The sequence below is a fragment of the Vigna unguiculata genome, chromosome 5 (genome assembly GCF_004118075.2).
Source record: "Vigna unguiculata cultivar IT97K-499-35 chromosome 5, ASM411807v1, whole genome shotgun sequence".
Taxonomy (NCBI): domain Eukaryota; kingdom Viridiplantae; phylum Streptophyta; class Magnoliopsida; order Fabales; family Fabaceae; genus Vigna; species Vigna unguiculata.
In genome coordinates, this window is record NC_040283.1 from 40,344,221 (window position 1) to 40,416,135 (window position 71,915).

The 71,915-nt window shown below is 30.3% G+C and overlaps 8 protein-coding genes and 1 non-coding gene across 17 annotated transcripts; 3 read left to right on the top strand and 6 right to left on the bottom strand.

Annotated features, from left to right (window-relative positions):
- Nucleotides 1-9,583: 9,583 nt before the first annotated feature.
- LOC114184190 (signaling peptide TAXIMIN 2-like) lies at nt 9,584-10,197 on the bottom strand. The gene is made up of 2 exons (XM_028071463.1): nt 9,978-10,197; nt 9,584-9,884 (listed from the first exon to the last, which is right to left on the bottom strand). Exons 1-2 carry the CDS (start codon nt 10,085-10,087, stop codon nt 9,761-9,763), a joined length of 234 nt encoding a protein of 77 aa, XP_027927264.1. The 5' UTR covers nt 10,088-10,197; the 3' UTR covers nt 9,584-9,760.
- Nucleotides 10,198-11,320: 1,123 nt separating this feature from the next.
- TRNAA-UGC lies at nt 11,321-11,393 on the bottom strand. The gene has a single exon. It is a non-coding gene; the product is annotated as a tRNA-Ala (tRNA).
- Nucleotides 11,394-18,723: 7,330 nt separating this feature from the next.
- On the top strand, nt 18,724-22,221 carry LOC114183872 (transcription activator GLK1). Its single transcript, XM_028071032.1, has 6 exons — nt 18,724-19,513; nt 19,672-19,812; nt 20,213-20,557; nt 20,768-20,824; nt 20,960-21,091; nt 21,794-22,221. Exons 1-6 carry the CDS (start codon nt 19,022-19,024, stop codon nt 21,941-21,943), a joined length of 1,317 nt encoding a protein of 438 aa, XP_027926833.1. The 5' UTR covers nt 18,724-19,021; the 3' UTR covers nt 21,944-22,221.
- A 5,154-nt stretch (nt 22,222-27,375) lies between these two features.
- Nucleotides 27,376-28,821, top strand: LOC114183040 (GATA zinc finger domain-containing protein 14-like). The gene has a single exon (XM_028069873.1). The coding sequence runs from the start codon at nt 27,425-27,427 to the stop codon at nt 28,493-28,495; it is 1,071 nt and encodes a 356-aa protein (XP_027925674.1). The 5' UTR covers nt 27,376-27,424; the 3' UTR covers nt 28,496-28,821.
- Nucleotides 28,822-32,142: 3,321 nt separating this feature from the next.
- LOC114183033 (nuclear cap-binding protein subunit 2) lies at nt 32,143-35,613 on the bottom strand. Its single transcript, XM_028069867.1, has 8 exons — nt 35,480-35,613; nt 35,167-35,390; nt 34,936-35,074; nt 34,819-34,852; nt 34,119-34,229; nt 32,781-32,846; nt 32,550-32,656; nt 32,143-32,445 (listed from the first exon to the last, which is right to left on the bottom strand). The coding sequence occupies exons 1-8, from the start codon at nt 35,495-35,497 to the stop codon at nt 32,371-32,373; spliced, it is 774 nt and encodes a 257-aa protein (XP_027925668.1). The 5' UTR covers nt 35,498-35,613; the 3' UTR covers nt 32,143-32,370.
- A 1,145-nt stretch (nt 35,614-36,758) lies between these two features.
- Nucleotides 36,759-39,513, top strand: LOC114183002 (protein NUCLEAR FUSION DEFECTIVE 6, chloroplastic/mitochondrial-like). 8 transcript variants are annotated; one of them, XM_028069825.1, is made up of 4 exons: nt 36,759-36,997; nt 37,340-37,461; nt 37,837-37,889; nt 39,272-39,513. In XM_028069825.1, exons 1-3 carry the CDS (start codon nt 36,849-36,851, stop codon nt 37,842-37,844), a joined length of 279 nt encoding a protein of 92 aa, XP_027925626.1. In that variant the 5' UTR covers nt 36,759-36,848; the 3' UTR covers nt 37,845-37,889; nt 39,272-39,513. The 8 variants fall into 8 exon arrangements, with proteins under 8 accessions (XP_027925626.1, XP_027925619.1, XP_027925625.1 ...); XM_028069818.1 differs by lacking the exon at nt 37,837-37,889 and adding an exon at nt 38,155-38,189; XM_028069824.1 differs by lacking the exon at nt 39,272-39,513 and adding an exon at nt 38,725-39,161.
- An 851-nt stretch (nt 39,514-40,364) lies between these two features.
- On the bottom strand, nt 40,365-41,957 carry LOC114183559 (uncharacterized protein At4g28440-like). Its single transcript, XM_028070629.1, has 2 exons — nt 41,608-41,957; nt 40,365-40,779 (listed from the first exon to the last, which is right to left on the bottom strand). Exons 1-2 carry the CDS (start codon nt 41,837-41,839, stop codon nt 40,589-40,591), a joined length of 423 nt encoding a protein of 140 aa, XP_027926430.1. The 5' UTR covers nt 41,840-41,957; the 3' UTR covers nt 40,365-40,588.
- Nucleotides 41,958-48,940: 6,983 nt separating this feature from the next.
- LOC114185659 (reticulon-like protein B17) lies at nt 48,941-51,553 on the bottom strand. The gene is made up of 8 exons (XM_028073522.1): nt 51,091-51,553; nt 50,846-50,999; nt 50,645-50,719; nt 50,416-50,557; nt 49,833-49,902; nt 49,683-49,748; nt 49,480-49,602; nt 48,941-49,381 (listed from the first exon to the last, which is right to left on the bottom strand). Exons 1-8 carry the CDS (start codon nt 51,452-51,454, stop codon nt 49,203-49,205), a joined length of 1,173 nt encoding a protein of 390 aa, XP_027929323.1. The 5' UTR covers nt 51,455-51,553; the 3' UTR covers nt 48,941-49,202.
- Nucleotides 51,554-58,598: 7,045 nt separating this feature from the next.
- On the bottom strand, nt 58,599-60,856 carry LOC114185646 (probable aminotransferase TAT2). Of its 2 annotated transcripts, none has more exons than XM_028073504.1 (7): nt 60,546-60,856; nt 60,107-60,446; nt 59,811-60,029; nt 59,536-59,595; nt 59,299-59,454; nt 59,124-59,217; nt 58,599-59,034 (listed from the first exon to the last, which is right to left on the bottom strand). In XM_028073504.1, the coding sequence occupies exons 1-7, from the start codon at nt 60,779-60,781 to the stop codon at nt 58,916-58,918; spliced, it is 1,224 nt and encodes a 407-aa protein (XP_027929305.1). In that variant the 5' UTR covers nt 60,782-60,856; the 3' UTR covers nt 58,599-58,915. The 2 variants fall into 2 exon arrangements, with proteins under 2 accessions (XP_027929305.1, XP_027929304.1); XM_028073503.1 differs by having other exon boundaries at nt 59,299-59,457.
- Nucleotides 60,857-71,915: the final 11,059 nt, after the last annotated feature.

Genomic DNA, 71,915 nt, shown 5'->3' on the forward strand with positions numbered 1-71,915 from the left:
TAAATCTTCAGTTGCATTAAACTCCAATCAAAATTCAGATCAGATCCATGTGAAATCAAAATACACTGTTGTATTATTACCAAGGGCATCCAATTGCCTGGATACTATTTTAAACATTTTACTTTTCCTTTTTAAATATTAATTACAACCCTTAAAGCATAAACCAGTTAAAAAACAAAGGAAGACACTTCATTTTTATGTTTCTAATAAAACAATTTCCTTCCCTGTCCCTGTCAATTTTTTTTTTAGTTTAATGAACTGTTATTTTATCTTCTCTATTAACGTAATTTTTTTATATTAATTAAATAAAAAAATTTATGTTATCTTGAAACTTAAAAATTATTTCTAAAAAATGGGTTTTTATTAAAAAAAAAACAATAATTGAAAAAGAACAAGGGAAGTAAATATCCATGTAACGCTTACAACACATTTGTTTACCTTTGATGATTATTATTTTAAAGGATATATGAAAATGTATATTTGTAAATTTTACTATGTAAGAAAAGTCTTCACTGTTAATATGTGTTTATTAAACTAATTTAAATATATTTACTATTCAAATACAATATTCTCTTTTGCATTATTTTTTGTATATATTTTAAGTATACTGTTGCATTTTTCCTCAAAAGTTTTTCTTTCAATTATCTTAAATAATTTTTTTATGTCGACAAAATTTTAATTATTTATTTTCTTGATCTATTTTCGTTTATTTCTTTCTCAAATTCATTTTTAATATTTTTAAGAAAAATCTACACTTTTAAAAGTCTTACACCCCAATATCCATTATCAAAGCAAAATTAAATTTCTATTATCAAAAAATAAATCTATTAATAATTTCAATTTCAATTTCAATTTATTTCATTAAAATATAAGTATTTATCCATTTGCAAACTTAAGTACTATAAATAGTCGCTTTAATTGTAAGAAAATTGTTCATTTTTCCTGTTTTGTAATTGAGAGATATGTAAGTAATGTTTATGTGATATTGGGTGCATATTAATTCAAGATTTTTTTTTTCAAATTTTCATGTATAAATGAATGCATTATTCCTCACTTTTAAAATATAACTAGAAAAATACCATTATAGAATTAAATGTAACTAATAAATTTCATCATATTAAATAATTAAATATTATTATTAAAAAAATACAATTTTTTACAAATTTAAAAGTTATCAATAATGAATCTAAGAAAAATTAGTTTTATAAAATATACTTTTATAACATAAAGAATAATGCTACATAAAAAATCATTATTCATTTTATAGATCTACAAAACTAGATCTCATCGTATCAGTCTCAGCATAACAATCAAGAAGCATATTAATCTAGGACAGTACAGATTGAGAAAGCATGTGACAATCCAAATATGACTTCCAGCTAGTAAAAACATATGTGCTAAGCCCTCATGACTCCATTTTTTTTCTTAAATATATATTTGGTCATATTTTTGTTGTTTTTATTCAATTTGGTCCCTATTTTTGTTTTGTGAATTAAGTATTCATTTTCGTCAAATTATGGTCAATTTGGTTTTTTTGTTCAATAGTTAACATTTTTGAATAGTATATGTCATGTGTCAGTTCCTGTTTTTTTTTTAATTTCTTTTATTTCAATAAATTTGTCCATGTGTCAAGTCACAATTTTACCACGTGTCAGTTTGTGGTAGTATTATTTTTTTTGTTCAATTTAGTCCCTATATTGTTATTTTTGTTCAATTTAGTCCCAATTTTTGTTAAAATAAATCAATTTTGTCCCTCTCAAATTGACACTAAATTTAATATCTTTCATACAAATTATATTAATATATTTTCTAAAATTGACATTTGAATTTATTTTTTTTAAATTCAATTATAAATTATTAAATTTAATTATAAATTGAATAAAAATCTCATATTTAATTGCTAAATAGAATAAAATTATTTAAAATATTATAAGAATATAGTTATTAAATTTTTTCTTCTAATATTTATATTAAAAAATACTTTTAAAATGATATATAACAATGTTTTAAATATTCAAAATATTTTAGAAAAGTAAACTAATATTTGTAAAATTAACATTTAAATATAAAATATTTTAGATTTTAATATCTAAAATGCAATAAAAATATTAAATATTTTAAATTTAAATATGAATTTTACAAATGTTAATATATATTTTTAAAATAATATTTTAATAATATTTAAATAATTATATTCTATTTAACAATTGAATCTAAGAATTATATTCAATTTATAATTAAATAATATAATTTATAATTGAATTTAAAAAATAAATAATAATAACGTCAATTTAAAAAATTAAATGGTTCTATTTTAACAAAATTTGAGACTAAATTAAACAAAAATAACTAATATAGAGACTGAATTGAACAAAAATAACGAATATCGGCATTAAATTGAATAAAAATAAATAATACAACCACAAACTGACACGTGACACTAGCATTGACACGTGGCACAATTGTGACTTTATACGTGGACAATTTTTTTGAAATTAAAAAAATTTAAAAAAATAAAAAAAATAAAAATTAAAAAACTAGGAACTGACATGTGACATGTAATGTTCAAAGATGTAAACTATTTAAACACCGTTAGTGAAAAAGATCAAATTGACTACAATTTGACACAAATGAGGACCTAATTAAAAACAAAACGAAAATAGGGACCAAATTGAATAAAAACAACAAAAATAGACCAAATGTATATTTAAGCCTTTTTTTTATTATAACAAATATTTATTGAACTAATAAATAATTTTTATTTAAATTTATTATAAAAATAAATAATATGTATATATATTTTTACTATAAAATAGTTTTTTATTATAAATAATTATTTAAATTTAAATTTTTTATTAAAGTGAAAATGGTAAAATAATTATTTTAATTTATAAAATAAATAAATTTAAGAAAACTATCATTAAAAGGGTATAAAAATGTATTATATGAATTTAAAGTAAAAGTTACTTAAAGAGTAAATTTGAAGAAAAAAAATGTGTAAACAAAGACGAATCCACATTTTATATAATCACTTTTATTGCAAGAAAAGTGTTCATTTCTCTAATTTGTAATTGAGAGATCAGTAAGTAATGTTTATTTGATATTGGGTGCATATTAATTCAATTTTTTTTTTCAAATTTTCATGTAGAAACAAATGCATTATTCCTCACTCTTAAAATATAACTAAAAAATTACCATGTTTGATAGAGTTATATATAACTAATAAATTTCATCACATTCAATAATTAAATATTATTATTTAAAAATACTCTTATTTACAAATTTAAAAGTTATAGTTAATGAATCTAATAAAAATTAGTTTTATAAAATATACTTTTATAACATAAATAGTAATGCTACATAAAAATTCATTATTCTTTTTATGAATCTACAAAACTAGATCTCATCATATCAGTTTCAACATAACAGTTAAGAAGTACATTATTATAGGATATGCAGAAAGAGAGTGTGTGTGACAATCTAAATATGTAGTCCAACTAATAGAAATATATATGTGCTAAGTACTCATGCCTCCATTTTTTTATTTATCATAGCAAATATTTATTGAATTACAAAATAATTTTTATTTAAAATTATTATAAAAATAAATAATTTGTATATATTTTTTACTATAAAATAGTTTTATATTATAAATAACTATTTAAAATTAAAAAAATTATTATAGTGAGAAATTTTAAAATAATTATTATAATATAATAAATAAATTTATAAAATTATCATTAAAAGGATAAAAAAATGTAATTATATGAATTTAACATAAAAATTACCCAAAGAGTAAATTTGAAGAAAAAAATGTGTAAACAAAGACGAATCCACGTTTTATATAATCACTTTTATTGTAAGAAAAGTGTTCATTTATCTAATTTTGTAACTAAGAGATCAATAGGTAATGTTTATGTGGTATTGAATCTAAAACCCTCCTTTTTATTTTGCCATAATTTTAAAGGGGTTGCCCCTAATCTAATGGGCTTAAGGGCTTACCCATAGGGTGTCCAAGGCCCCTAAGGCAGCCAAACTCCCTCTCGCTGCATTCTTGCAAACACAGTTCTCTCACATTCTCTCTCTTTCTCAACAGAACGCTCTATTAGGGTTTGGGGATTTATCCAACTTCAATTGAGTCCAACTTCTTCCTTCCGCTCACGTAAGTTACTTTCGATGCATACTATTCTCCTTTAGTTTAATCTTTGTGCTTGCCGTTAGGGTTCCTCGTAATAATCTCGTGCTCCCTTTGTATTTAGATTTCCAGCTCTTAAACCTGCTCCTGGAGCAGAAGTGCTCATTCGCTTAAGTGTTAGAACTTTTCGCTAGCTTATTTCCAAGTAAAGGAAGCTAGGGTTTCGAGTTTTAAATCATTTTGGCCTGTTTTAAGTCTGCTTGGTGTTTGTATAGATTATACGTTGTTGTGAATATGTGGGATGCCTTGCGTGGTTGTTTGGGTGTGGAAATGTGATTGCTATAGGTGAGAACAGGGACGAGAACTGATAATCTCGCCCAGGTGAGCCAGGCTCGCCTAAGCAAGATTGGCAGAGGCTCGCCCAGGCCTTCTGTGCGAGCTGTCGCTCAGACGGGTCATCCTTGTTTTGAGCGAGTTGATGCCTTGCTTAGGCAAAGAGAGCTCTCCTAAGCGAGCTAGTGTGAATGCTCCCTGTTCCTCTTTTCGAGCTCTCACCTAGGCGAAGGGAGCTCGCTGAGCGAGATTCCCTCTCGCTTGAGCGAGACCCTTCAGCCTGAGCGAAGAGGTAGGCGAGAGTGTGTCCTGGTTTGATATTTTCTCTGTTCTTGGATGTTTGGCATGTATTTGATTGAGTTATTATATAATGGCATGAGGTGAATGAATATGCATGTGTGAGAGGGTGTATGAGATGTGAATGATGAACTTGGATAATTCTTGGTATGAAATGAACATGAAATGGTTGGTTATGAAAATGGCATGGTATTGATATGAGATAAAAAATTCTATATGCATGGATTGAATAGGATGAGTTGGGTATGGATTTGATATGAGATATGGAATGATTCATGGGTAAGAAGTGATGAATTTTGACATGGTATTGGCATTAGGTACGATTCTATATTGGTGGATTTGGGAATGATGAGTTGTTATTGATTCAGCATGGAATATGAATGAGGAATGGTTATAAAGGTTGGTATGAGACTTATATGTGTGATAAATATTACTTTATTGATTGGGTATGTTTGGTCTGTGTTAGTGCGTAATTCCATGAGCCTCTAGGTGAGACCTCATGGTAGTGCTTCAGTGGTCGGGACGTAATTCCATGACCCCTGTTAGTGAAAGTTCATGGTGGTGCCCCATCTATATAATTTGGTAAGGATTCAAGGTAAGGTTGCATCTTGACACTCTAAGGAGTCAGCTAGTCTCACTTAGAGCGGACTGACTCTTGTGGTGAGAGTAGCAGGAGACCTGAAACTCATTAAGGGCTAACCTTGTGTGTGGGGGATTGAGACATTGTAACACTTGTAACACTTGTAATACTTAGCTCGGGGGTGAGCAAAGATATCCACCACAAGCATCCGCTGAATCCGACCAGATTATATGTATCCGGAGGAGTCGTGTCGAGTCTAGTGTATTGCTTGAGGAGTCATAACATGTTTGGATGATGTATGTATAATTGACTGTGAAAGTGTGTCTGATTGCATGATAAAACTACTTTTGGTTCTAACTTACCCTTTTGTTTTTGTTGTATGTCCTGTTTGTGTGGTTTTTCCTTCTTGCGATGATCATCAATTTATTGTTCCGCTGTGTAGTCTACATGGGTTGGATCATACTATTTTGGGCTTTGTTATAGAGCTATGGCCCATGTATTGGCTTATCCTTTAACTTTAAATGGATTTATTGTTGAACTTTGTATCCTCTTATGTTTTGGCATCATGGTGTGCCTCGAATATTGTAAGGAGTAAGGTTTAAACTCTTGAACCGGCGTTTCTATATCATTCTATGTGACGCTTCCTTTAATTAGTTTTATTAATTAAATGGGGTGTTACAATAATCCTATTCTAAGATAATATAGACCGATAAAGCATGTGACAATCTAAATACATGTTCCGGCTAGTGAAAACATATGTGCTAAGCCCTCATTCGTCCATTCTTTTTATTTGATATAGCAAATATTTATTGACTACAAAATAATTTTTATTTCAAATTATCATTAAGAAAAATTGTATGCACTTTTTACTATAAGATAGTTTTTTATATAATAATTATTTAAATTAAAAAATTATTAAAGTGAAAAATGGTAAAATAATTATTTTAATTTATAAAGTAAATAAATTTAGAAAATTGTCATTAAATGGGTAAAATATTGTATTATATGGATTTAAAATAAAAGTTACTTAAAGATTAAATTTGAAGAAAAAAAATGTGTAAACAAAAGCAAATCCATGTTTTATATAATCACTTTTATCGTAAGGAAAGTGTTCATTTATCTAATTTTGTAACTGAGAGATCGGTAAGTAATGTTTATGTGATATTGGACGCATATTTATTCAATTGTTTTTCCAAATTTTCATATATGATGGAATGAGATATAACTAATAAATTTGATCACATTCAATAATTAAATATTATTTAAAAAATACTCTTATTTACAAATTTAAAAGTTATAGTTAAGTAATCTAATATTTTTTTTATAAAATATACTTTTATAACATATGATAATATTACATAAAATGTCATTATTATTTTTTATAATGTTACAAAATTATATTTCGATCAGTTTCAAAACAGTTAAGAAACACACTAATCCTAATCTAAAACACTACAGATTTAGAGAGCATGTGACAATCTAAACTCGTAATAATTGAGAAAAAACCAATAAAAAATCAAAACTCTAATAAAAATATAATTTCTTTTATTGGATCAGGAAACCAATCCATCTTCTTTTTTTTATCCTCCCAAGGCATCTCAAATAGGTCAATCTAAAATAAAATAATTTGTCTCCCCCTCTTCTTAGTACCTAGTAATTATCTTGATAAAGACATAGGTTATTAAGGGAGTAAAAAAGTACATCTGAATTTAGTTTTTTATTTATTTATTGAGTTACTCTCTTTTTTTTTTGTCATTACATTACATGATCATTAATTTTAAAATTTTAAAATATATTAAAATTATCTTTAAAATATCAAAACAATGTGTTTTTAATGCTCATCAGAATACAATACAACACAAAAAACTCAGCAGAAAAATCAGACTCATGTTATTACACTTTTGTTCTTGACCATAAATTTTATTAATTATAATAAAATAATAAAAAATAAAAGCTAGTTATAAAAATTATATAGAGTTAAATAAAAAGGCTCAATTATTCTTTTTCCAAAATAGGAACAGATTAAAAAAAAGATAGAGTGACTTATTAAATAATGAAACTCAATTCTCTTGAACTTTTTTATTCTCAGCCTATATCTATTTCATAGTAATCACTACTATAAAGATGGAAAGACGAATTATATGTGTTTAGATCGGTCTCTTTGAGATGTCTTGGGAGGAGAAATAGGAACATTGAGCGAATTTGTTATCCCAATCCATAAGAAAAATGAGATGATTGTGCTTGTAATTAATTACACATTTATCCTTGAAATTAAATTTCGTTAATTATAAGAAAATAATTAAAAAAATTGTTGTAAAAATTCTAATGAATTAAATAAAAAAGTTCATTTATTCTTTTCTAAAATAGAGACATATAAAAAAAGACTAACTCAATAAATAAAAAAAGTAAATTCATATGTATTTTTTTACTCTTTTAGCCCGACTTTTTCAAGGTAATTAATGAGAAGAGGGAGAGTCAAATTATTTGTGTTTAGATTGGTCTCTTTGAGATGTCTTGGGAGAATAAAAAAAACAGTGGGCTTATTTTGTGGGCTGAATTTGTCCCTCCTATCCATGAGAGAGAGAAAAAAAGATGATTGTTAGGGACGACGGTGCATAAGAAGAGCAGAGTGGGCCCATATAAATCATAATATTTAATATTAATTAATAATAAAATTTAAAACAAAATGTAATAAAAAATAAAACATTATTGAGATATTTTTTATTTATCTTTTGAATTATTTACGTATTGTTTTCATATCTCACTTTTACCTTTTCTTAAAGAAAAAAATTTATTATTTTTACTTTCATTTCTTGTATGTTCTCTTTTATTATTGAAAAAAAGCGCATATCTTTTATCTCTTGAAATATTAATTTAATAATGTCTTTTGTACATATTTTTTATGATTATAAAAGAAAAAACTATTGTACCGTGAGCCATTTTTGTTGTTTCTATCCCTATAATAGATTTTTTTTGTAATGAAGATTATTAAACAAAATTGCTGAATAAAAATGAAAAATGAATTTCTGGTCGACAATGTCTATTTATATTGAAAAAGAAATTGCTGAAAATAAAATTTTAATTCTAATTTAATTATTGATGAGTTCAAGAATATAAAGGAACAAATGATAACCCATACTAAATTATTTATTCGTTATCTTTGCCTTAATGACACTAATTAAATATATAAATTTTGATTGTATTACTTTGATGAATTTGAATTCTCTACTGAGTTTAATTTTTTTTGTGTTGGTTCTTTATTGTGCCTTCAAAACAACTTGATGACCATTAATTTTGAAATTTAAAAATATATTAAAAAGATATTTAAAGTACCAATATAGTATATTTTCAGTATTTAACGGAGGACAATACAAAAAAAACTCAGTAGAAAATCCAAACTCTATTTTGATTCCCCTTAAAACCTTAGTCAAGATACTGATGATTGTGCCTGTAATTACACACTTGTCCTAAAAATTAAATTTCATTAATTATAATAAAATAAAATAAAAACTTGTTATAAAAATTCTAAAGAATTAAATAAAAAGGTTCAAATATTCTTTTCTAGAATAGAGACAGATTAAAAAAAAAGGAGAGACTAACTCAACAAATAAATAAAAATCTAGGTATACTCTTTTTCTTTCTTAGTTAGTATGTGTCTCTTTAACGGTAATTACTAAAAAAAGGAAGGGGCAAATTATTTGTGGTTTCGCATGATGAAAAGGAACAGGAGTTGGATTTGTTGCTCCCATCCGTAAGAAGAAATGAGATGATTGTGCTTTTAATTGCACATTTGTTCTCGATCTTAAATTTCATTAGTTGTAATAAAATAAATAAAAAACCTATTATAAATATTCTAAAGAATTAAATAAAAAGATTCAATTATTATTTTCTAATATAGGGATAGAAAAAAAAAAGAGAGTAACTCAATAAATAAATAAATAAACTAAATTCACTGTGTATTTTTTTTTTTACTTTCTTAACATGTGTCTGTTTCAAGATAACTTAACAAATAAAAAAAATTAAATTGAGGTGTACTCTTTTTCTCTTTTAGCCTATGTTTGTTTCAAGGTAATTAGTTACTAAGAAGAGTACTTCTAACAACAATCATGTTTCTTTTGTAAACTGTAACACTCAAACCATTCCTGCAATAAATCGGTGTTCCAATTCATCTTACCGATGCTGAATGAAATGTCAACATCCAATTCTTTTGATTTTCCAGACACAGAGAGAGAGAGAGTAAAAAAAAAAAGCATCATTCGTTGAGAAGACGAAAAAGAATCAAATATTAACGGTAAATGAGGGTTATGAATCCAATGAATCACAAGAAGAGGGAAATCCCAAGAAATAGAAATGGGCCATGACAAGACCCATCAAATGCTACAAACGAATCGAAAAGGTGCAGAGGAAAAAAATTTCTAGCAAGGAATTTGTCGTGTGAACCATCTCAGAACTTTTACCGGAAGCTTTACCAGACTCACAGCCAAATTCGCCAATCCCGCGCAGCAAATACAGCAAGGACACAAGCAACTCAATACCGATCTGCACAGTTCCCATCACACCATAATCAAAAATCACAAGCAAAATATTTCAACACAGAAAAAGACAGAAAAATTTCTGAGAAAAAACGCATACCCAAAAACCCAGATAACTGCGCCAACAAGAGATAAGATCAAGGCCAAGAGAGCAAAGGGCAATCCGATCAAGAACCCTAGTGGCCTGCACTCGCAACCTTCTTCTCCCATGATAATTTGACTTGCTTCTTTGAATGTGAAGAAAAAAATGAGAGAAGTGATGATTTGGCTATGTAACGGAAAAAGCGTGTGTTGTGTTGAATTTTCAAAATTAAATTTAAAGACAGACACCGTCACGCGTACGACCGTTTCTATGAACAACGAGTGGCGTCTTGGAAGATTCAGCTATTGACAGAAATACCCTCACCAACTTATGCGTCGTTTTAGGGTTATGGGGTTAGTTTTGGTATTTCACACTGTGGAAGTTTCCTTGCGTGGTTCGTGAACGGCATTCACATGGGTTGGTTGTTGTTTGTTGCCGTCTTTCTTACTTCCTTCTGTCTCAAATCAAAGTTGACCTTTCTATATTATCATATTATTTTCTTATTTCTTCCATTATATTCACTTTTCTAAACATCATTCTATATTTGTTTTGTTAAAGATCAAGTCATGTTCAAACGGGGAGGAGTTGGGCATAAAGCCCATAAACCACAACTAGTTCAAGTGTTTAGCTGAGGGTTTCTTTTCTAGTTGGGCATTTCTTTCTGCACCCCATAAATTTACTTATGCCCATTTTTCCATTCATTCAAAATTGATTGAAGGTTTTTCAGGTATTAAAGCTATTTGAATATTTTGAGTGATTTTTTTTTTATTATTACTAACATGACAGATTTAATTTAGAACATAGATCAAATCCAACCAAGAGATTGTGAGGACTAATAGTCCATGTTATCCACATACTAAACTCGTTGCAAATTATGCAAATCAGAAGAAAAACAAAGACACATTCTAAAAAATATTCTAAATTAAAAATTTACACCACAAGCTACAGGTTATATGAGTAGTCTATCCTTAAATCTAAATACCCACATCCACTTGTAAGGTATTATGGACAATTTGTTGTTTTTTTTCTTCCTTTACTAATTTATATATTATTGGAGTAATGAATTTTAATATTTTATAAATTTTAGTTATTGCTTAAAAACATGGGCAAACGTTTGTTTTGTAATAACATTTAAATACATTAAAGAATGCAATTCAATCATTATAACAGTTAATTATGATATTTTGGAGTCATGGACTAGTTGGGCCTGCGTGAGCCCAATATGAGATAGTTAACGCATTTTAGGTTGGGCCAATGCAAGTTAGACTGACTTTTCAGTTTGGGGCTTTATTCCTGCACCCATGTTTTCTTCTTCTGCACACCCAAATTTTATAGGATTGAAAAAAATTTTAAAAGAGATATGGAGATGCAGGGGATCGAACCCTGTACCTCTCGCATGCAAAGCGAGCGCTCTACCATTTGAGCTACATCCCCTTTTGAAATTTTGTTTAATAATAATAGTTTTGTTATTTAATTCAAATTGATGCTAAAAAGAATCTAATTTTACGAATATATCATACTTTAGTAAACTAAGGTGAATGTATCACATTATAGTGCAATAGAATGATACGAGTAGTAAAAATATTTAATGAAAAATTTTAATTAATTTATTATTTCAACTTTTAGTATTTTTTTCCTTGCACTTTTCATGTATCCCGTGTGTAGTTCACTGAATTTTTAGATTATAATTGAAATTCTAGTTTGACGTTAATTGAGAAATTGTGAATTGTAATGGAGATTCGTTTGCGCATGAACATAATAAATTTTATCGCGTAACAAGTAGCAGATTAGCAAAAACTAATACTACATAATTAAAAAAAATAATCAAAAAGAGGGTCAAGCCGTGACTAATACTATGTTTTATTTATTTTAAAAGGAAAAAAAACTGAGGCCTAACTAAATCATATATTAATTTAATTTTAGAAGGATTAAATATGTTTTCATAATTTTAATTAAAAATTAAAATTAGTTTTTTTTCAAAACTTTATATTAGTTCAGTTCTACTATAAGAAAATCCTCAATTAAAAACAAAAAAAAACAAAAAATAGTTAGTCACAATAGTAATCAATTTAAATACTAATTTATAAAATTAAAAATTATTGGTTACTAAAATAGTTACTATTATAAATAAAAAATTATAATTGATTACTAAATTGGTTACTAATTAATTAGAGACTAATTTAAAAACTAAGTCATTTTGATAGTTAATATTTAGTGAACAATTTTTTTTATGGTCAAAACCATGGTAAGTAATTTGAAAAATCAATTTAGTGACCAATTATAATTTTTTATTAATAATAATGACTATTTTTGCAACCAATAATTTTTAATTTTATGAATTAGTATCTAAATTAATTATTATATTTATTAATCATTATTAGTCACTAAAAAATATTGCTAGTTAAAAATAATTAATATGTATCAAATTTTATAAATGTTCATAGTTAAGAATTTTTGAGACCTTGACAAATCAACACCAACATTAGCACACGAAAAGTAAATAAGTTTAAACTGAACCATTTGCACAACAATTATCATGTTAATTACAAAAACTTTAAATTTGGCTTTATTTAGATTATAATATGAAAAATATAGTTTATAGTCAAAATAAAAATGTTCAGCAAATGAATTTTCATCTTAATCTTTAATACTTTCATATAATAAATATAAACATATATTTGTTTTTTTCTTCCATCTCAAATTTTCTCCATATTCTTTCTATTTTTCTATCACATAATGTCCTATTTTACCATTGGTGATTAATATTTTACAGAAAGATATTTACTGATCTGAGATATATGTTTCCTGAGACTTTTCTTGTGGTATAGTATTTCTATATATATATATATATTATATCATACTAATTTTCATGGTTATAGTCTTAGAATCCTACATTAAATATCTTAACAGAAACTGAACCACGCTAATTCCTTGGATGGAGTCTGAGTTTGAGGTAGCCACACCACACCTATGGTGAATTTAGATTACAGTGAAAAGAAAAAAAAAAAAAACTCATCTTTATCTGACAGAAAAACCAGCATTGTTTTACTTGTTTATAAAACAGTTGAGGGTATAATCGTGGAACCTTGTTATGATTCCGTATCTCATTCCTAGCCCCACAAATTAACCTCGAACTTTGTCTACATAGAAGGTGATTGTGCCACTATGTCCTTCTTCTTGTATATACAGATTTATACACGTATACATACAGACAGGAATACGTATAGATACGGATTCAATGTGGAAACAAAAAAGCTGTCACCACAAAACATGCATGAATACTTCCATGCATGAAAGACAAAATGTTCATCTCCACAATAAACGGTAAAGGGTTGAGGACCAGATCTTAAATATCATTTCCAAATCAGCAAAACATTTAGATTCAATGTGCTGCGCGGTTCTCACTCCTCTGTAAATCGTTTTCTATCTGTTTTCACAACCATTCTTATAACTCACTCTCTCTCTCTCTCTCTCTCTCTCTCTCTCTCACTCAAGTTCTTCAATTATTTCTATCCTACTGTCTCTTCCTAATTTTATATACAATATTTTCATTTGTTTCAAAAAAGGTTGTACAATTTTATGTTGTTATTACTAGGAAAGTTTTAAATATTAGATGCATTTGAGTAAATCATACTTGGAACTGTGATTTCAAACCGAAGAAATCGTTTCAACCACGAGTTTGAGTGAACAAATTTTTAATATGCTTAGAAGCACATTATTTTGGTATTTTTGGACACGCGTTTAGATTATAATTTTTCTATTTCTTTTTAATATTTTATTTCTTGAATCGAGTATGTAAGCACAATTTAAGATTTTTTTTTGTAGTCTTTTTAAATTCAATTTTTCATTTTTGGTTTTAAAAAGTTACCAAAATGGTTCGGAGTACTCGCCAACGATTTCGGTGGGATTTTTTTTTTTCTACAACTTTTGTTTGGTTTTTTGAATGAATTGATTTTTTATTTATTTAAAAGTGATTATTATATATATATATATATATTTTTTTTTTTTCAATTTAATATTTGTATTTATTTTAAGTTACACATTTTTTTCTTCACGTATGGCGTGGTAATTATTTATTAAAAGGGTGATGCTAATTGAATGTAATTCAGGAAATAGAAGTTATTAAATAAACAACCTTTATGCAGCATAAGAATGTTCTAATGTTTGGATGAACAATTTCCTATCTTATTATGAAATCAACTTTTAAAGTGATGGTTGCCTATTATGATTTAATTATATCCTTAATCAATGTGGGTGGGATCTATAATATACATCTTCACGAAAATAACTGTAAATAGTTTTCTAAAGTTAAATAAATCATAATGAACTTGACTATGATAAATTCTATTTGCCTGTAATATTATCTTGGAAAATAAATACGTGTGGGTAATTTAACTTTACAAAACTAAACATAATTTGCATCCCATTTATATATATATATATATATATATATATATATATATATATATATATATATATATATATATATATTATTAATTAGTCACATCTCTAATTGAAGTAAGATCTAAAGTACACAATTTGAAAACCATATATTTTGTAACTATTTGCATTAACAGAAATTAATTAAAAAAAAATACTAAGTTATACTTAAGGTGTCACAAGTTTAACAACACTTAAGGTGTGTTGTATCGAGACTAACTTAGGTGCGACAGAAGTTTTGGAAGGAAAATGTCTTTCTCTCTTATGCATATAAAAGATATACTTTATAAGATTGAGATATCTCAAATAATATATATATATATATATATATATATATATATATATATATATATATATATTTTGTTTCGGGTATAGGGACCAAACACCTATCTCAAACATTCAAATTGTCCTTTAAATCCTTTAAGTCCTTTTGTCCAACACTCACCTTTCGCTGTTTCGTTCTTTCTCCCGTTCGATTTCTCTGTCTTTATACGTTTGGTGGTCTCGGGGTACGTGTCTAAAAGATTCCGACACTTAAGTCGGTTCAAGTCCGATCGGGATAGTGCAATTAATGTTGTAATAAATGCGAGTGAAAAGTTCTCACATACTTCTCTTGAACTCCTATTTATAGTTTATAGTTTTTGACATGGACCCGTGATTAGAGTTTTTTTAATCATGACTCAATTGTATTACTTTAATTTACTTTTAGGTTACTAATTCAAATTTGATGCGGCCGCCCGTCCGGAGGACCGTGCATCCTGGCGGTTATCTCCATAAGTGTGGAGACAAAGTTCAATTGCAATGAACGCGGAAGCTATTCGATCGCAAGCTCTTTTAAAGCACTCCGAAAATATTGCCAACAACCTAAGGAATCGTCCGCCTGTGACAGATGGCCTGCGACCGCTTGTCTTTGGACCGCCTGACCGATGGTCTGGCTATATATATACATACATACTACCTATTCTATTTCTATTATATAAAAATGATTTCTCTTTTGAAACTTCACATTCCTTTTCAGTTTCACCTTTTAGTAACATTTTTTTTAAATTAAAATAATTATTCATAATAAAAAAGTTATTTACAATTATTATTTACATTTCACCTCTCGATAATTACTTTTTAAAATTTAATTAATTATTTACAATAAAAAATTATTTATACAATAAAAAATTATTCAAATAATTTATTTTTATAATTATTTTTAAGAAAAAAAAATCATTTTATAGTTTAATAAATTTTGCTAAAAAAAGTGGAACACATGTAGTTAATAAAAACAATTTAAATTGACAGAATTAGGTAAGAATGAATTGGATTTAAATTCACACAAATTTGCTCCTTTAAAGAGATTTTGTGACGTTAAAGTAACTATAATAGGGTGAGACCAGTTGCAGTTTGTGGCGGTGACGTGTACAACATAACCTCTAATTTTACCACCTTTTTGAAAGAAAATATATATATTTGTGAAGAAGGTTTTGAAAGAAGTACATTTTTGCCATGAATATGTATCCCATGTGGGCAGTGCAGAAATATCATTATTGGATGATTCAAAGTTGAAAAGGGAAAGCTGTGGGCTATAAATAATGTCTTAATAAATTGAGTGATATATATGTATGTATTAATTAATGTTTGAGAGAGTTGAATTATTGAGGTGGGTCTGTGTGAGTTGCAAGGTTTTGGATTGTGTGAGAGAAAATGTGTGGGGACCTCAGTGAAAACGACACCGTTGGATGGAGAAAATCGCAGAAGCAATTATTTTTTTCTACTTTGAGGAGCCAACACAGTTTTTGTGTCCTTCTACGCCGAGGACCATGAGAGTAAAGACAGTTGTGTCTTTTTTTGCATAGTACTAACAAAGTATGTCAATTAAGTGAAGCAAAAATAAGTGTTCCCCTCAATGGTCCCTTCATCCACATGCTTTCACTTTCATGCCTAATTTAAATCCCAATGCCATTCAGATATCAGGCATAAAATCAATATATAAAATATTTTATCATCATCTTTTGCACTATTATAACTATGTTCCTCCAAGTTAAAACAAATATGAAATTAAGAATCAATTTTCTTCTATCCATACATTAAACTTTCAATATCTAATCACACTCTTACATATTATTCTCTCTTTATATAAGTATATCTTTCAACTTTCTTTTCAACCTTTCATTTTATTCTTGCGTTATTTTGATATCTTCGGTTACAAAACTTATGTATGATTATTAGCTAGTGTCTTTTCAATTTCATAGTTCTCTTTTAAATTTTAACTCATTTTGTTTGTCATAATAAACTATATGTAATGATAATTAGTGGAAATTACACTAACAGTGTCCCTAAAATCTATTCGAAATTACACTAATTAGTATTTAATTTTTTTAAATCCAACACAAACCTCTTCTTAGTTCAAAAATCATTACATTATCAACCTATTATACGCTTCCTATATCCACTCTCTCAAGAAGCTTTAAAATTATTGCGTTTTACCTATCTTCGTAGACATTAAACATGTGTGAAAAAAATAAAAAATAAAAGACAACACAAAGAATTGTTGTGGTTACACAATTGTCCTACGCCGTATGTTAGGTAGATAGAGTCAAAACTGTGAAGAGTATCATTTTTAGTGGGACAATTTTTGAGAATGAGGTTGTTGCATGAGGTAATTGTTTTTTACAAAGTTCAGATGAATTACTTACTGTCAAATCATAGTAATTAAATGGAATTGTATTCTAACTATTAATTCTGTATTTTGATATAGTGATAAACACTCCATTTAAGAGATTTAAAAGTTGGTAAAAGAGTCAAAGTCGAAAAATTAATTTAATGCAACAATCGTTCAAAAGTATATGTTAATTTTTATTTTTAAAATATTACATCTTATTCTTATATATACTAAATAGATAATTGATTATTAAACTATACGTTAAATTTTTTCATGCATTTACAATAAATTGTATACTATATTTTATATCACTAATTTAATAAAAAAAAATATATCTCTCAAGATTTGGATTAATACATAATTCAATCTTAAAAGCTAGTTAGTAAAATAAAATTTATCCATGCCCCTTACCTTCCCCTTATGTACATTTTTTAAAAAGTATATTATTAATCAATACAAAAATTCTAATATATATTCTTTCAACATTGACTATATATCATAAACTAATAAATTTGTAGGTTAAGTATCTACAAGAAAAAAACTCAATAATCATAATTAACTTCTAATAATGTCGTTCTAAAATATTATTTTAAGCTTCACTAATTAATACCAAACTAGGTTTCCATGTGAGATTTCTAATTATATCTATTATAAAATCTCTCTTATCTTTATCATTGAATAAAGGTAATAAATAATTATTCTATTTTCAATAAACACTTATTATTTTATTTCTTTTGAGATAAATAATTGTATTTCGTCAAGAAAAATAATTAATTCAGCACCTCCCGTGTTAAGATTGGGGAGAAAAATGAAGATGTACATAAAATAGGCTTTAGATCAATTAATTCAAATGTAAGTACATGTTAGTCAAATTAATTTAAGACACAACTTGGAATTACGTTTCATGAATCAAAGTGAATTTCATGAACCCTAATTTTGGAAAATTCCAACCCAAAGGAACTCTCAAGTCTTGTGTATTGATTGGAAACATTGGCATAGTCAATTTACGAATCTATATTGGTGTTCATAATTTTCTCTGCAAGTCATCAAGTGGCCATAGTGAAGTGTAATATGGGGTCTACCTAGCTAGTTAACAGCTTTGGGAAGTCACATAATGAGGAGCTTATCCAATTATACAGCTTTTCAAATATTTGATTATTAAGGAAACTACAGATAAACCTTATCGGTTTAGAGAACAAAAATGTACAACAGGTCAATTTCTCCACCAACATCACAATACCTTACATCACTTTCACTTCCACTGAACTGTTTCATCTTCTAACACAGTGACAGATATACCTTCTATCACTCTCTCTTCATACATATCCATTACAGAATATTGGACTATTTTTACACCACTTTTTCATAATACATATGTATGGACAATAGAAAAGAGAATTTAACTAACTGTAAAAATCCTGTTGTGAAAAAGTTCCATGAAAATAGGGTTTTTCTGACTAAAATTACCAAATGTCCATGATTGCATATATGCGCATCTCTTTGCAAATACTTTGGCGCATATTTTTAACTTAACCTTTTTTTTTCTCTTGTACCTATCATCTGCATTTATTTCTGTAATGCTTATATTAGCATACTGTATATATTTTTGTTTATATAATTTCCTTGGTACCCAAAAAAGGGCATCCACAAATAAAAATATACTATATAATATATTAATGTAGACCAACCTTGCAAGTAGCACACGCCCCCAAAAAACCATGAAAATACTTGTGTTTTGATACTCAGAGCTAAGTTGTGGTGGAGAGAGATCCCAGCCAGCTTCTTCTTCACACACTCTTGCTTTCCAGAAAAGGCAACACAGACATTTTCAAACTAATTAATTCATCTTCTATTGCAACCCTCAGCTGTGAAGATTTTCATGCACAGTGAACACTAAGTGGAGTTTTGTTTTGCTTTTGTTATTATATATATAAATTCATTCATTCGAAGGTTGAAATCTAGATTAATATTCATGCTGGCGGTGTCACCTTTGAGGAGCACAAGAGATGAAGAGCAAGGGGAGATGGAGAGCTTCTCTATTGGAACCGATGACTTTGCTGACTTATCAGAAGGGAACTTGCTTGAAAGCATCAACTTTGATGATCTCTTCATGGGAATCAACGATGATGAAGATGTCTTGCCAGATCTGGAGATGGACCCCGAAATGCTTGCCGAGTTTTCCCTCAGCGAGGAATCGGAGATAGTCTCGTCAGTTTCAGTAGCAAATAACAAATCTGATGACAGGAATGAGAATACTAGGGAGAAACAAGATGAGATTATAGCAGCCAATTTTTCTTCTGATTCTGGTTCGAATTCCGGGTCTAGTAGAGGGGAAGAGATAGCAAGCAAAAGTGATGAATCAACTCATTCAGTGGTGGTGAATCCATCCCCTAAGGAAAGTGAGAAAGGAAGAAAGTCATCCACGCATTCAAGGAATAATCCGCAAGGGAAGAGAAAGGTGAAGGTAGGTTGTTATTATTGTTGTCATTAATTCATATTTTGTTTAGGGTAATTCCAGGAAAGTTCATACACAGTTAAGTTAAAGTGAAAATGCATTTAGTGTTTGATGTATTGTACTGTAGTAATGAGTTTAGTTTGTGTTTTTTCTTGGGTTGCGTGAAGGTGGATTGGACCCCAGAATTGCACAGGCGATTCGTGCAAGCAGTGGAGCAGCTAGGAGTGGATAAGGCCGTGCCTTCGAGGATTTTGGAGATTATGGGAATTGACTGTCTCACTCGCCATAACATTGCCAGCCACCTTCAAGTACATATTCTTCAACTTTGTTCTCTCTCTCTCTCTCTCTTCCATAACTTTCAAACCAGTGACTCAAGAGTCAACACAAAAAAAATGAAAAATAGATTATGCTTCTCTAGAAACAGTAATTATTATTAAAGATAGCTAGTTTCTTTCTTTAGATATGAAAACTTTTGAAATTTAATTAAATTTGCGTATCACATAGATTCAAATTTATGCCTAGAGTAGTAAGGTTTGTTATACATTTAGCGAGATACTGTGCTGTTATTAGAACTTGACACATCCCAGTAGAAATTAAATTTACTAAGAACTTTGACAAGGATCTTATATCAGAAACACGAACCCTATGAATTGAGAAAGAGTTTAGTTTTATGAAAGAGGGTTCTAAAGTATGCAATTTTGGTGACAGAAATATCGATCTCATAGGAAGCATTTGCTAGCACGTGAAGCTGAAGCAGCAAGGTGGAGTCAAAGGAAACAATTCATAGGTGGAGCAAGTGTAGGTAGAGGAGGAGGAGGAGGAGGAAAGAGAGACGTGAACCCTTGGCTTGCACCCACCATGGGTTTCCCTCCCATGACACCAATGCACCATTTCAGACCTTTCCATGTATGGGGGCATCACACCATGGACCAGTCCTTCATGCACATGTGGCCTAAACATCTCCCGTATTCACCGTCTCCGCCGGCATGGCCGCCGCGAACAGCTCCATCTCCGCCGCCTCCGGACCCTCTTTACTGGCACCAGCATCAACGGGTTAACTCTTTATACTCTGAAAATTCTTTCAAACACTGTTGACTCGAAACACAATCACATTCAACTGGCAATAACTGTATGCCTGATTCATTGTATTGGAATATATAGGACAAGAAAAGCTCTTAAAGTTTCTGAAAAACAACCAACTTGCCCCTATTTCTTGTGTTTGTCTACCTAAATTAATAGGTTTATTCTTGTTTGATACTGCAGGCTCCAAACGCACCAACCCCAGGAACACCGTGTTTTCCACAGCCTCTGACAAGCACGGTAACTATTGACCTTACTTTTTTGGAACCACCTATGTTGTCTTCTCCTTCTAAATTTGGATCCTTCTGAGAAGAACCTTACTGTATACAATTTATGAAAATGGTGGTTCACTCACTGTAGAATGATAACTTGCAGAGATTTGGGTCTCAAACTGTTCCGGGCATCCCACCACACCATGCAATGTTCCAAATAGTAGATCCAGGCATTGGCATCCCAGCCACCACCCATGGCCAACCACCACCTCGTCCCCTCCTCGATTTTCATCCGGTAATTCCAACTCATTCAATGGAAAAACAAAAAAAATGTCAATTCTTTTGTTTTGCCAACTTTATTTTTTAATCAAGAACAAACTAATCTAGTAAATAGTACAGTTATTAACTTTCATTTAAAAGACTTAGTCAAGTATAGAATTTCCAGATATAGATATAAACAAAAACTATGATTAGTACTAAAAAAGTATCTTACTTATAGCAAATGTTATTTATGTTATGATACAGCTTTGTACATATTAAGGATTTTTTTTCTAAATTTAACAATCAATAGCTTTTTTTTTTTTTAATTACATTGGTTTTAAAATAAAAACAAATTTTAATCGTATTTTGAAATAAAATATATTTTTATTTGAAAGATCAAACTCACTCCACGAAATTATTACTTATGATATATATACTAAACCTAAGTTATTTTTGAGTGTGAAAATGTTTGCATGCTTACAAATTAAATCACGGAATTTTCTTCCTTTTTTTTGTCTCTATTAATTTCTTCTGTCATTTTCTTACTTGACTTTCTGTCATTCTCTCTTTCTCATCGTTGGTCCGTGTCTATAAATCCAAAGTTCTATTAATTGGATTCACAACATAGGCGACGAGTTAATTCCATTTTTCCTTTCACACACGACACAGGTCAATATTTTATAAAAATAATGTTGCATGGTTAATTTAAGTTATGTGTGCATGTTTGTTTTGACAGTCAAAGGAGAGCATAGATGCAGCTATTAGTGATGTTTTATCAAAACCATGGTTGCCACTACCACTTGGCCTTAAAGGTCCAGCCCTTGATGGTGTAATGGGTGAACTACAAAGACAAGGGATTCCCAAAATCCCTCCTTCTTGTGCTTGAAATCCAGTGTGAAGGCCTCAAAACCCTAATTCGACGACTTCTCAGTTCTCTTCCATGTATTCTATGCCAGAATCTGCATCTTTGTTTCTAGTTTATACTAAGAGGGGAGAGAAAAATAAATATATATATATAACTTTTGGAACCTTCTTCTTCATGTACCACTAGTATTAATGTGAGATTAAAGGCTGTGATTTTTTATTAGTGTTAGTTAATATATACGAGACTAAAATAAATGATGAGGAATTTCAGCAAGTACTGTCACATATTTTTCTTCTTAATTTGGTAGACTTTTTAGCTTTTAGTTAGTATAAACTGTGACTTAGCTTTCGTATTTGTACCACTAATAATACCTGATATACGAAGGCCAATACCACTAAAACCCAGTGAGATCAATAATTATTACAATAAGCAAATTGCACAATTGAATGGTTATATGACTGTTTTTTCTCCCTCGGATAATTAAAATGAAGAATGTATTGTGACACTGTTAATATCGTAAAATATTTAGATTTAACAAGCAAGGGTTTCTTTTGTTGAAGACCATAGTTCCCCAATTGGTGGGGATGGGGGAGGAAAAATCGTGATTTTTAGTGAAAGAGCGAAACACATGTTTGTGATATAGAAACGAATAGACTATAAAATTTGCATTGGTTTAAATTATTTTCAGAGTTTTTTTTTAACAGTTTAGTATAACCTCTAGAAATACACTACTAATAAACACTATATGTTTTTTTAGTGTTACATACTTAAATAAATCTCAATCCCTTAAAAAATTAATCAATGATTAGGAGAATATTAAAAAAAATTAATATACCTTATGTCTTGTGCTTATTTTAAAAGTTATCTTCTCCCTATAATTCTGCCAAATTATGATGCACCGATATTTCAACTTGTCATGTAGCTGGGTTCGATACGTATCGTGTCCGATACTTTAAGATACTTTAATGATACTTATCAATGAAATATATACTTGTTAACTTATTGGCAAATATATCAATTCGTTTCAAGTAGTAAAATGGTAGTCCAAGTGTCGTTTTTCCAAGGGATTTGTGTTTGTTAATCTATTTGTGATTATTTACTAGTTTTAGCAATTGTGAAAAACATTTTTAATTCAATGTAAAATAAAGCATGCAAAATTATAAAAATGAAGATGTGATTCGATAAAGAGCATCATTAGGATTGGATTTCATGAATTAATGTAACGCTACACAATATATACATCTCTTCGTACTCACATTCATGTTAAAAGCATACTTACTCTAATCCCTTAGAAGCAATTTCTAAATCATATCTTAAAACTCTAATTCCTTAGCCATTTTAGCATACACTTTGCATTAAGATCACAATTCTACAATGACCAAGAGTTAATGTCTATTCCTAGATCATAACTCTTGGGATGTTTTATCCATGTCTAGTTCCAAATTCATTTTCCAATGATTTAGTAACAACAAAGAACATAATATTCCTATCATACACATTAATAATCAAGATAGAACAATTGAATACGAAGGAAATCATATTGCATAGGAAAAGTCACATAGTGTATGAATTCATTACATCCAATCCTAATGAAAATAGAGATTAGCTACTCCTAATCATCTAAAACATACGAATTTGATGAATTCGCACGAATAGATGGAAGAATTCGCTGTAATTTCATCCACAAGGTGCCCTTGACCGAAGCTTTTTAGTTTTTCTGCGTTTCCACAACAAAAAGAACTAACTTCTTTCCTTTGATTCTCGAAACTTAACCAACTAAAAAAGTCTGCTCGCTGGGCGAGCCCTATCTCTCGCTGGGTGAGAGATCACTAAACTGTCACACAACTGTTGTGTCTCGCTGGGCGAGACAGACTTCTCGCTGGGCGAGTGGGGGGCTTTGGCTGGGCGAGATGGTCCTGACAGACAACTTTGTGGTCTTCCATTTTCCTATACAATTACCTATACAATAATCTAAGAAAAGAAAAATACTTCTAACTAAACAAAACACAAAATACTAATAAACTATCTAAGAAATAAACACCAAACACATGAAATAAAGACAAATAAGAGAGGTTAATAAGCTTAAATACCAAGTATTTATCAAGCTTATCAATACTTTATAAATTTGTAGTACATTATAATAAAATATTTGAATAATGACCAATTTTAATGACAAAAAATAATTAGTCACTATATAATGACCAAATTGACAACTACAATAGTTTCAAAAAAATTTAATTGATTTCTGAATTGATAATTAAAATAGATTCAATTATAAATTGGGTTTTAAATTGGTCACTAATATTAGCTACCAGATTTTGATTACTAAAATAATTGGTTTTTAATTAGAAAATTTAGATTCACACATTAAAAATTATATATTTATTATGTTTTTAAGAATTATTATACACTTTTCAATATTTTTATTATTTTGAAAATAAACATATCGACATATTGGATACATGTCATATCCGATACACGTATCGTATCTATGCATCATAGCTATCAAATTTTATATTTTATATACTTTGGTGTGGTTCAAGTACACCTTTGAAACATTTGAACTTAAAGAATAGAAAAAAATTGTTTTTCTTTTCTGCATCCCATGTTTCTTCTCGTGTCCTTAATTCTTTAAAATGATCATTTTGTCTCTTTCTCTTCTATAACAATAATGAGATTTTGTCTTTGCGGTGACGCCTCTTTCATGACTAATCCAAAATCAGGAAATAAATAATGTAAAACTATTAAAAATAAAATTTATCCAGCGATGAAAAGTGGGATAAATACAAGTAGTATCTATTTATTATTTATCCTACCAAAAATTATTTCTTTTATTAAGTATTTATGAAAAAAAAACACACACACACACATATATATATATATATATATATATATATTTTAATTTTAAAACATAATTAAAGTAAATTACATAATTAAATATTTGTATAAAAAAATTGACCTTTCTAAAATTTAAATAAATTCGTTCATAAAATAGAAGTTTTAAAAAAAATAACCTTCTTAAAAACATGTTTAATTTGATAAATCAAAATAATATATATTCAAATTCTAAAAATTATCTAATAATTAATATTTTTTATCAATAATTTTATTTTTATCACTATATTTTTAAATATTCAAATAAAATTTACTAACAATAATTAAATAGTTAATATCTAATGATTAGATATCATGGTAATAGTAGTCATTCTGTCAATAAACATATAATTAAAATACATATATTTAATATCCAGATATATTTATTATACATACATCAACCATTACAGATCTTTTTATCATCAAACACGATTAAATTGAAATTTGTTCGAAAAAAAAAAAAACAGTAGCACAATGGAGACTCGTTGTAGTGGAGGCGGCGGAGGCCCATAAAAAAAGTATTTAGGCCCAATAAAAGGAAAGCTTGGGCTTTGAATGCCCCTGACATAAAGCCCATGTATCTATTTCCAGCATAAAATTTGGGGCTTCATGCACCTTCATAGTTTCTCCTTCCACAATCCAAAATACAAATTTTATACGTGGGATAGTTTGAAATACATTATTTTACATTTTTTATTTTATAATTTAAATTATAAAATAAAAAACATAAAACTTGTATTTTAAATCGTGTAATTTAAAATCTTTTCATTGTGAATTTCAGAATTTAAAATAAAAAAAATGAAATTTTTAAATATAGAAGATGCAGTCCAGGAAGAAGCGGTATCCAATTTTTTCTGAAATTTTTGTGTTGTCTTCAGTTAAACATTAAAAACATATTATTTTAATATTTTAAAGATAATTTTAATATATTTTAAAATTAAAAATTATTCGAATATTTTAAAAAAATTCAGACTAAAAAAACGCCCAAAAAGTTGCATGTTTCCATAAATTATCCTAATTTGTCGGTCAGACATGAAATAGAAAGTCAAAGTGTCTCCACCTAGTCATCCGAAAAGACATGTTGATGTTGGGTACTTGGTGTTTGTCCATGTCCACATCCCAATTTTGCTTTTACAATTTCTCTCCGTTCATCGCGCCACGCTTAAACAAACTCTCCCTTCAACATCACTCCAACTCCAATCCAACATCACTTGCTTTTACCTAATCATGTTACTCATTCAGCTAACTTTACCAATTTTCCTCCCAAAATCAATCAATTTCATTATTCTTTAAGCAAACGCCATACCCTATCTTGCATCATTTTTTCTAATACCTTTTTCAAACACTGATTAATTACAAAAGTCCACTGGGTTGGTGTAACTAAATCTGCTTCATTATCTACACCCTTCATTGCCTCTTATATTCCCCATTTAAATAAACAACAAACCCCGAAAATGCTACCACGTTTTCTTTTCATTTCTGTGTTTATCAATTTTTTTAAACAGTACCCATCATTCAATTTGTCAACACTAGTTTAAAATATAGTTTTTTTTTAGTTAAGGTTAAATTAGAATCAATTTGATATTATTAATCTTATTTTTTTCTTTTCTGAATTAAATTTTTAATATATAGATCACATTGCATAATAAAGTATTTAAATAATAAAATTGGATGGGAGAAGGTAGCAGATTTAACTCCCTCTATTAACAATTTAGAGATATAAATTTAGTTTAGTGAATTTAGAAGACATAATGGGAGAGGTCGGAAATTCAAATCTTCCTCTAACTACTAATGTTGATAAAAAACATTATTGTTTTATTGTAATAAAGTATGAAAGTATCATTGTTTTTTCTTTTTCAGCTGCCGTAGTGCTTTGCATGTACGTGGACCATCTTCAAATTAAGACAAATGTGACCCAACAACAAATAATTTGGTTTTTAAAATTGCAGCCGGCATTGATAATTAAAAATGACATAGTTTAAGGTTTAATTGTTGTTGAACTAGGGTTAAATATTTAATATAAAATAATATTAAAACATTAGCCTCTTTGCATCATAATTACCTGATTTTAAACTAGTAAATTTTACTTTTAAGACCAACTAAACTGCTATGTTGTGTGGTTTTATTAAGAATACAAATACCAATTGTACAAACGAGTCTCAGTGTTTTAAGGAATTTTTCACATTTGAATGTCTGAGGAGGAAAAGAAGTAAAGTGGCTACCTTGTTTCAAAGTTTCAAACTCCCACTTCCAACCTTCTTTATTTTCAACTTCAGTTTTCATCATAATTGCCTTAAAAAGGAGGCTGGCACCAAATTAATTTGGAATTCAAAGGGAAAAAGGACTCATCACAGCAACAACAAAAAATAAAGGAAAAAAATAAGATGCTACTTTTGACTTGGACCTTAATTTTCTCTCAGTGCTACACATCTTTGTGTTTCCCATGGTAATGGTGCCATTCTCAAACCTTTGCACATGCAGCATGCCATAGAAGTCATCATCATAATACCCCACACTCACACTCATTCTTCTCCCTTCCACAATCCCCGCATAATTACTCGGCCATTAATGTATATCAGCTTATAAAATCACCCAACAAACACTCACCCCTCACTCTCATTCCACACTATGGCTTCTTTTGGAAACCAATTATCTTTCTTTTTGCTCTTTCTGCTTCTCATCTCACCCCAAATTCAAGCCAGAAAAGGCAAGGTTTTCAGCTTGTTCTCCCATTTCAGAACCATCTATAATGTCAAAGACCCTCTCCAAAAAACTAAACTTGAATCTCCAGCGTTAGCTCCAGGACCAGTAACATTTGAACCAGCATCAGCACCAGCACCAGTAACATTTGAACCAGTATCAGCACCAGCACTCGAACCAGCATCAGCACCAGCACCTTCGGTTGAACAAGCAATTGGGTCAACAATACCATCAGGGCCAGCACCAGAGCCTGAATTTTCAGAAAGTGGAGAGGGGTATGGTCTCTATGGTAGGGGCTCTTATAACCAATACTCTCCCACCAAGGACACTCCTACCACCACAAACTTTGAGCTTCTCAATGAAGACTTCAATGACGAGAGCTACAAAAAAGGCTACCCCAAAACCAACTTCTACAGCAGCAGCAGCGACAATAACAATGAAGAGTTCAGACACAATGTGAACAACAATGAAGAGTTCAGAAACAATGCCAACAACAATCAAGAGTTCAGACACAATGTCAACTACAACGAAGAGTTCAGAAACAATGCCAACAACAATGAAGAGTTCGGGAACAATGACAGCAAGTATGAAAACTTCAGAAACAATGTGAACAACCATGAAGAGTTTAGCGTCGATGACAACAATGATGAAGAGTTTAGCATCGATGACAACAATAACGAAGAGTACAGGAACACATACACTGGTGGCTACGCCAGCAACTTCAACAATGACGAGAGAAATTACCAGAACAACAACTATAACGGCAATGGCTATAAGGGGAAGAGAGAAGGAATGAGTGACACTAGGTTCGTGGAGAATGGTAGGTACTCTTATAATGTGAACAGTGTTAATGAGAATTATAACCTTAATGGGTACGAATCAGAGAGAGGAAATTCTGCTGTAAATGAAGGTTATCGTGAGAAAAGTGAGTATCCGAATGAGTTTGACACCATGGAAGAGTACGAGAAGCAGCAGCGAGAACAAGGTTACACGCCTTGAGTGTTTTTAGCTTTTGTATTTTTGTGTGGTGAAAGAGTGAGAGTGGGAGAAACTCAAGGCTTACACATTGAAAGGAAAATACTAAGTTATGAGATAATTTTTACGATTTAATTTCTCCTTTCATCCTTGATCTTGCACAGTTTCATGTTCTGCAGATCAAAGTGATGGAAAGTATGCAGTGTTATCATTTGTGCAGTGTGAGGTTTTACTTTTTCTTTTAAGTACTTTACCAATTGGAAACTATATAGCTTTCTGTCTTCATGTAACAATTTCAAGGCACAAAACTTAATGCCTTATTATATTATATGACAAAACATTATTTGATATTTGTATCAAACATATACAAATTTCCTTCTACATCAGGATGCAATTTATTTCCATTTATCTCAGGTACACGTTAATCCTTAATTCCACTCCACAAGAATTCTCATTTCATTCTTCAAATGAATTTTGCCACTTTACTAGGCACCTTATAAGATGATAGAAAAACATTGGCAAAGATGACAAGGTTGAATTTATTAAACACATTCAACCACTAAATGACATTTTCTTCTGCTTCCAAGACAACAACTTTCACTCATCTCCAAAACAAGTTTCCACACTTATTCTCTTCATACATTTATACCATTCACTATAGAGATCTGATAAATACTTCCATTAGAAGCAAGTAAAGTGGTCAAATCATTAGAAGTGTATCTATTCACAAAGTCACAACGAAAGGTTTTCATGAACGAATCAATCATGTTGAAACTGATTGTCATTTTACTTGTAATTGTCTTCAACTTGTCACTATATTTTTATCATGTATTCCTTCAACTCTATTAGATGCAAATATATTTACGAAGTTGCACTTCATTTTATGTTTTCATTCTTTATTTGATAAACTCTCGATGCATTTAACCATTTCATTTAATTGTGACTTTTAGAATTAGCTTTGTTTATTATATAATACATCTCTAGTAACAATTTCTGCACAATCCTTTCGACTTTATTAGATTGCAAATATATTTACAAAGCTGCACTTCATTTCACGTTTTCATTCTTGATTTGATAAACTCTCGAAGTATTTAACCATTTCATTTAATTGTGACTTTTAGAATTAGCTTTATTTATTATATAATACATCTCTAGTAACAATTTCTGCACAATGATACACAATCCCTTTGTATATTCCTTTGGTTTCTAAAGCACTGATGTCAAACGAAGACAAACATAATCAGAAGATTGACATAACTATTTACCACAAAATTATGAACACTCAGCACCTAAGGAGCTTTTGTAAGAGTTTACTTAGGCTATGAGAAAATGAAGGTATCATCCACAAAATATTGGAGACAAATATACAAGTTCTCTTTATCCACCTTAGTTCCAGATAACAAATCGTTCTCCATAGATGACTAACTTATCACTGCTTATTCTTCGACTGTAATTAAAACAAAAATAGAGTCATAAGAATTCCTTTACAGACTTTTCTTCAATTGGAAAATAAACTCATTATAATTAAAAAAGCTATTAAAAGTGATTTTTGAACAATTAAACTATTTATTCTTTAATTTGAATATGAATTCAGAAAGTTTGTCATATCAAGTTGAAAGATATCATACCATTATGATATGATTTCCATGTCCGGTTTATGTTTCGAAGGTTTTTAAACTTAAATCACCCAAACAGGTCTAATTTAATTGAATTTCGTAATAACAAGGGGTTTTTTAGATAAATAAATACGAAAAATATAACAAAAAACCAAAAAATCCTTTACCATAATAAAAGTTTCAAAATGCCCTTAAAACTATTACAGTATAGAAGAAGAAAAATGTAATTTTCTTTTTTTACTAAAATCTTCTGAGACAAGCAGAATCCTATGTTTTTTTTTTTTCTTTAAGACCACTCTCACGTTAAAAAAAATTAAAAAAATAATTTACTAAGTAGTGTACTTTGACACCAAAAAAGTATTACATTCATTTAATATTACTGTTCACTATTTTTCACATTCTCATTTTTTTTTTGACAAACACAGATTAATGATCGCTGTGTTTTTTTTTAATCTGCAACTAGTATATTAAAGGCTTAATTCGTCTTTTGGTCCTCTAATTATGATGTCGGGTTCATTTTGGTCCCTTAATTTTGTTGAGATTCAATTTAGTCCTCCAGTTTTTTAAAACAGTTTAATTTGGTCCCTCCCGTTATCTTTGGTTAAACGGCGTCAGAATAGTGCGCCTGTGTCACTTTGGAACAAAAACGTGGCAGGTTTTTTAATATCTGAGCATGAATGTACTGTGATGAGGTGGCAATGAATTATATTGAGGGAGAATTGGTGAACCCTAATTTCACGATTCATCTTCTTTGTTTGGGAGTTCTCCTTCATTTGGTGGATGTTGTTCGTGAATGATGTCGAGAGGGCAGTCTTCTTGTTCTTGGTCGTGTAATTCGCGGGGATCGCAAAATCCAAGCTCATCCAATCATGGTGGTGGCTTTTCCTCTCAGGGTGGTGGCTTTTCGTCTCACGATGGAGCACCATATTGCAACCATATTTCGTCTCACAACCCACTGACGAAAAAGAAACGGGACCACAACCCACTCACCATATAAACAAACAAAATCACACACAAAACCAAAAACCCTCATAAACAACATACTTTCAACAATAAATAAGTTAAATGAAACAAATACACAGTCAATTCGCTTCATAACGCAAATACCGCAGAAACTAACCTTCGAACTGGCAACGACCACGGCAAGCCACAGCCAACACGACAGCAAACCTTCGAATCCTTCTTCGTTTTGGTTATTCTTCTCCACCACTTTCCCCAATTTGATCTTGTGTTCGCTCTTTCCTTCGCAACCCTAATCCTATTTCCTTCCAACCCTAATCCTATTACCTTCGAGGGCAAAATTGAACCTCCTTAAAAAACTGGAGGACTAAATTGAACCTCAACAAAATTAAGGGACCAAAATGAACCCGACATCATAATTAGAGGACCAAAAGATGAATTAAGCCTATATTAAATAATTCTCATCTCAAAAAGTGAGAACGCGGTTCACTGTAAATGTCCTTGCTTCTTCTCATGCTCTTAAAGAGGTGTACAAATTGCAAACTTAAAATTATTTTTAGAAAGCTAATGAGGAGCATTAGTTTATAGTTGATGTATCTTCAATTAATATTTTTATAACTATCTCAAGATTAAATTTTGGTCGTGTAAAAAAATCAATAATTAAGATAAATTTATATCATTATTTAAATTAGTTATTATAATTTTAAAAGGATACTGTGTATTATAATTTTAATTACTTAAAATATAAATATTTTCACTTAAATTAACTTTTAATCCCAATAATTCCATAAACATACAATTTAAATACCTATACAAATTTAATTAAACATTTAGTCTTCGAAATTTCAAAATTAAACAATTATAGTTCACTGTTCATATGCAATCCAAATTCAAACAGAAAATGTCAACGTGTTCACTCATAATGCTATTAGTTATTTACACATTCAAAAATTTAAATGATCAAAATGAATTTAAGCCAAATATTTCTCAATCATTCACTCGCTAAAATGCTAAATGTTAACTTTCATGCAAGCACCTAATCACAGAATCAGGTAAGCACGATCAAGATCAGATCTTTATCCATAGAGCACAAGATTAGAACAGGGTTTAACAAAATCTCATTAATATGTTGGTAGCCAAAAACAGACAAAAATTCATAGAAAACACAAATTAGCATCGCCATATCAAGCTTAGAATCAGGTAGGGTTAAATTAACAAGACCTTTGCAATTTGTAACAAGTAATATACGACAACATACATCTTTATAATCATGTCAGTAGAAAGTTATAATTTAAAAAAACATGGCCAAGTATGAAATTCTGGTTAAGCCCGTCTTTTTCTATCATCATCCTCGTCATCATCAGAATCACCACTCTCACGAAACCGTGGATTTTTTTCCTGCCACATCGAATCAAGTAATCGATATGAAACAAATTTAATGACAAAAACTACGAGCATATATAGGTCTGTCTGAAATCATTCAGATTGTAGAGAATCAATACCGGTCTAGATTCATGGTCAGTGTTCCTCCGAGATTCGTGATCTGAATTTCTTTTTGAGGACTCGTGTGTGTGGCGATCATCATCTCGGTGTCTCTTTCTATAGTAATCTATCAAGTCGAAGAGGCAAAATAAATTTAAATTAGCAGTAAATTAATTGGTAAAACACTAACAGCATCACGTCTAAGTGCTTCCAAAAAAAATCTCTGGCCTTGAGATGAAAGTGTGAACTACCTCTACCATGGCGATGAGAACCACCATGACCGTGTCCATGACCATGACCTCCACCGTGTCTACCATCTGCAAGAGTAAAATTGTCGAAGGTTTAATTCATATGAACACAAAGTCAAAGCAAATGATGATCACCAGAAATTATATAATGAAGAAGGAATCAGGTAACAGAAAAGGCAGTCAACAGAACAAGGGAAGGCTGGTTCCAATGTGACTAACACAGCTGGTATCCTCACCTGAATGGGAGTATTTTCTTCAGATTTAAAGTATATATATGGTATCTAAATTGAAGGAATATCTAATTGAATGTTGAACGAAAATATGCCAAGGACCACTAAGATAAAAAAGAAGTATATTCCGGTAAAAAGAGCACCAAAACGTGGGAAAAAATTCGTTGATATCTTTTTAATTCATACTATACTCAACAGGCAAGCCATTATGTTGCTACCTTGGGAGAGACAGTTAGTTGCTACCCAACTTAGTTCTCCACAGCGAATTTGAATTTCTCATTTATATGGCTGAACTGAACTTAATCATTAGAAGAGAAATACAGTGCGGATGATATTGGCTATTGAAGTATCAATTTTTGCAAATTCCTTCATATTGAATATTAACTAATCTCTGCAATGTTAGGCCCAACTAGCAATGAAAACAGAGGCATGGCCCAATGAGTAAGAACATTAAACCATAAAAGAACACACATTCCAGTTAGAACACTTATTACTTATCTATGTCATTAATAAGATAATGGTGAGAGAACCAAACATTTAATTTTGCTAGGAAATGGCCAGAGCAAAGGCTGGGGAGTGGGGATTCAAATGTCATAGTTGGCCAAAAACAAAATGCATGAGATGCTGGAAATGTTGTCAGTAATGTTTCACGATTCAAATAGGTTTCTGTGCCCCCCTCAGATAGTTTTGGCGCTAGTTTGTCAGTTTTTGCAGCCTCATGGCAGCTACTGCAAAGTGTGACGCTATTCAACGGTTGTAGCATGCTCCACCCACTCTGCAACGTGATTCTGCAAAGTGCTGCTATTTGGTGCTATTATTGACAACTATATCTATATACACATACAACATCTGCTCAATACTGCAGCCATGTCTCCACTTCTGATTAAATTTTTTACCCTCCTAAATCAACGGTATTTTGGTTATCATATGCAGAAGAGGGATAATTTTGAACATTCTATAGTTATATCTTTAAAAACCAGCAGGTTTTAAGTCCTGCATAATTTAGCAATACGAAAACCAATCTAAATGAAAAATACATATTTAAATTAAACTTTCAGTGATCTCAGCTCCTAATGAGGACCTGTGCAAAGTATAGTTTGATGTCACTTACAGGAACTAGGAATAACTGGTGGAAAAGAACCCAAAGAACCAGTGCCATAATCTACAAGCTGCCTTTGTACTTCTAACTCTTTCTGGACCAGCTTCCCATAACCTCCTCTACGTATGTAGAATTAAGGAAACTAAAAGGAGACCTAGCTCCAACAGCACATACAAACTAGTATATAACATTCTTCAGGAATAATTTAGCAGTAAAATTTCCAGTTCAAGATTAACTGAAGGTATGAGAGTATTCATGACTCCATATAAAGTAGTATCCACTGAAAACATAACAGAACTAATGCATTCTCCATTATGTGAGCATACAAAACCAGAGAAGATTATAAAAGCTAAGGCAAACTAGATTATATACACCTATTACGCACATTAGTCATGAACTAGACAAATTATTATATCTTTTTCTTTTTCTTGAACTTGGGATATGTAATGGATGAAAGCCAAAGACTAAACTTTCAAGATGCTCAAATTCATCTAAGGGGCTACTCTTCTATACACATGACCTAATAATCAAACCCTTTACCACATGCTTTAAGAAAGTTATTTTCGATATTGCCACACCCATGTTGGTATTCTTACAGTATTTTGACCATCAAGAATTGCCACATTTATGTAGTACAGAAAATCAAGCAAACAACAAATCACACAAGAAAGCAAATTGCAGACAAATCAATACTAAACAATTAAAAGGATATCAGGATCATAATCAGTACGATACTCGTCCCGGACCTGAACAAATGAACAGAAGCATTTACAATTAGCCAAGAAACAAAAAGTATAGCCGCAGAAACCCAGACACACTAGATATTTACCTGGCCACCACTCCTCCCACGACCCCATTGTCTACCATCCTGGAACCCCCAATCAAAATCAACACGAATAAGACGATCATCCAGTATCGTCCCACTTATGTATTTGCAAGCATCCTCGGTATCTTCACGAGAATAATATCTGTCAAATAATACATTCATCCAAACACACTCACAGAAAGAACCATCAACTAATACAGAATAGCTGCAACTAACAGTGGAATGGATACTCACAAAACGAAACAGAAGCCACAGGGTGTTTTGGTGTTCTTGTCCAAACCCATAATGATCTTCTTGATTTCCCCAGCGCGAGAGAAGAGCTCGTAAACTTGCTCCTCCGTTGTGTAAAACGACATGTTCCCAACGTAAACGGTGGTTGAATTCTGAAGCGCATGCTCAAAATCCTCTTGCGTTCCGGGGAATCTTCTGTCTCGATACGCCGAAAGCTTCGACGGATCCTAAAACACTCACCAGAGTAGAAAATTAGGGAATAAAAAAAAAGACAGAACTTTTGAATCAGATTACGCAGTTGCAGTGTAAGAAGTACCTTGAATAACAACGCCATGCTTATCCAGCAAGAAATTTCTGCAGAGAAAACCACTAGGGCAGAGAAGAAAAGCTCAAAAAACCAACATTTAACCCAAACGGTTTGACCCGATATGTTGGATCCGGTTTCCTTTCACAAACTTATTGGATGGAAACAGAATTTTATAATTTTCTTAAAATTTAAATAGTATATCTTTCAAATATTTGATTTGACAATATAATTTAAATTTATTAAATTTTTTTTATATCTATACTATACGAAGAGAATTATTTTTTTAGCGTACACATTTACTTTTCAAGTTTAGTAACGGTTTACTAATTTTAACTATAGGTTACTGTTTTTTAAAATTTAACCATTTTTTTTAAATTTAACCATTTTTTTTAAAACTAAAATAACTTTTTATAATAAAATATTACTTACAAAACATTGACAAAAAATAATTATTTTAATATATAAAAAAATAACTTCTATTAACATTAATTAACTTCTAGAAAAAAATTAATATACAAATCACTAAAATTGATTGAAAATAATTTCACTACCATCAACTAAATCAGTATTAATATCGATTAAAAATTTATATATTACCATTAATTGGAAAACGCTTGGACATCAACTAAATTACCAATATTTTAGTCATAGTTAATCAAAAATAATTTTATTTTTTTGAATTAAAATCTGCAAGTAACAGATTATTATAAGAGTGTATTTCATGTTGGATTACATTTTTCTTTTTTTAAGTCTTCCCTTACCTTTCCACCTACTATTGAAAAAAAAAAGAAAAACTAACCTTTAGGTAGTTAATAATTATCAAAAGACTAAATTTTTTAAATTTATTATTAAACTTTAATAAAAACAAGTCAAAGAAAATATAGAAAACAAACTAAAATTTGACATATGTTAATTTTAATGGTTATCTATTTTTTGTATCAGTATATAAAAATATGCATATTCTCACAAACACAATATAATTATTTGTATATAATCTCATATATTGTAAATGATGGATATTTTGTATCTTTTGTATTATATACTTTTATAATTTTTGTATCAGTATATAAAAATAGGCATATTCTCACAAACACAATATAATTATTTGTATATAATCTCATAAATTGTAAATTGATGGATATTTTGTATCTTTTGTATTATATACTATTATACATTTATATTTGTTAATTGTAACACTTTCCCATTTCTGGACTTGGTAAAGCCCATATTTCAAAAAGCCCAGATTTTAAAAAGCCCGTTTAGTTTTGGGGGTTCATTCATGAGCAGAAGAGTTAAGCGGGGTTTTAGTGTTGTAGAACCCTACACTAGTGGGGAGTGTGTGGATCGAACGTTAACCCTAAAATTTTCCGACAACGAAATGGCATCGACCGCTGGCGCCGCCGCCAGATCGATACTCCGATCATGTTCGGGTCGCCGCGCTGCGTTCCGTCTTGGCTCGGAAGCTAAAGCGGGTCGCTCTCCGTTCCGTGTTGCTTCCAATAAACCTCTCTCCCAATCAACACTGAGGTAATTTATCTGCTTATTGGTGGCGAATTTAGTGTTACTTCAGTTGAGTTACTTGTTTAACTGTTATGAATTTAGTTTTTACAGGAATTTCCGTATATATTTTTTCGCTTGAAATTGTCGTGGAAATACGTTAACAAGTTATGTTAAGTTTATTTAAGAATTCGAGTTTGTAATACAATACATTTTAGACTATTTTCAGGCGCTATATGTAAGTTCGAACTAACTGGATTGTAGTGTTATCTGGATTTAATTTTTGTGTATCAGTGATGAATTTATTGTTATTTGGTTTGTATGTTAATGCTGGAAATGAAATAATGGATCGATGTGATTTTGTGGGAGAAGGTGTCCCGTTGAATTGAGCTTTTGTGTGGAATCCATGCTGCCGTACCACACCGCAACTGCTTCGGCTTTGATGACTTCCATGCTCTCTGTGTCTCGCCGCAGCTACGGTTGGCTTCCTGAAGGTATAGCTTCTACTGAATTGTAATGAATCATTTTGGAATGAAAGATCAAGTTTATTTGCATTTGTTTACTTAATGGTATTGGTAAGTGGAAATGATTTTGAAGATTTCTGTCTGCAGCATTATATGATTTGTTTAGCATTCTTAATGTTCAAAACTATTTTCTTTTTCTCCTTTCTGTTGGCTTTGACATTGGAGTTTACCAAGTGTTGTTGTTAGAGGAGAGAGGGGGGAGGTTGAAGATATTTTACAGCTCATGTTGCGAAAAAAAAAAAATTGGGACTACGGAGAGTATTACGTTATGTGCTCCCACACTTTGGGTCGCCTAGTCTGTGATCATTTTAATTTCCTAACAGTTGAATTTTACTTTTGAATTAGGTAGCTAAACATCTGTAGGATTCCTTGTGTTCTTTCTTCAATTTAATTTACGGGTAAGTTAGTGTTTCTTTTCTGTTTTTGGGTTAAAAAAAGATAGTGCTGTCAGATTTGATGTGTAATGCTTTGGAAAAACGTATGGCATATAATTCTTCATAGATAGAAAAAGGTGGTCCATCTACATAATGTTTGATCTTATCATTATGTAAATATTAGTCCTGTGTACCTAAGATTGATGGAAAAGTTATTCCCTGAATCTTCTACTTTCCCCACTGCAACTAAATCTTTTAGTGAAGCCGTACGTACTCCTTTTGTTTGTAGGCCAAGAGAAGACTATTTGAAGATCAAGAAGCAAGGTTGGGATGACATGGACCTCTTTTGATGTTGGGCTTTAAACAAAAAAAAATTCTTATTAGGAAGAATTGCTAGATTTCTGTCCCAAAAAAAGCTTGTTGCCCTTGGATTCTTTGAAGTTGACATGATGAATGTCATTAAGCTGGATTTTTTTAGTTACTTTGTGTTCTAGAAAATAATATTTGTCTCCTATTTGTGAATCATATTGTTCAAAGTTCATGCATATCGAGTAGAATTGCCTGGTTGGCATAATTTTTTGTAGGTTCCAAGTTTATATAAAACTATATTAACGTTTTCAGACATAAAAACAATAAGATAAATACCATACAACTATTTTGTGAGGGTTTGTCTAGATTATAGTTTGTTTTAGGTACCTTTTGTGTTTAATTGTTTGAAATATTATATACTTTTTCTTTTGTGGGACTCTGCTGCTGAAATTGTCATTGAAAACCATAATTGGTGCAATTTTATTTCGCATCATACTTTAAAGCGTCAATTGATAGTGGAGGCGCATACTGATCATTTCTGTTTAATCAGATTGCAATGATGATGTGTGATAAATGTTCTGAAGATTGAAGCAATCTTTTATATACAAATCTGGTTCGTGAGACTGTTTTGACTGAGCCATTGGAGGGACAATTTGAGTCCCAAAGGCTGAAAGGAACTTTAAAAACCTAGATCACCTGCACTTCTGTTCTTTCTGGTTCAGATGTAGAAAAGGCTGCCATTTTATTCACCTGGATGTTGAGTCTAAAGGCAAATAAGTTGATATTGTATTGGTACATGTTGGATTAAGTTTTATCATGTTTGACTAAGTTATTTGAAAATTTCTTATTCAATCAACTGACACCGAATTACACTAAGAGGGGAAAGTTCTATATGTCCGTGCTTAGCTTGTGACATACATGCTTTCTGTCTATCAGTTGCATATCATGCCTAATAAAATATAATGTGACCCCATAGACACTCACTCACATTTTTTGACTTATATTAAAGGTGGTTTAATTTTTTTGTCGTCTTATGCATTTAGAAGTGGTCGGTGATGTTTTGTTTTCTCATTTATTTTATATTTTTTAACTTTCAGAAGGAGAGGGGTCATGATGTGATAACTACAGAATGCAATACAGATTATGCTCAAAATTTACTTGTGTACGAGTCAAAGTTGGACTGTTTTTGTAGTCACTATGCGTTGGATGCTTGAACTTCCATCTGTAGCTTCTTTCTTATTCTTTTAAAGTTCTGATAACCTTGGTCTATGACCCATAGCTAATTCCCAAGAGTTGTGTTAGTACTGAAAAATTCACAGTATGCGTTTTAGCGTGCAAAGTCTACCGATTTTATAATGTTAAAATTGGATTGAAAATTAAACAATATCTAAATTGAAATTAACCGATTGGAACGTTTTAATGTCGTGTTTAATAAAGCGGCAAAGAAATTTTTACGAATTGTTAGGTAATTGAGTGAACCAGAAGTAGGTTTCCGTGTAAGTTCATATTTGAAATTGAACCATAACTAAAAGTACTTAATTTTATTGTGTACTAATTTAGTTTTGAAATTAAATAAGTAGCTGATCAGTGTTAGACCATTGTCTAATTCAGTTTTGAAGTTGAACCAAAGACTATTCGGCAGAAAGATAGGTCTTAGACAATAAAGTATCAAATTTAATTTAAAATAGCATTTATTAAATGTTCTATGTTTTGCAAAGGTAATGAAATGAATCCTTATACATACTAACTCTTGAACACGCAAAGAAATCATTTCCGGATTCAACATCAACCCATCACCAATGCACAACTTTAATACGCCAAAAACAAAATGGCATTTGAATCCATATAGGTAGTGTTAAAATCGCTATTGTGGAAAACTGATTATATTATTTAACAAATATATGTAAGTAGTTATGATATTTTAAATTTAGATTATCTTAAATCAGTTATTTAAATATTTTATCTGTAGATTATAAGAATAGAGTTGTGTTAATTTATGCCTCTATAAATAAACTTATTATGCAACTTTCATAGACTGAAAATTGATTTACTCGATTCGAAAAAGCTCAACATTGGATCAGCTGCTTAACAAAATAAATGGTTTGACGGAACCGTACAGGTAACTAAGGGATTAGAAATATAATGCCAATTAAAAATTATTTGTTTGCTCAAAGAAAACGGTATACATTATTAACCGGGGAAACAAATATATTTACTTTTGCACTTAAGCATAAGCATTATCACTTTTCAAAACTGACCTGAAATATAATTCCTTGAATTCACCACAGCAATCTTAAGACTAAAGAAGCAAGACTGTACCATAAGAAAACTGCAACGCAGTCAATTGTTCAATGATCAAAATAAAAATTAAAACCTTTGGTAAACCCAACCAAAGATTCACCCTGAAGATAAAATCACTCTTCAACAACATTAACTAATTCATATTCAACTAAAGAAAGATTGTTATCCTCTTTAACTTCAAAATTTGCAGGTTCCGTGGCCTCAATACGCCCCCATCTATCAACTGCAAGCCTCATCGATCCCTTGAACATGTCAATCTTTGCATTACGCAGAGTTAAAGTAGCACCAGCATTCATTAGATCCACTGCAGAAAATGAAATGCATTAATAACCATATAAGCAAACCATACTAATAACTTACACCAAAACATGCTAAAACAGCAACATTTAGACATGTAGCAAACACTAAAGATGTGCGAACAGAATATACATGTAAAAACATTTTCGTGGGAGAGAAAAGATAATGAGTACTACTACAAAACAAACATTATCGATGTGCTTGGATTTTCACTTAAAAACCCTCAAACTATGTTCAACTAGTTACATCACAAACTGACTTCCAATAAGATGAAAGATAAACAAACATAACCTAACAAAAAGTATTAAAAAATGGTAAACGACAACAAACTCAGCGGTAAAGTTGATATTTTTTTGGCGACTGCAATGCAACCAAGACTGGGCCCATTATTCTACAATACATGGATGCACTAATACCATCGATATCTTTTAACGCATGACCTACACAGACATGGAACAGGCTTCCATGTTCCAACCTGAGATTCTCTCAAACCACACCAATTCAATAAGTTTCAAATTAATCCATGAAAAATTTTACACTGTCACTACAGTAACATTTTTGTTTTAACCGTAAATAAAAATTAAACCTTTTTAAACATGGGCGTGATTACTCACACGTAGAACGGAGAAAAGCATTATTAAAACCCTAAATCTTCACGTCTCAAATGCTTGGAATTGCAAGGACACAAAGTCTTGTAAAAAAGTCAACAACTTTAAAGCATAGCCTTCAACACTTTAAACACACTGAAATTCAAACATCCATCACCACACAACGCAAGGGTTTCCAGAGGACAGAAAAACCAAACATCATCGTACAAATCCAAACATAAGCATACCCTGTTCGTTGCGAGCAGTGAAGATTATGGTTCCGGTTTCGTCGCCAACGAGGCACTCGGCGATGCGCGACGGTCGCGCAGTGAGCACCGATGATCGACCGCCGCGGTTGCTCACTGTCTTCACCGGCTTAGAGCTCACCACCTTCACTGTCAGCGTGTGGCCATTGGTGCCAGGTTTTAGTTGATCCACCTTCAGAAACACCGGTTTTCGTTTCGTCGTTGTTGTCGCCATGGATTCTAAGTTCGTTTTCCTTCTTTTGCGTGAGAGAGAAGAGAACCAATCCAAAGCAATTCCAAGTTAAACCCTAACCCAGTTACTCTCTGCGTTTGATTTCGGATTTGGGGATTTAATAAGCATTGGGCCTGTGAAGCCTTTTTATGGACTAGGTCAGCCCGTGTGGGGGCCCAAAAAATGCTTTTAGTTCCAACCAAAAGTAGAAAATATTATATTTGGTTAAAGTTGTCTTGACACAATATTATATGATGCTAAATAATAAAAATATTTTGAAATGAGGAGAGAACACAGTGGGAAAATGACATTTGTAGTACTACATTATACATATTAATATAAAAGATCTTCGATCATTCCACCCATGTTAATAATCTTCTACTTAGGAAGGTAATATTAAGCCTAAAAGATTAAGAAATTAATTCCTTACGAATCAATATTTAGCACCATTAGTGTTTCTAATATTCGTGTAATGGATTTTTTTTTTTATGAAGATACGCATTCCCTACATACGTGAAAAGATTAATATTAATGGATCGTCTCGGTTAACGTTTTCACCTGAAGACCCGCTTTGTATTTTTCTTTCAAAATTTTACACTTTATCGGTATGTGGAGAATGAAGAGGTCAAGGACAGAATGACGAAAAAGTACTCACTTATACGTTCTGCTTTTAATGAAAGACGCATAGAACGTATAAGTATAAAGTTTTTCATTACAAAATTTAAAGAATAAAAAAAGTAAGAGATGTTAACAATAACATATGTTTACTGTTAATAAATTGCATAATGTTTTTTTCGCGATAAAAACAACTATATATAATAAATTATATTGCAAACATAATTAAGAGATAATCGATTACTCAATTTTGTTTGCGACATAATTATTATAAAATCTATTTTTTTATTTGTTAAAACATAATAAAAAATAATATATAAATAGTAAAACAATTAAATAAAATAATACTACAATAGAAGAAAAAAGTCTTTATTTTCTTAGTTTAAATAACTTTTATTTACATTTATATCCTACATTTCTCTCTCTTTTATTATTGTATTTTTCATAAATAAAGTATTAATGTAATGGTGAGTCTTTCGAGAGAGGGTCACTAATAAGGTACAACATCAATGAGACATGAGTCTCAACCTACACGTATAGGTAAGGGATTGATACCATTTTTAACTCAAAATTTTTTACTCAATGTGGGACTTAGACTCGCACTTGGAATCCTAACAATTTCCCCATCAAGTGTGAGCATTGGTACTTTCCCCTCAAGCTAACTACTAAGTACCCTATCCATTCTTCCATAGTGTTTTTCTTCTTAACGAGACACACTTACCTGATTCCTAACCCACTGTCAAGATTACATTACTTTTGATACAAGGACTTGTCTAAGTCAATCACCACATAAACCAAACTCTGATGTCACTGTTGGATTTTTCGAGAAAGAATCATTAGGGAGATACAATATCAACGAGACATGTTGGTTATTAACATCAACAATTTTAGTAGGATCATCCACAGGTTTTCCAGCTTTAGAAGATCCACCGTTGGTATTATTATCCTTATCAATGTCTTTGAACTTCAACGAAGAAGAGGACTTGTTGATACTAAAGTCTCTTTCTTTATGGCTTGTTAAACGTTCTAATTTAGAACGTCCTCAGTGTCCAACGTTCTAATTTAGAACATCCTCAACGAGAATCCAATTGTTCATCATTTGAGGAAACATCTTCACGTTGTTTTTTGGATGAGTGATGCCCCAGAATATCATGCTCAGCACGGTCTTCGTCACTAGATCCTTTTAGGCCCTTCTCGTGGATTGGACCACTTTGATTTTCTTGATTTGTCTTGGACAAGCCTAAACTATTAGGATCACTAACATCACGTTCTTTGTTTTTTCTTGAGCCTTCTCTATGCCTAACTTTTTGGTTATCTGAAGCATTAGTCACCATAACTACTTGACCTTTCCTACCTAGACTGCCTTTCCTCAGTACTATATTGATTTTCGCGCACAGTACCATCATCACACCCTTTATGATGTGTACTTTCATCCTGAATGTGGTCTCTTCTCTTCATTTGATCATTGTGATACATTGCTTCTCTTCATTCATCTTTAGCCCTAACATGACCAACCCATGCTTTTTCTTCTGCTCCTCGTCCACTTCTTACATAACTTCGTCCTTCTTCTCTTTCATGCTTAGGTAGTAGTTCTTCATGGGACTGTTTCATCTGATGTCAATCCTCCCTATCTCTCTACCTATCATCCCTTCCCTCATAATCCATGCCTCATCTTTCTGCCTAGCAACATATTGATCATCAAGGTTATCTCTAAATCTTTGCAGGTCATCCCTCTTTCGTGGATCCAAAGCTTCATCTCTTTCTCTCCTACGTCAACTAGCATTTTTCCTGTAGCCATGCAGAATTTCTTATATCAATATGCTTCCTCCTAAGATATTCCTCATCCTTCCTCCTATTGTCATGGTAATCCTCCACTCTTAATACCTTATCCTCAAGTCGTCATCTCTTTCCGTATGTCTTGAGTCTTTACCATTATCCGATAGTTTTCTAAAATAAAGATTATCTTTTTTGTCATTTCTCTCATTTTATAGAATGAAAATTATCCAATAATTTGTTAGAATTGATAAAAATTAGAATCTATTGAATATATATATATATATATATATATATATATATATATATATATTAACACTAATAAAACTGAACGAAAATGGAACATGGTATTGGAGCGGGCAAATATTTCCTACTTATTTTGTATATCAAAATACATTTTTTACTTTTTGTTCATGTTTTTTATTAAAATTGTTATTGAAATCACGATTTCAATTTTTTTTATGTTGTTTTAAATGAATAACAACATTAATATATATATATATATATATATATATATATAACAAATACAAAAATTCATTTAAAAAAAACATAAGCAAATTTTATATTATATGATGCTAAATAATAAAAGTATTTTGAAATGAGGAGAGCACACAGTGGGAAAATGACATTTGGAGTACTACTTTATACATATAAATAAATAAAAAAATCTTCAATCATTTCACCCATGTTAATCTTCTACTTAGGAAGGTAATATTAAGCCTAAAAGATTAAGAAATTAATTCCTTACGAATCGATATTTAGCACTAAAGTATTAGTGTTTCTAATCTTCCTCTAAAGGATTTTTTTCTTTTTTTATGAAGATACGCATACCCTGTATACGGTGAAAAGATTAATATTAATGGATCGTCTGGGTCAACTTTATCACCTGAAGATCCACTTTTTATTTTTCTTTTAAAATTTTACACTTCATTTGTACGTGGAGAATGAAGAGGTCAAGGTAGAATGACGAAAAAGGACTCACTTATACGTCTGCTTTTAACGAAAGGCGCATAAAACATATAAGTATAAAGTTTTTCAATACAAAATTTAAAGATTAAAAAAACGTAAGAAATGTTAACAATAACAATTTGGGTATTTAGAGATAGGGTCACTAGTGAGGTAAAACGTCAATAAGATATGAGTCCAACATGATTAACACTACTCTTAACTCAAAACATTAAGATAATGAATTTATGAGTATTCATCTTTATATAACGCTCAACTTTTTCATTTTTACTCAATATGGGACTTAGACTCGCACTTGGACTCCCAACAATTTTCCCCTCAAGTGTGAGTATTGGTACTTCCCCCTCAAGCTAACTACCGAGTCCCCTACCCATTTTTCCATAATGTCTTTCTTCATAATGAGACACGTTTACCTGACTCATGACCCACTGTCAGGATTACTTTTGATACAAGGACTTGCATAAGTCGATCACCACATAAATCAAACTCTGATATCATTGTTGGGTCTTTCGAGAAAGAACCATTAGGGAGATACAACACCAACGAGACATGTTGGTTATTAACATCAACAATATTAACAGGATCATCTGCAGGTTTTCCAGCTTCAGAAGATCCACTGTTGGTATTATTATCCTTATCAATGTCTTTGAACTTCAACGAAGAAGAGGACATACTGAAATCTCTTTCTCTATGGCTTGTCCAACGCTTTGATTTAGAACATCCTCAGCGAGAATCCAGTTGTTCATCATTTGAGGAAACATGTTCGCGTTGTTTTTTGGATGAGTGATGCCCTAAAATATCATGCTCAGCACGATCTTCGTCACCAGATCCTTGTAGGCCCTTCTCGTGGATTGGACCACTTTGATTTTCTTGATTTGTCTTGGACACGCTTAAAATATTAGGATCACTAACATCACATTCTTTGCTTTTCCTTTAGCCTTCTCTATGCCTAACTTTTTTGTTATCTGAAGCATTAGTCACCATGACTACTTGACCTTTCCTACCTAGATCGCCTTTCCTTAGTACTATATTGATTTTCGTGCACAAAAGCATCGTCATGCCCCTTGTGATGTACTTTCATCCTAAATTTGGTCTCTTCTCTTCATTTGATCATTGTGATACATTGCTTCTCTTCATTCATCTTTAGCCCTAACATGACCAACCCTTGCTTTTTCTTTTACTCCTCGTCCACTTCTTACATAACTTTGTCCTTCTTCTCTTTCACGCTTAGGTAGGAGTTCTTCATGGGACTGTTTCATCTAATGCCAATCCTCCCTATCTCTCAACCTATCATCCCTCTCCCTCATTATCCATGTCTCATCTTTCTTCTTAGAAACATATTGATCATCAAGGTTATCTCTAATTCTTTGTAAGTCATCCCTCTTTCGTGGATCCAAAGCTTCATCTCTTTCTCTCCTACATCGACTAACATTTTTCCTGTAGCCATGTAGAATTTTCTTCTGTCAATATGCTCCCTCCTAAGATATTTCTCATCCTTCCTCCTCTTGCCATGATATACCTCATCCTCAAGTCATCAATGTCTTGAGTCTCTACCATTATCCAATAAATTTCTAGAATAAAGATTATATTTTTTATCATTTCTCTCATTTTCTAGAATGAAATTATCTAATAATTTTCTAGAATAGATAAAAATTGGAATCTATTGAATATATATATATATATATATATATATATATATATATATATATATATATATATATATATATATATATATAAACACTAATAAAACCGAACGAAAGTGGAACATGGTATCGAAACAGGCACATATTTCCTACTTATTTTGTATATCAAAATACATTTTTAACTTTTTTTCGTGTTTTTTTATTAAAATTGTTATTGAAATCACGATTTCTATTTTTTTATGTTGTTTTAAATGAATAACAACATTAATATATATATATATATATATATATAATAAATACAAAAATTCATTTAAAAAAAATAAGCAAATTTTAAAAGAACCGTGTATTTTTTTGAATGCTAAAAACGAATTTAAAAAACAACAGAAAAATATAAATAGTCAGGCAATTTCAGTTTTAAAAAAATATCAGAAATAGTCAACAAATGTATGATTTCATTTTAAGAAAAAATAAGAAAGCCAAAATCATGAATTAGTATACGATACAGACTTATGGTTTTGAATTGAATGAATATGGTTAACAGTTTTGAATTAAATGAATATAGTTAATATATCATACTTATATTTGAGAAAATAAATCCACCTGTACATACTCTAAACATCAACAAATGAAATGTAGTAATTATATATAGGAGAGGATGATGTCGTAATTATATATTGGAGAGGTTGATGGTTTTTGTACAAAATTTGTGCAGAAAATGCTTTGGATATCATATTAAAAACAGAAAATGATAAAGAAAAATATGAGAATAAATTTCTACTATCATTATGAAAATGTGAGTCAGTAGTCAAAGAAAATAGTAATATAACAAACACGACAACAAGACATATTCTATGATATCAGTGCATACACACAGTAACAGAAAATGAAAATCTATATTCCAATAACTTTAAAATGAAATTGCACTACTTTCTTAAAATATATTCTTAAAAGTGTATATTAATAGGTTTTTGAAAAATGGTAATTTTTTTTTTGTTCTACTCAAATTAAATGATTTTATGAAAGGAAATGGCAAAAAAGAAATTGTATGGTATAACTATGTTGAAGATCATACATTAAATAAAAATAAATGGTTTCAAATAGTTGTTTATTACCTTCCTTTGTTCTCAAATAGTAGTAAAAAAAAAAGAATAGATGTAGCTAAATATACACTTCCATGCATGCACGAGACAATATATAGAGAATCCTTAAAAAAGCCAACTAGAACAACAACAACAACAACGTATTATTTAAACGCATGCACCCCTCAAAACCTCTAACACCAAAACTCTTCATCAACTTCAACTTTCTCCAGAATAATCAAAGAAATCATTATATTATCAATGGCAAAGGTAGTTCTTACCCTTTTTCTGTGTTCTGTTTTGGTTTCCTCAGTTTTTGTCCATGATGCGGAGGCCACAGAAATCAGCAATGGAGCAATGAATCGTAACACGATCTCATGCAGCAAAAAGGACTCTCATTCCTGTCAACTGCCATCGGCTAACCCTTATAATCGAGGTTGTGAAGCATCTAATTCTTGTAGATCCCCTGGATCACCTTCATAAATATATTCTTTTCAAATTTCGAGATATCGCCTATTCTAGAGTTAGAACTCTTGAGATATTATTTTTTTAAAATATCTTAAAGAATTGAAAAAAAAATGTATTTATAAGCAATGTACATAAATAATACTTGTCTCTTTGACTTTTTTATCACCACCCATTAGAAGAGAACAGAAAGTTTTCATCTTAATTATATGAAAATAATTTTCTCTAAAATAGTTAAACAACTATTTAGGGGTGAGTCTGAGCTGAGGAAGTGTTGTTATCATGTTCCTTCTATAAAAATTTATATAAATTTTGACAAAATACGACATTTTCTTAAATTTTCAAGTAAAAGTATATATTAATGTATATCTCGCATTTCTTAACAAAATTGTAGATAGGTTTTTAAGTACGAAGGGTATCAAGACAATAAACCTGTGAGGAGTGTTATTAGCAAATTAATGAATATAAAGAAATAATAATCTCTCTATATATATAATGAAATAAATTAATGAAGAACAAATATAACATTTAAATAATATTAATACTATTATTATCATGTTTAACTATTTTTTTCAAGCTCCACCACTGCCTCAAAAGTATTTGATAATGTAAAAATAAACACCGATTGGTGTGCACATTCTGTGAAAAATATAGCGTTTGGCCAGAAACAATGAGTTTCTCACAATTGAATATGGTGTTTGTCCAGAAAATCAATACTACATATGTTGAAAACTTGAGCCACTCTGGATTATGCATGTGATTATGCATGTAGGATAAATAGGGAACAAAAACCTCATATGATACAGAACACAAATCAATAAGGTACTAGTTTTGGCTCCCTTGTTCCTTAACTACTACTAATGCTTTATGTGGTTCCTTCTCCTCTGGTTCTGGCATCACAGGTGCTTTCTGCTGTTCCTTCTCGCTTACTTGTGTTTCTCCATCTTCAAATTGCAGTGTAACCTGCTGCCTTAAATATCTGAACAGTACCAGCAATATGAAAACTGCAAAAAAAGAGTTATTTCACAAGAATCAACCATCATCACAAGTATAAAGAGTCCGATTTCCAAGTAGCCAACTAACTCTCTTACTAAGGACTTACTTGTGAAGATTCGAGTTTTGATAGAAGATAGATTCCAGAAGGCCATGATTACTGAAGCCAACACTTTCTTCTTGTGAGTGCAAGCACTCCATGTATTCAACAACCATAATTTCAAGCTCTCAGCTGCATAATCAAAGTTTCTTCTATTAAGCACTAAAAACTGGACATACCTACAAAATTTCCTACAAGTGGGGTGAGTTTACCTCTCTTATTTATATGAGCACTGTAGCAAGAATAGAGCTTTGGAACACTGAAACTGATAAAAAATCCTGTTCGTATGTATATATAAAAACTTTCTCAGTTTAGTAGGATATTATAAGACAAGAAATTGTTGGTGGAAAAGGGTTCCTCACCAATGGCACACAGCCTCCAAATAGTAATTAGGTGGCCGTACTCTGCTCCTAGTAGAAGGAAAGGAACTACCTGCAACAACAAAAACACCAACCAGTTACTTAGGCAGCATAAATAATCATGGACCTGACATGTTAAGAACTCAATAAGAAAATTCAATCGAGCTATTGTGGAAGAATAGCTTCAATCACTGTGAATGCTTCTCAAGGCAGAATGATTCTCATGATCTCATCAGAGCAGGAACTTCAAACAGGGGATTCTTACCTACACCACGAGATATAAACAAAAATCCATAGGGTGGTGCCAGAATCTGAGAGTGAAGTTTTGTGAAGTATTGCCAGAATCCATAGGGTGGTGCCAATGTTGGGTTAAGCATGTAAATATGTTTTGTGTGGCTTTCTTTCTTTCTCATGGCTTCTATTATTAGTTCTTGAGCCTTTGAATCATTTCACATAACACCTATTATCGACTTTCGTAACAATTACTTTAATCTAAGGCCGTACCATATTAGCTGACAGATTTTACAATTACATGGGATGAAAAACTAAATTCTCAATATAAGAGAAGAAGAACTTGGAGGATTACTTTGAGGGTCATGGATGGCTCTCCTGAGAACAGCACCCTCATCTTTGAAATTGAAAAATTCACTGCAGGAAGACATAACTTTGCAAGACGCAAAATGTCATCTTCTTTCAGCTTGACTTCCCTCTTTTGCTCAACCATATTTCTGAAATAAAAACACCATAATCACAAAAACACAAAAAAGTTTGAAGCATAATAGCACAACCTATGAATTGAAAAGTAAAAATTGTACCCTTGACAAATCGAATTCGAGAAAAACGAAACACCCAAGAAGAGAATCCCAAATTGCGACAAGGCCGAGAAAATGCTGAAAAATACAAAACATCACAGATATTCCTCTACGTGGGTGAAAACAAAAACAAGAAAACACATAAAGTTCCCTGTCTAAATTTTGTCAAAAAAAAAAAAAACAAAGAGAAATTGAATTACCTACCTAAAGTTCAGTCCTTGAGTAAAGCAAGAAGACAAAAGACAAAGCGACCCAAACCCAAACCAAAACGTTGACTTTGACGCATCTTTCCACATGATCAAATCACTAACCATCTGCCCAACATGATCAAAATCGCCGCCACTCTCTTCTTCACTTTCTGAAAAAAAAAATAGGCACCCAGAAAAAGTAATTAAGATAAAATATTGAGAAGTTAAAGAAGCTAAAACATAACACCAAAAAATGCGTACTTGGAGATGAGGTTGAAGGTGGAACAGAGTTAGGTTTCTCCTTCTTAGTTCGCGCGGTTTGTCTTCTCTTCCTGGGTTGTTTCCCAACATCTTCGATCAACCCTGAGTCCTTTTCTTCTCGTACCTCGAGCTCGAAGCGTCGCCTCGGTTTGCGAGGGTTCCTCGGGGAGGCAGCTTGGGGTGCCCGGGTTTTGCAGCGGCGGCGTAGCCCAGCGGAATCCGGCAACTCTGGCGGCGGCGCGTCGATGTGGGTGGTGGATTTTGCAGGGGCCGAAGGGGATTTGGTGGGGGTTGAGAGGTGTTGTTGGGTGGGTTTGTCTTCAATTGGGAGAGAAGGGTTTTGTTGAGGAGAAGAAGAATCCATGATTTGCAATGGGTTTGTTGTGCTGTTTTGTGAGTGAGGAAGAAGAAGAAGATTGTTCAGGGTTCTGTGAGGTTCTTCGCAGTGTTAGGTGATAGTAGAATGAATTCGAATTAAGACAATTTAGGTACTAGCCGTTGGAAGATATCTGATTTTAAATTTTAATACAAAACCTACAATACTTAATAATTTTCTAAAACATCATCTGATCACAAATCAAATCACAACTAAATACGTAGTATATTAATTATTTTTAAAAACGTTGTATTAATGTTGTAGAAAAACAGGTATATTATTATTCATAATTTAATTACATAAAATCATTCAATTATTATCATTTTACTAATTTATTATCCAAATCAAAGTTTTTAGTATTAATAAATGTTATTCATATATTGAATCTTAAAACAGTGATGGCATGTCATTTAAAAATATAAAAACAGTTATATGCAATTGTATATTTGTTTTAAGCAATACACTAAAAAATATTGATAGTTATATGCAATTGTTGTTAAAATGTAGATAATTTAGAGCATATTTTTAAAATTGTAGTAATTTGACTTTAAATATTGTTAAATTATTATCATGTGACTCAATAATAATTGAATTGTTGTAAGGTGCATCAATTGTATGATGGTGGATGGTAGATGAGTCAAGTCACAATCAAATCATGACACTTTGGTTGTATAATCTTAAGTAAAAAGAGTTACACCATAATTATTAGTTATAGTTTTTTACTTAGTGGTAAGCGTTTAGTCAAAAAATTAGTATTAAAATTTAGTAGTAGAATCATTGCCTAAACTTAAGGTCACAGTTTATGTATATTGCCATTCTCTGGCTGCGATGAAGTTTCTAAACATGAGTGGAGAAGACTTCATCCTAGTTGTGTCTAGGAAGTCCACGTATGAAGAAATATACACCTCCATAATATATCCCACCAATGGTAAGAGTTTGTGGAGACAACACCATATCCTGATGTCTTACCCCCATCCAAGAGAATATTGTCAGGCAGGTCAAAGAAAGAAAGATTAGAGCAATGGGAGTTAAGAAGAGATGAAACACGATTGAGAAAAGGTGGTTTACATAAAACATGTCGTATTTGTAGGGAAATGAGGCACAATTGAAGAGCTTATCCTCAAGCATGTCAAATTCATTTGGCTCAATTAAGAGAATCGTCCCAACAACAAACTCCAACTGAACCATCCCTTCCAACTGAACCATCTCAACAGCCAACTTCAATTGAACCATCCCACCAACCAACACCAACTCAATCATCCTAGCAGCCAACTCCTACTCAATCAACCCAGTAACCAACTCCAACTCCAACTCAACCATCCATCAACCAACTCCTACTCAATTAATCCAGCAACCAATTCCAACTCAACCATCTCACTAGCCAACTCCAACTCAATCATTCCACATCCCACCAACCACCACTTCCACCAAATAATCCTTCACGAGGTACATCAAACGCTAGAGTCAAACTGAATGCTAGGAGGGGCCGAATTGTTATAACATGACCATTGAATGCCATCTTTTGAAGTTGCATATGTTGTTTCCTATTTTATTATCTTCCTTTGTAAAAGTTGTGAACCTTTAAGGTCACTTGGCAGTTTCTTAATTTTTTTTATTGCATGAACACATCTTTTAATATTGCTACTAAATGGCTAGACCACCACTTTTGTGATGTATTTTGCATGAACCCAAGAGATCTTTATGTGGAATCTATTATTTACTTTTCATTATGAATTACGAGATGTTGATGTTTTTGAATAGTTGTATGTGAAATTATATTTATAATTAACAATTGAGGAATAAGATTATCAACTAAGCCAATTGAGAATTGATATATTTTGGTGGTTTTAGGTTTACAATGAATTCCATCATAATTTATCAATTTTATAGAACAAACTTTTATGAGATACACATTTACGTTATCAATAAACATTACATGAAACTTTTGAAATTGTATCTGTTAGGTTAACCAATTGTTTCAAACTTCTCAAATTCATTCATTCGGTTAAAAAAATTACATGGAAATAACCATCCTAAACAAGACATTATAACCATTAAACGACACTGGAATAGTACATCATGCATTCCTTATCAGCATTGATAGCACAATTATGTTAACCACATAAACAAAAATAACCATCTCAATCAAGACCTTTATCCATTTTTCAAATACTTGAACTGATTTCTCCAAATTACAAATCATTTTCCTACACCATCACTTTCTTCAGTCATCACCAAACTATCATCCCTTCCTTCACACTTTTCACTGTTACCCCTTACTCCAATGACATTTTCACTCGACCATTTAAAGTAATTGCACCCACCATTTACTTCCACTTTGTGCAAAAACAAAACAAAGAGTTAGCCCCTATAAAATTAAAAACCACAAACAACATACCTTCAACTTATCTCACCTTGTACTTTGAACAACCCCAAAATTGTTTCCCCATGTTCTTTGTTGTTTTCGTAGTTCTTAGATTGGTTTCTCTCCACAATAGTAAATCGGTGGTAAACCCAAACTCCTCGATCCTCCAACACCACGAGAAGATACACTAAGGTTCTTCATCCCCCAACCATTACATGTGCAAGATGAACAAGAATGGAAAAGCGACGTTTAGGACTGAAGAAGGAGATGCAACATTTGAAGAAGGAGGGCTTAACAAAGAAAATGAACTCATTTAGGGCTCACTCAATTTTATTAACAATTGACATGTAGGCTATATTCAATTTCAAACTTAACTAACACGTATCCGTTTTACATGTCCACCTTATCATCTGGAAATTTCGTTTAAGCAAATTTAACAATTATGGTTGAATAGTTGTTATTTTTCAAAATTAGGGACCCAATTGAGTCAAATAAAAAGAGGGGGATCTACTTAATATTTCGCTACAAAAATGAGAACTCTAGAATGATTTAACCTTATTTTTTTAACCATACAAGTTTGAATATCTAATTTTTATTTTAAAATGAAATATATTTTTTATATTTAATAGGTATAATTTTTTTATTTCATATGTGTCCTTATTAGGTAACAATTGTATATCATCTATATGCGTCTTTATCATCTCAAATATTAATTAAATATTTTAAGAAAATAAAAATAAAAGAACATTATTAATTATTCATTGTAAAATATTATATTATAAAAATTTACACGAATATTTGAATTTGAGATATTTATAAAATAAATAATAAATAAAATTATTAAAAAGAAATATAAATAATAAAATGTATGTCATAATAATCATCTGAGGTTTAAATACAATACATCATTTATAAAGAAAATGTAATTAAAGTTGTAATAGAAGGAAAAAGTATATTAAGGCTAGAATATTTTAAATAATAAACAAAATACTTTTTGATAGGGAATAAAAAATTGTGCGGCAAAGAAGAAAAAAAAATGTTTTCCAATAAAATAAATCAAAAGACAAGACAGAACATTGAAAATAAGTTTGTTAAATTACTATTTTAGTAATTTAAGAGATGATATATCATATTTATATAAATAAAAACGAATTTAACTTTTATATTTATACATATCTATTGTTTTCGGTTGCAGAAGATCCTACGTTGGTTAGAAAAAGACCAAATATCTATTATTTTTAACTATTGAAGATCCCACATTAATATAGAAAAAGAAAACAAATTAAAATATATAAGTAAGAACAATTCTTACTTTACATGTCTGTAAAAAATATATAAATTGTATTTAAAGTTACTTTTTAATATAATATGATAATTTATTTCAAGAAATTTAATAAAATTGATATTTTGTGCGGAATTTAATTGTCTCCTAATTCTTGAGAACAATAAAAAAATTGATACACAACATAACAATGATCTTGATTTTGGTACGAGAAAGAAAACTTGTGCGAGAAGATGATGTTATAGATTAAGGATATATTTAGACATTGTTTTTTCTATACCACTTTTATAAAGAGAGAAAAACATTTTGTTTAAAGTTTCTCAATAAATGTTTGAGAATAAGTTATTCCACCTAAGATTTCATCATGCTTTATTGTTTGAAGTATGATACCACTATTGACCGGACAGTAGGACGCAGTGAATTAAAATAAAGTGATAATAGAAAAGACAAATATAATATAAAGGTTAAATTAATCTTTATTTTATTTGTCAAGTAATATTAACGTGGTTCTTTAGTTTTTTTTTTCTTAATTTGATCCTTAGTTTTTTTTTAAAAATATTCAATTTGGTCATTATCGTTAATTTTGACCAAACGGTGTTAAAGTCAATGTCATGTGTCAATTTCTGAATTTTTTGATTTTTTTTTTACACATGTCACCCCACATTGTCACGTGTCAAAATGATTCAATTTGGTCCTTATATTTGTTTTTAATTTCAATTTAGTCCCAATTTGTGTAAAAATGAAGCAATATTGTTCCTTCTTAAATTAATACTCAATTTAATTTTTGTATAAATCTTATGATGATATTCTTACTAAAATTGAATTTTTTATTAAATATTTGTAGAAATATTTTTAAACAAGCTTTTTTTTCTAGTTTTATTATTAAACAAAGTTAAACCCTAAACTTAATTTCAACAATTAACAATTTTGTTATCATATATAAAGACATAAAGTGTATCATATTATACAAACTTAGTGAAGATTAAAACTCAAATAACTTGTCACACATGAGTTTAGGAACTAAATTTCAAGTTTAAAACAAAACCAAAGTTTAATGTTTTGTATAGAATTTAAAGTTAATTTAAAATATTTCTAAAAATATTTAATAAAAATGTTAATTTTAGTAAGAATATCACCATAAGATTCATACAAAAGTAAATTGAGTGTCAATTTAATTTAAGGAGGGACAAATTGTTCCATTTTTTAAAAAATTGGGACTAAATTGAAACTAAAAACAAATATAGAGACCAAATTGAACCATTTTGACACGTGACACAATTGTGAAGTGATACATGTAAAAAATATAAAGAAAAACACAGATTTTGACATGTGGTGTTGACTTTAACACTGTTTGATCAACTAACGGTAATGACTAAATTGAATCATTTTTAAGAAAATGAGGACCAAATTGAGACAAAAAAAAAACTTAAAGACTAAACTAATATTAGTTGACAAAAAAGAGTAATTTGACCTAATCTATAACAATATATAAAGAGAATTTTCTCTTTTGTGTCCATATTTCATAATACCAATTATACCCTTTATAATATTATTATTTATTAATTTTTTTAAAATTAACGGTTATTTTTATATATTTTCTATAAAACTGTTTATCTTTTTTTTTATTCAACAACAATTAATTTCTCTATTCATTTCACTTTATTTTTAATAAATATAAATTTATTTTATATATTAACTTAATAACATTATAATATTATTACCTACTAACATATTATTATTTATATTTAAAAATGCGTACACACGTACCTCATTGTCAATATAAATAAAAGCAATTGTTGTTACCTTCAGGACGTTTAACCTAAGTTCAATAGTATCCATTTCGTTTTGAAGTATTATAATTTCAAATTATTGTTTTAAAAAAAAGTAAAAAATAAAAGCTTTTAATTTTTTTTAACTTATATATCATTATATATCTTGAGTTCATATTTAACTTAATCTTATACTATACATTCATCATCTTATTCATTTTTAATTAACTACTACATTAAATTTTTAAATTTCTAAAATTTGGTTAGTCAAGCAATTCATATATGTCTGTCTGAGTGGGAATGGAGTCCAAGATCTACTTTAGATACAACCTATAAATAAAAGTGGTTAAAGATTCTTTCATAAAGTTAGCCTCTTTGTAAGGGTTAAGAGACGAAAATGACAAAATGGGAAGGTATTAATTAAGGGTCTATTTTTCACGGTCATTCATATAACAACCAAACAAAAGGTAGTGAATAATTTTGCTACACTTAACCTATGTGAGAGGTGCAGCCTGAATTCTTTAATAATAAAACAAAATAAAATGAACAAATTGACTACAGGGTCAATTATTGGTAAATTTGAAAAAAAAAATATTGGGGAAATGATCAATTTCCTTTCACATGACAGAACCTTTTGTGTATATGATTTAGGGTTTCTGTAAATTTTTAATATGCCATTAGTTGAGCAATTACTGATCTGTAGTTTAAATTTGAGATGTTTATGTTCAACGACTGTGAAAGTAAAACCGAATTAAAAACTATAATTTCATCAAACTAAATTGAACTAAAATATAATTTGTGAACTAAGATTAACAGTTTGAAATGAATTATTTTCATGAACTTAATTATTTTGTTAATCAAAAGTCTAAAATATATATTTTTTAATTTTAATTTTTTTGTGGAGATTCGTTAAATTTTTAAAAATTTTAAAAATGTAGCACTTTATTGATGAAAAATTTAATTCTGTATTCCTTACTTAATACTTATCATAAACATTTAGCGGTAAACTAAAAATGATTATTGAAATATACTATAATATCATAATATAAAATAAAATGATATTCTTTACAGAATTAGTAAAGAAACTGATGTTTTCATATGCGGAATTACTATAATTCATTAGAAAGAGACTTGAACACAGTCACGTTAACCTAACAATTTGAAATAAACTCTTACACTAATTCATTCAGTGATGCTTAAGTGATAATAAAATAAAAAAAATAGCTTAAGTGATAATAAAATAATTCACAAATTTTTTTATTGTTGATTATATAATGAATTTTATTTGTCTTAAGATCATAGAGCATACAAAAAAAAATGTTCCTTATTTATTTTAAGCAATACAGAAAAAATATGTTGATACTTATACTTATAGGTAACCAAAGTTAAAATGTTGATAGTTAAGATCACATTTTTAAAAATGTAGTAATTTAACTTTAAATGTTTTTAAATTATCATCATATGACCCAATATTAATTAAATTGTTGTAAGGTGTATCAATTGTCTCGTGATAGAAAATAGATGAGTCAAGTCACAATCAAATTATGACACTTTGATTATTACAATCTTAAGCAAAAAAGAGTTGCACATTAACTATATTAATTATAGTTTTTGGTTTAGTGATAAATGTTTAATTGAGCAATTAGTATCAAAGTTTAGTAGTAAAATCGTTACATAAACTTAAGGCGATTATTGGTCACCGATGATAAGATTTCATTTTTATAAACTAAAATTTCATTAATAATAAGAAATGCTTATATTCTAACATAAGGCATAAATAAGACTCGATGGAGACACACAAATAACTTGCAAAACCAAACTAGCTGCGAGGAAAAAGCTAAGCCAAGACGAAGACACCAAACAAAGAAAGCATAAATTATACAAACATACGGCCACAAAGGCAACTCCCTTACATCATTAATAAATTTATACTATATGACTGCATGTGATATTTAGCTGCATAGAATGTCTTATTGTAACTCAACACACCCAAAAGTAAACACACTTCCCACCACCTCCTCTGATAGCATGACTTATGACAACTTCGCATGCCTAAGACCGAATGCTTTTATCCTTTCAAGGCCTTCTTTCAGATCGGAAGGGTCAACGGCAAGACTAACCCGAATCCAATTCTTTAGTCCAACGATAACACCTACAAGTATGTTATCATCGGTCATGACATCTTCATCATTTTGTCACAAAGTCAATGGAATTTCAATAATCACATGAGAAAATTCTTACCAGGAAAAAGAATCACAGATTCCTCCTTGGCCAACTTACTGCAAAATTGTACATCATCAACAATGTCCTCCAGTTGGGAAAGGTTAATCTCCACCTACTCCATCATTTTTCATTAATTGATAATGTTACTAATCCACAACATTATGAAAATTGTAAAGTTCTTCATGCCACTCACCATTACAACCATGGCTCCTTCTGGTTTCAGAGGGCATGTCAAGCAAGGGATCTCCTTACACCCATCATAGAATATATCTGCAACCTCTCTCAGTATACCAAGATTATTTGAATGGAAATCGTTTGGAGTTTTCTCAAGGATGTCTGGTATTGCAGCCTGCTGATAATGTAAAAGATGCAGTCTTATTACACACAAACACATAGTTAATTGGTTATTTTTATATCAGTTCGTTATTACCTGCACGATGGTCGGAGGGTTATCAGTGATCTCTATATACTCGATTATTTTGGACACGATCTAATAAACAAGAAAAAAAAATATTAAGATGTCTGCTGATAAATTTCAACATGATTGAGTGTTATCAGTTTATTTTCTTGTAGGTTAAAAACTTAAACTTTATTATATATTCATTGAGAATAACAAGTTTTCTATCTCTAGGTTATTCACACTCAAACAACTATTTTAGAGCCATAATTTTTTAAGCACAAAAAGGTTATGAACAAAAAACAAACCCCAGATTCTTGAAGGATTCCTTGAGGATCACATATGGCTATCCAACCGATTCTCCAACCAGGAATAATCCATCTTTTTGAAAAAGAACCAATCGTAATAACTGGCACTATTGAAGCAAACTCTCCCATGGGCACAAAAGGTTTGCTTCCAAAAACTACGTGAGCATAAACTTCATCAGAGATGACAAAGATTCCAAGTTTGCTTGCAATCTCTGCAACCTGCAGTTAATAGTCATGAAAAATCACTACATTTTGTTTTTCTCAAGTTCAACGTAAGTTCGAGATAAAAAAGATACCTTTTTCAAATGTTCATACGCAAACACATTCCCACAAGGACTACTGGGGCTGATGATGACCAAAGCCACAGTATTCTCATCTGCTAAATTTTCTAAAGAGTCAAGGTCAACTTCCCAACCTCTATCAGGCAAAAGATCAAAATATCGAACTTCAAGGTGACAACGAGAGGCACGAAGTTCGTATTGAGGGTACCCTGGCTTTGGAAGGAGAATGTTGGCCCCAGGACGTGCAATGGAAGGTAAGATTATATCTATGGCTTGTGTGCCACCAATGGTCAGAAAAACATTCTCTGCTGAGAGCTTATGTGGAAGATGAACTGAAACATGGTCTGCAATAACCCTGTTATGTGAAAAAGTTTTTGAGTTTGTCAGAAACTGTTGAAGTGATTATTGGTATTAGATTGTAGAATGATTTAGAAAGAATTTTGAAGAAATAAACCTCTTAGCCTCTAGTAAGCCAAGAGTGGGAGGGTAACAGTTGAAGTTAAAAGATTGAACTGATGTTGTAACAGCATCATGAGCCACATTTGTAGTACGAAAAAGTGGGTTATCAGTGGGATCTACGCGACCAAGACGAATCACAGGTCTGGTGTCTTCATTGTTGACGCTGTCCAGCAACATGTCATAAATTCCTCCCACACTGATGCTTGAAGCATTCAAGTCTTTGTTCTCCATAATCTTAGTTGGAATGAGGATGATGAGGGAATTATGAGGAGAGGGTAGCAAAGATAGCTAAGAACACAATACTAGGAATGAGACCAATGTTATACATATATATATATATATATATATATATATATATATATATATATATATATATATATATATATATATATCATTTATTAGAAGCTATAACATGACAGAAAAAAATGGTACTGTATAAAATATAAAATCATCATCAGTATTTTTATACAGTTTTATACTATTATAATATAATAATGACTCCTGTTATTTTATAATGGGATTTTTATGTTAATGAATTTCTTTACAGAATAATTCATACACCTTCAATGAAAAAATCTTCCTTCATTTCAAAAATTTAACCAAAAAGATTGCATGGCATTAATTTAAAAAAAAAATGAAATTGAGAATAAAAATAAACTGAAGAATCAACTTATTTTTTAAAAAAACAAAAGTTAAAAAAGTAATTATACATAATTTAAACATAACTTCAAAATATTAAAATCATATGTTAAAACTTAATGATAAAATATAAAAAAGTATCAAAATTTAAAATAGTTGTTAACATAAAAATAAAAGATTAAAATTATTATTTTATTTCAGGGAAAGAAAAGTTAAAAAAAAAAAGCAATTACCTCTATATTATTCAATGTCATAACTCTGTGATTATGCGTGTTTTTGGAAAAAAATTATTAAAATAAAATATTAATAAATTAAAATTAATAACTAATAATGAAGTAAAGTGGTACTCTATTAATGAGAAATATGAAAAATACACTAAAAAAAATGTTTCATTAGTAACTAATTTTAATGATTAAAAGTTGTTAATCACTATAATGACCAATTTAGATACCAATTTACAAAATTAAAATTTATTGGTTACTAAAATAATCACTAATATAAATAAAAAATTATAATTGATCACTAAATTTGTCACTAATTAATTAAAGACCAATTTAGTAACTAAGTTATTTTGGTAGTCAAAACTTATGTAGCTAATTTTTAGTGACTAGTTTCCTTTGGTAGCCAAAACTATGGTAGCTAATTTTAAAAACTAATTTAGTGACCAATTATAATTTTTTATTCATAATAGTAACTATTTTAGTAACCAATAATTTTTTTTACTTTGTAAACTTGTATCTAATTAGTCATTATAGTAACTAGTAATTTTTGGTCACTAAAATTGGATATTAATGAAGCATTTTCTTGTAATGATACAAACTTTTATTCCATGAAAATTTTGTTACACACTAAACACTATAACGAACAACAAACCAAGCTACCTTGTTTTTGTCTTTGTCTCTAGAGGTTAGACTTCTATTGTATTTATTTTATTTTTTTCCAACGTGCAACTTTGAATATCTAATTTTCATTTTAAAATGAAAAATAACTTTTATATTTAATAGCTATAATTTTTTATTTCATCCGTGTCCTTATTAAGTAACAACTGTGAATCATCTATATGTGTCTTTCTCGTCTCAAATATAAACTCAAAATATTTTAAGAAAAGAAAAATAATAATAATAAAATATTATTCATTGTTCATTGTAAAAAATATATTATAAAAATTTACATGAACATTTGAATTTGAGATATGTATAAAATAAATAATAAATATAAATATTAAAAAGAAATATAAATAATAAAATGTATATCATAACAATTATTTGAGATACAATACTTCATTTATAAAGAAAATGTAATCAAAGTTGTAATAGAAGGAAAAAGTATATTAAGGATAGAATATTCTAAATAATAAACAAAATACTTTTTGATAGGGAATAAAAAATTGTGCGGCAAAAAAGAAAAAAAGTTTCCAATAAAATAAATCAAAAGACAAGATAGAACATTGAAAATAAGTTTGTTAGATTACTATTTTAGTAATTTAAGAGATGATATATATTATATTTATATAAAAAAACGAATTTAACTTTTATATTTATACATATCTATTGTTTTCGGTTGTAGAAGATCCTAACTTATTAGAAAAAGACCAAATATCTATTTTTTTAAACTATTGAAATCCCACATTAATATAGAAAAACATCAAATTAAAATATATAAGTAAGAACAATTCTTACTTTACATGTTTGTAAAATATACATAAATTGTATTTAAAGTCACTTTTTAATATAATATGATAATTTATTTCAAAAAATTTAATAAAACTGAGATTTTTTGTGGAATTTAATTGTCTAATGGTTAATTTGAAACACAACACAACAGATCTGGATTTTGTTACGACAAATAAAACTTGTGCGAGAAGATGATGTTATATATTAAGAGTGTGTTTGGATAGAGTATTTTAATGAAGCAATTCATTTTTTTGAAGAATTTAGATTTTTTTGTAATGAAATGCTTTGTTTGGATACAGAAATTAAAAAGCATTTCAAATGTAAGCATTTTTTTGAGGGATTTCAATTAGCTAAATTAGTAGAAATTCAAATACCTTCAAAATAGGTGGAATTTGAAATTCTTTACACTCAAATGAGGCTGACGATCCAGACGGGTCTGACGACCTGAACGGGTCCGATGACCCGAATGGGCTCAACGATCTACACGGGTCCGACGACCCAAACGAGCCTGACGACCCAGACAAGTCCGACGACCCGAATGGGCTCGATGATCCAGACGGGCCCGACGACCTAAACGGGTTCGTTGACTCGGGCAGACCCAATGACCCAGACGAGCCCGACGATCTGGATGGGCCCCATGACCCAGACGGGTCTGACGACCCGAACGGGCCTTAAGACCAGAATGAGCCCGACGACCCGGAATGGCCCGACGAATTGGATGGGGCAGACTATCCGGACAAGACTAATGATCTGACGGGCCCGACAATCCAGACGGGTCCGACGACCCGAACAGGCCCGACGATCTATACGAGCTCGACGACCCAGATGAGCTTAATGACCCGGACGAGCCATACGACACAGACTAGCCCGAAGACCCGGACATGCTCTTCCAAACCGTCGGACCCGACGACTCGGACGGGCCTGACAACCTGGACTGACCCTTCCAAACCGTCAAGCCCGAAATTGAAATGTAAGGTATTTTAATTTCCTTATGCAAAGTATTTCAATTTCTAAGCATTGTTGAAATGCTTCATCCAAACATAAGGTAAGGATATATTTACACCTTTTTTCTTTCTATTACCACTTTTAGAAAGAGAAGAAAACATTTTGTTTAAAGTTTCTCAATAAATGTTTTAAGAATAAGTTTTTCCACCTAAACTTTCATCATGCCTATTGATATAACAGTAGGATGCACTGAATTAAAATAAAGTAATCATAGAAAAAATAAATATAATATATAATGATATATAAAGATGATTCCAGCGTCCATATTTCATAATATTAATTATATCTTTTAAAATATAATTATTTATTAAATTTTTTAAAATTAACGGTTATTTTTATCCATTTTCTATAAAACTGTTTATCTTTTTTCTTTTTATTTATTTATCAACAATTATTCTTTTTATTCATTTCATTTTATTTTTAATAAATAAATAAATATATTTATTTATTTTACACATTAACTTAATAATATTACACTATTATCATCTATTAATATAAATTATTTATATTTAAAAAATGCATTCACACATACTTAATAAAGTACTTTTATTTCAGGACGTTTAAGATAAGATCAATAATGTCCATTTCGTTTTGAAGTTTTAGAATTTCAGATTCTTCTTTAAAAAAAAAGTTTTTTATTTTTTTTAACTTATATATCATAATTCATATTTAACTTAGTGTTATGCTATACATTCATCATCTACTGCATTGAATTTTTAAATTTCATCGAGCAATTCATATCTGTCTATCTGACTGGGATTGGATTTGAAGATCTAGTTTAGATACAACCTATATGTTAAAGTGGTTAGAGATTCTTTTATAAAGTTGGCTTTTTTTTAAGGGTTAAGAGACGAAAATGACAAAATTGGTAGGTATTAATTAAGGGTCTATTATTCATACAGTGATAATAGCTAAGTGTAGTTTTGTTCATAGATAGTTCAGTTATTAATAGTTTAAAGAAAAAAGTTATACATGGAATCATAGTTTTAATTTGTTTCATCAACCCTTCAACAATAAAGCATAAAGACAATGACTATAAAGGCAATATAATAAATAAATAAATAAACAGAGTGACTCCTACTTTATTTTAATCTTGGCTCTTGCCATGAGTCTAAAGTCATTTTATATAGACATAATAAAATCAATTTAATCCTCTCTCTCTCACACACACACGCTCTGTATATATTTTAATAAGAATGTGTTTCTATAATAATTTTTCAAGAATTTATGTTCTATATAATTTTAAGAGATTCACTCATAATATGTTATTTATCTACTACAGAAATCTATTTAATTACCAACAAAAATTTTATTGATGAAAAAAAAGTTATCGGTAAATTATAATTTGAATTACCAAAAAAAATTTGTTAATTAATTTTGTCGATAAAATGATGTTAGATTTCTCGCTTTGAACTTTGATAATTTTGTGGTGAAATTTTCATGGTAAATTTATCAATAACCAAATTTTTTAAAAGAAGAGTGAGAGGAGAAAGGAAATGAATAGGAGAAGAAGAAGGAAGAGGCGTGCGGGTGGAGTTGGAGGAGTCAGCAATGGCTTTGTCCGAGGAGAAGTGGAAGAGGAAGAAGAAAGAGAAGAGGAAAAATAAAAGGAAGGAGAAAAGGAAGAAAAATCAAATCCCAATATTTATCGGGTCAAGAAATTTTTCTATCAATAATTTAAGAAATAATTACTAATGGATTTGTAATTATTAATGGATTTGTGGTCACCGATAATTTTAATGAAATTTTTAATCTATTAATAAAATTTATCGACAAACATTTTACCGATAAATTTTTTACCAATAATAAGTTGTTAATAGTTTTGATTTACCACATGGCATTATAAATGCATTTTAATCATCATTAATACTGTTTTTTCTCAGAATAATCTTTTTCAACTTTATTTCTAAATTAAAGGCTTAATCATTTTAGTCCCTTAATTTGTTGGGTTAGTTTATTTTAGTCTTCTTATTATTTTTTGGTTCAATTTGATCTTCTAATTCTTTAAAAGGGTTAATTTGGTCATCTAATTCTTTAAAAGGGTCAATTTGGTCCTGCCGTTAAGTCTACGTTAACACTGTCTTCGTACATGACACGTGTCATTTTGTGAAATTTTCAAATTTTTTTTTTTATTTTTGTTAATTTTTTTAATTATTTTTTAAAAAAATTAAACCGCCACGTGTCACTTTATGGTTGTGACATGTATCAATTTGAGATTCTTTTATTTTAAAAAATACTGCCACATGGCAGGTCATGATTGTGCCACGTGTCAAGCTAACATTGGTTGTTTTCAATTTAGTCCCTCTATTTGAAATTTTGATTCAATTTAGTCTCCCAATTTTTTAAAATAATTCAATTTTGTCCTCTCCAATTTGAGACCAAATTAATAATTAAGCTTAATTACAATTTATATATTCATATTAAAATAATTTTTTACCATTTATACATCAAATCACTCCCTAAATACTCATGTTATTTCATTTCTTACATTTTTCACTTGTAATTTTTTACACTTGAAATTTTCTACACACGTAAAAATAATAATAATTTGAATAGTTAGATGGAGTAATTTAATCTATAAATATAATAAAAATTATTTTAATATGTATATATAAGTTGTAATTAAGCTTAATTACTAATTTGGTATGAAATTAGAGAGGACAAAATTGAATCATTTTACAAAATTGGAGGACTAAATTGAATCAAAATTGTAAATATAGGAACTAAATTGAAAACAACCAATGTTAGCTTGACACGTGGCACAATCATGATCTGCCACGTGGTAGTATTTTTTGTAAATAAAAAATTCTCAAATTGACACATGTCACAACCATAAAATGACACGTGGCAGTTAATTTTTGTTAAAAAAATAATTTAAAAAATAATTAAAAAAATTAAAAAAAAATTAAAAAAAATGAAAATTCTACAAAATGACACGTGACATGTACGAAGACGGTGTTAACTTAGACTTAACGGCAGGGACCAAATCAAACCTTCTTCAAGAATTAGAGGACCAAATTGAATCAAAAAGTAATAAGGGGACCAAAATGAACCAACCCAACAAATTAGGCGATCAAAATGGTAATTAAGCCTAAATTAAATTACAATATTAGTTAAAATAAGTTTTTTTTAATAGCATTATACCATAATATAAGTTATTTATCATAAGTCTAAAATATATTTTATATTTTATTAAAATTTTTGAATATGTATACTTTATGTATTCCAAAGTATTTATTTCGTATGTATTTCAGTTTAATAAAATAAACATTTTCATTGTAATGCACATGTTGAAAGATAATCTAAAAACGCTTTTGTTGAATTGAATACTCTAAATACTCGTAATAATTATGTTATAAGATTATATACGTAAACCCTAAACGTAAAAACATATATTTATACCATATTTCACGCTCATGTCAAATATTATAAGTTGATCTTGAATATATAATATAATAGTTGTAACGTCCCGTTTAATTTATAAACGTAAAAAGAAACGCTACACATAGAGAGTATAACAACGCAGTCCTGGGGTTTTTAACGTCACCCCTACAAAACTAGGCACACCACGATGCCAACAGGAAACAGTTGAAAGTTCTAACAAATGAAGTAGAGTACTAAGCAGAAAATAATACATGGGCCTAGGCCCTAAAGAAAAACCCATCAAGAAATAAGATCCAGTCTATGCGGACTATGCAGCGGAACTATCACCACCTTGTTGTCCGCGGGTGTTCCTCGCATCTGCTCACACCAACAAGTTGATGGTCATCGCAAGAGAGAGTACCACACAGCAGAACACACAACAACAAAAGTAGGGTAAGCTAAAGAACAAAAGATTTCATCCATCAGATCAAATATAATTTCACAATATCATACACTCAATTCAACCAAGCATGTTACGACTTGTCAGGCAATACACTACGACTCGACTCGACTCATCCGGATACATATAGCCAGGTCGGATTCAACAGATGCTTGCACTTGTGGTAGATACCTCTGCTCACCCCCGAGCTGCTCACCCCCGAGCTATGTGTTACAAGTGTTACAATGAAACAATTTCCCTCACCACAAGGTTAGCCCTTAATGAATTTCATGCCTCCTGCTACTCTCACCACAGGAGTCAGTTTGCTCTAAGTGAGACTAACTGGCTCCTTAGAGTATCAGGAGGCAATCTTTACCTTGAATCCTTACCTAGTTATACAGATGGGGCACCACCATGGGCACCCACTAACAGGGGCCATGGAATTACGTCCCGACCACTGAAGCGCAACCCCGGAGGTCTCACCTAGAGACTCCAAGGAATTACACACTGACACGGCTAACAATCATAAATCAACAAATTAGAGAACAACTAATCATGGTCACAATTCCATACCAACCATTGAAATTTAACTCCCATTCGTATCACATGTTGAATCCATACCACTGGTCATTACCACCCCATGAGTATAGGGCCTCATCACATATCAATACCATGTTTCTTTAATTCCAATCCACTCATTAATTTCACATGCCAAGTTCTCACAATATTCATCATTCACTATTCATGAATTACGTCATGCATACATAGCAATCCATTATATATATATATATATATATATATATATATATATATATATATATATATATATATATATATATATATATCTCATCATGACAATCATGCTCGACAAATACCAATCATCCAAGGGAAATCAAGCAACCAAACAACGTATTGTCTCGCCCAACCCCTCGCTCAGGCTGAAGGGTCTCGCTCAGGCGAGTCCCCTTCGCCTAGGCGAGGGCTCGAAAAAGGAAGCAGAAACCAACGCGGGATCTCGCTTAGGCGAGACCCCTCTCGCCTAGACGAGATACTCGCTCGCTAAAAAATAATGAGCGGGTTGCCTAGGCGACCTTTCGCGTAATGGGGTTTGGGCGAGTTCCTGTTCACCTCGCCTAGGCGAGACTGGCTCGCTTGGGCGAGATTAGCAGGTCTCGCCACTGTTTTCCTACAACAGTTACCCACGCCAGTCCAAACCATAGATATTCATACATTCACAGCTATCACAACATCACACCAACCACATAACCTCAAAACAACAGTTGCATGACAAGAAAGAAACGAAACACGAGAATGAGCCAGAGCTTCCCTACCTGGAAGAAGTTAGCGGAGACCTCGACGGCACGACAACGAGCACTGCAGCTCTATGAATGAACTAGAGAGCTAAAAATAGCAGAGAAACGAAATCAAGGGTGTATTATTACGAAGCCCTAACCGGAAAAATGTCAAGGAAAACAATGGAAATCATACGAAGGAACTAGGTTTGGAGTTAGCTCAAAGTGGACCTTAGGGCAAACCCTAGCAGAGCGTTCTGTGCGGGAAAGGAGAGGTGACGGCTGCTGAGTCTTCTACAAGAGTGAAAAGTGTAAGTTAGGGCAACCTGAAAAATGATTTTATCAATTGGGCCCGCCCTAGGCCCAATTACAAGGGACATCCCTTTACTTTAGGGCAGAAAATAATAGGACAACTTTAATGGGTCTTACAATAGTTTCTAACACTAAATTTTTGGTAAACATAATATACCGACCAATATATTAATCACCACAACTCAAAAGATCAAATGAATTTTGATTTTCCTTTAGGTATTTATATTATATTATTTATTTACTTCTTACATTATAATATAATTTATTTAAATAGTTTTATTATGAGTTTAGTGCACTAAACAAATCGGTTATGAGTGTGACTATTTCATGATATAATGAATGATAATTATTACACAAATTAGTTATGAAACTGGTTGAGATGGAATAATACGCTATAACCCACTATTATACATGTAACAAAATTAATTACTTTCATATATACGCATTTTATCTTCATTTTTGTATAATTTTAATGACATACAACCAAAAGCATTAACATATATTCAATAAATGTGGACAAAATATTTTCTTCTTAGATATAAGAATGTGAAAAGTTAGAGGATATTGATTTATAGTAATTTGTTATCTTTATGATTTTTTTTGGATGATTAGTTAGTTATTATTAGAAACTTTAAATTTTATATCATATGTGGTATAATGAAATTGTAAATGTTGTATTTAAAAAAAACGCAATCTCATGTAACGATGATTATGGTAAAAAATCATCGTTATTGTTGTTTTTAATGACGGTCTTGGTAAAAAACAGTTGTTGCATGTATTTTAATTTTATTTTTTATATTTTTATTCCATATTCATTTTTAGCGACGATTTTTGCATCATCTTTCGTCGTATAAAACTTTTATTTTTCAATAGTTTTTAAGTTAGAATGATTTACAGCAACGATGACATTTAAATAACTTTCGTTATAACTGTTCACAAAATTTTAAATAATTGATAATAACGCTGACATTTATCAAACATCGTCATTCTTAATTTTTACGATGAGTTTATTAATTGTCATCATGTTTATTAGACTTTTGATGAAGGTAAATTCAACCATGGTTTTAAAATAGTAATAAAAGTGCTATTTTAACTGTCGTTACTAACCATTTTTACAATAATGAGTCCAACCATTAATCAATCTAAGCTAATTTGATTCGTCAGATAAACAAACAATTTAATTTATATTGAGGTTTAATTTTATAAATTGGTCCATAAAGTACAATCCATTTTGTATCTCCAATATTAAAGAAGGAGAAAAACTCACCAATGGAGTTTTAGTGTATTATTTTTATTCTTTTCATTGTTTATTATGTCATACTTGCTTATTTTGAAATATTTTGTTTATATTATTGTTAATAATTCATAGTTAAAGTATTTAAAAACCAAATATATAAACATAAAATAGAGTTATATATTGATTAAAATATTTTATTGTCCCAATTTTCATCAAGTTTTGTTAAATAAATTCTAATTTTGTGCTTAAACAAGTTCAAATTTTTGTCAATTTTGTTTTTGCTAACACCGTTTAAATCATTAACGGGCAATGAACAATGATTGTCACGTGTCATTTCGTATTTTTTTTAAATTTTTTAATTTTTTTTAAATGTACATGTGTCAACTCAGCAATGTGTCAATATCAAAGTCAATGTTTAATATTCAATTTGGTCCCTATATTTGTTATTTTGTTTAATTTAGTCCCATTTTTGTTTAAAATTGACAAATTTTGTCCTGTCGAAGATGAAACCAAATTTAATTTTTATATAAAAGTTATAATAATGTGAATTTTAATATATATATATATATATATATATATATATATATATATATATATATATATATATATATATAAACATTTAATAAAAAATGTGAATTTTAATATAAAAATTAAATTTTGTTTCAATTTGGATAGGGACAAAATTGGTTCATATTAACACAAATTTGGATTAAATTGAACAAGACTAATAAATATAGGGACCAAATTGAATATAAAACATTGACTCATGTGACACGCTCTTGGTTTGACACGTGGACAATTAAAAAAATTAGAAAAGAATTCAAAAAATTAAAGAAATAAAAAAAACCGTGAAATGACATGTGACAATCACTGTTAATTACCGTTAATGATTTAAATAGTGTTAGTAAAAAATGACTAAATTGAACAAAATTAACGAAAATTAAAACTTATTTGAACACACAAACCAAATTAGAACTTATTTAACAAAATTTAATGAAAATTGAGACATGGTATTTTGACCTTTTATATTTAAGTCAAAGTAGATCCCATCGAATATCTGTTGCGTAATATTTGGCACGGGAAACTGTCAACTAGAACATTTTCGTTTTCTATTTGGTCTGAATACGACATTGAAACCAATTCTTAAGTTGTATATTTGATATCATGTTGTTGAGAATATTACTTAATATATTTTTTATTTAAATTAGTTTTTAGAAAATATTTCAGTTTTAGAGATATGTGTCACTTTTAAAAATTTGTTATTATTTTAGATTAGGAGTGAGATATTCTAAATATTTTATACTTGATATTTTTTATATTTTGCTCTATATATAGAGTATATTAATAAAATACAAAAACATGTTCCTCCGTATAACATATCACATATATCTCTCATATATTTCGT

Excerpts from the sequence above, each read along its gene's own strand:
- LOC114183040 (XM_028069873.1), top strand. The coding sequence starts at position 27,425 with ATGGCTTCTTTTGGAAACCAATTATCTTTCTTTTTGCTCTTTCTGCTT.
- LOC114185659 (XM_028073522.1), bottom strand. The coding sequence starts at position 51,454 with ATGGATTCTTCTTCTCCTCAACAAAACCCTTCTCTCCCAATTGAAGAC. Across the intron at positions 51,000-51,090 it reads ACCTTCAACCTCATCTCCAA|AAAGTGAAGAAGAGAGTGGC; the intron begins GTACGCATTTTT and ends TTTTTTTTTCAG. Across the intron at positions 50,720-50,845 it reads ACTCAAGGACTGAACTTTAG|CATTTTCTCGGCCTTGTCGC; the intron begins GTAGGTAATTCA and ends TGTATTTTTCAG.
- LOC114184190 (XM_028071463.1), bottom strand. The coding sequence starts at position 10,087 with ATGGGAGAAGAAGGTTGCGAGTGCAGGCCACTAGGGTTCTTGATCGGA. Across the intron at positions 9,885-9,977 it reads GCAGTTATCTGGGTTTTTGG|ATCGGTATTGAGTTGCTTGT; the intron begins GTATGCGTTTTT and ends GGAACTGTGCAG.
- LOC114185646 (XM_028073503.1), bottom strand. The coding sequence starts at position 60,781 with ATGGAGAACAAAGACTTGAATGCTTCAAGCATCAGTGTGGGAGGAATT. Across the intron at positions 60,030-60,106 it reads CGTATGAACATTTGAAAAAG|GTTGCAGAGATTGCAAGCAA; the intron begins GTATCTTTTTTA and ends TATTAACTGCAG. Across the intron at positions 59,218-59,298 it reads AAGGAGCCATGGTTGTAATG|GTGGAGATTAACCTTTCCCA; the intron begins GTGAGTGGCATG and ends ATGATGGAGTAG.
- LOC114183033 (XM_028069867.1), bottom strand. Across the intron at positions 34,853-34,935 it reads GTGGGAGGAGTGGTGGCCAG|GTCCGGGACGAGTATCGTAC; the intron begins GTAAATATCTAG and ends TCATTTGTTCAG. Across the intron at positions 32,446-32,549 it reads CTGACCATGAATCTAGACCG|GAAAAAAATCCACGGTTTCG; the intron begins GTATTGATTCTC and ends TCGATGTGGCAG.
- LOC114183872 (XM_028071032.1), top strand. The coding sequence starts at position 19,022 with ATGCTGGCGGTGTCACCTTTGAGGAGCACAAGAGATGAAGAGCAAGGG. Across the intron at positions 20,825-20,959 it reads CACAGCCTCTGACAAGCACG|AGATTTGGGTCTCAAACTGT; the intron begins GTAACTATTGAC and ends GATAACTTGCAG. Across the intron at positions 21,092-21,793 it reads CCCTCCTCGATTTTCATCCG|TCAAAGGAGAGCATAGATGC; the intron begins GTAATTCCAACT and ends TTGTTTTGACAG.
- LOC114183002 (XM_028069818.1), top strand. The coding sequence starts at position 36,849 with ATGGCATCGACCGCTGGCGCCGCCGCCAGATCGATACTCCGATCATGT. Across the intron at positions 36,998-37,339 it reads CTCTCCCAATCAACACTGAG|GTGTCCCGTTGAATTGAGCT; the intron begins GTAATTTATCTG and ends TTGTGGGAGAAG. Across the intron at positions 37,462-38,154 it reads CTACGGTTGGCTTCCTGAAG|GCCAAGAGAAGACTATTTGA; the intron begins GTATAGCTTCTA and ends TTTTGTTTGTAG.
- LOC114183559 (XM_028070629.1), bottom strand. The coding sequence starts at position 41,839 with ATGGCGACAACAACGACGAAACGAAAACCGGTGTTTCTGAAGGTGGAT. Across the intron at positions 40,780-41,607 it reads CACTGCTCGCAACGAACAGG|TGGATCTAATGAATGCTGGT; the intron begins GTATGCTTATGT and ends CATTTTCTGCAG.